Source organism: Petromyzon marinus, assembly GCF_048934315.1.
Source record: "Petromyzon marinus isolate PM22_M1 ecotype Great Lakes invasive population chromosome 70 unlocalized genomic scaffold, UKy_Petmar_22M1.pri1.0 chr70_unloc.1, whole genome shotgun sequence".
Lineage (NCBI taxonomy): Eukaryota > Metazoa > Chordata > Hyperoartia > Petromyzontiformes > Petromyzontidae > Petromyzon > Petromyzon marinus.
The window spans coordinates 1,939,541-2,011,629 of record NW_027422603.1 but is presented as its reverse complement, the minus strand read 5'-3'; the positions used below and the strand labels follow the sequence as shown (position 1 = coordinate 2,011,629).

General features: G+C 46.2%; 2 protein-coding genes and 1 long non-coding RNA gene across 3 annotated transcripts; 1 reads left to right on the top strand and 2 right to left on the bottom strand.

The window, feature by feature from the left end:
* Positions 1-27,450: 27,450 nt before the first annotated feature.
* On the bottom strand, positions 27,451-49,820 carry LOC116957734 (chitin synthase chs-1-like). Its single transcript, XM_076058295.1, has 10 exons — positions 49,799-49,820; positions 49,008-49,668; positions 47,296-47,391; positions 45,630-46,025; positions 44,187-44,349; positions 42,880-42,966; positions 40,008-40,149; positions 30,998-31,198; positions 29,727-30,011; positions 27,451-28,675 (listed from the first exon to the last, which is right to left on the bottom strand). The coding sequence occupies exons 1-10, from the start codon at positions 49,818-49,820 to the stop codon at positions 28,578-28,580; spliced, it is 2,151 nt and encodes a 716-aa protein (XP_075914410.1). The 3' UTR covers positions 27,451-28,577.
* A 70-nt stretch (positions 49,821-49,890) lies between these two features.
* On the top strand, positions 49,891-57,232 carry LOC142908089 (uncharacterized). The gene is made up of 2 exons (XR_012931587.1): positions 49,891-50,375; positions 56,611-57,232. It is a non-coding gene; the product is annotated as an uncharacterized LOC142908089 (long non-coding RNA).
* LOC142908088 (uncharacterized) lies at positions 51,848-61,708 on the bottom strand. The gene is made up of 4 exons (XM_076058288.1): positions 60,837-61,708; positions 58,018-58,150; positions 56,608-56,796; positions 51,848-53,047 (listed from the first exon to the last, which is right to left on the bottom strand). Exons 1-4 carry the CDS (start codon positions 60,995-60,997, stop codon positions 52,802-52,804), a joined length of 729 nt encoding a protein of 242 aa, XP_075914403.1. The 5' UTR covers positions 60,998-61,708; the 3' UTR covers positions 51,848-52,801.
* Positions 61,709-72,089: the final 10,381 nt, after the last annotated feature.

Sequence of the window (72,089 nt, the reverse complement as noted above, 5' to 3'; positions counted from 1 at the left end):
CATTCTTGGGGCAAGGCAGCAAAACAAAAAACAATAGTCCCAGACTTCACCAAAACAACAACTCACTGCACATGAACATTGAACTATCGATGCATGAGGGGCAAGGATCAAGGATACAAATCACATCTGCAATTTCTTTTGTGTCCAGCAACTCCGATTATAACGTTTGGCTCCGTACTATGCAAAATTAGTAAAATGTACAACAGTTATAGTCTGCAACGTCAAAGGCTTGGTCACCTATTCATATTTTTGTTTGAGGAAGAGTTAAATGGAAATTTGATGGGCGTCTTATGTTTCTTGGGTTAATGAATTAGCTAAGTGCAACGCAGATTTGCCAATATGGGTTTTATGAATGACCAGGGCCCACTTTAGATGTCTTCTTGCATCAAGGCGATGTGAGACTGGATTGTAAGATGTTTAAGTCGAGGGAACACCTAGCCTGGCATGCAATCGGTGTGTTTGGTAGCTGCACGACTATCTGATGAGCTGTCGGGTTGGAAAACGCGTGGCGCATCGTGCCAATGCGCGACGTTTCGCCTGCCCAGTTCCTCAGGAAGCTCGCTCGCTCCAGGCACGTGGGGCGCAACATTCATGCGGTACAACAAATAAAAGATCCCCCGCGTAGGCTTAACAGACCGTTGGGGCAAGTGCTGTTACGGAGCACCGCCTATGAAGGCCAGCACGGCACGTGGGGTTGGGTGGCCAGCACCAGCCCCGGCCGCCTTTGTCTCTCCCGAGCGGCGATGTTTACACATCGCACCAGGTACTCATTTGAGGCTGAGTCGACCTAGAAGAGGCCCAGGACCGGTTCACATAATCGAACTCGGGTCGCCAGGATCTTAGCGCAAAAGACACTATTTTCAAATGAATATGAGTTTTAGTCCATGTTAATTTATGGCCATATGTATGCCTATATATATTGATAAATATTAATAATGTTGTTCATTTACAGAGATGCAGAGTTAAATTGAGACTATATGGATGAATAAAACAAGATACAGAGAAGTCAGCAAAGTGACATTCTATCAGCAATGCCATCCATTCAGAGCATCGGCTCGATAACCGATGTGCCACCGCTCCCCACACGCGGTACAACGCACACCTGTGAGCATCGATCGGAGAATTCGTAACCTCTTTGTAGATGCCATTCCGGATAACGCCCTCTCTCCATGAGTGTTACTGTGTTCTTTACTTTGCCACGGTTCGGTAAAGGGGTCGGTGCCTCAGGGACCGGCGGTTCAAGTACTCACCACTGACGTTAGCGTTGCGCTCTCTTGCCCGTCACTAAGCGAGCATTGGATCCAGCAGCGGATTGACGAGATTGCCGGTGCACCTCTCATTGCTGCATTCGGGTGTAACTGCTGCTGCATTCTCCCTCCCAGTAAAAAGTCATTATCTTAGTTCAATCTATAACTATAGACTTAAAAGTTACAATGTAAATTCTAGATTTAAAGCTTTCGTGACTGCTAGGATCCATACTCTTTGGTTCTATTGGGTAAAGTCACGTAGGTGAAAATAAAATGACAAAAAATCACGACGTTTCGGCCACAACACAAGCGGCCTTCATCAGGTGAAGGGACGAGACTGTCTGTAGGACAGCGCTAGAGTGGAAGAAGCCACGCTTAGATCACGACCTTTAAGCTGTGTGAGAAGAAAAAGACCACGCGCCTTGACAAAGGAATTAGCATATAATTTAGCATTGTAATGGCTCATTGAAATAGCTAAGTTAAAGTATACATATCCGCAGAGGTACCCCTTGACAAAGGAATTAGCATCGAATTTAGCATTGAAATGGCTGAGTGATTAGCTTGTAACTGGTCACAGAAATAGCTATGTTAAAGTTAGAGCATATACATTCACCGAGGCACCTAGTACTCATCAAACAGGAGAATTTAGCGAAACACAACCACGCTCAGACATCGGACCTGTGTGCGAGCAAACAAGGTGTTCTGACAAAGAAATTAGCATAAAAATTAGCATTTGATTGGCGGATTTTAGGAAAGAGGTGGTGTACGTGCCGGTGGACTCGCAGTTTGGCGTGGGGGGGGGGGGGGGGGGGGAGTTTACCTATTGATGGTGTGAAAAGGGGGAATGTATAAGAGCTGCGAAAGTTTTGGGGTACCACTACTTGAAAAATATACTGTACCATTGAAATTAGTTTAATGTTTAGTTCGATTTAGAACATCTTTCCAATGGTTGCTTAATTTGAAACCATCCTCTCGATTGAAATTGTGTCTGTGTTTGTAGATCTGAATTGCTTCATGAACAAATCTCTGATAAAAGCCCGTGGGTTTGCAAAGAACCTTGGTATCGGAGAAAATTATATCATGATCCCCCACAGCGTTGTAACAGTGATCAGCCACGGCAGAAGAATTCGTTTTGCCGTGTTTCAAATCTGATTTGTGCTCGCGAATTCGGTCAGAGACATGTCGCTTTGTCTCACCGATGTAGCAATCACCGCAGGTACAACTCAATTTGTAAACCCCGGGGTACTGTAAATCAGGAATGACATCCTTCACGGATGGTATCAGATCACGAATTTTGTGTACTGTATTGAACCGGACCTGGATCTTGTGTTTGTTTAGAATTTTGGAAATATTTTTAGAAACGCCTGCTATAAATGGAAGTGTGATGGTTTTGACCGGAGTATCAAGTGGTTGTTTCTGTATGGAGGGAGAGACAGCTTGGCGGATGGTACGGTCAGAGTAACCATTCCTTTTGAGGGCCAGGTGTACATGTTTTAATTCACTGGTCAGGTGGTGTTGGTCCGAAATGCAATGAGCCCTATGGTATAAAGTTTTGATGAGAGAATTATTTTGGGCTGGGTGGTGGTGGGAATCAGCTTTCAAGTAGGAATCTGTGTGGGTGGGTTTCCTGTAGACAGAATGCCCCAATGAGCCATCAGGTCTCCTCTCAAACAGAACATCTAAGAATGGTAGCTTGCCATCTTTCTCCACTTCCATGGTGAATTTGATGGCGGGATGTCTGGAATTGATGTGGTGTAGGAAAAGGTTCAGAGCTGGGAGGCCATGTGGCCAAATGACGAAAGTGTCATCCACATATCTCTTCCACAGGGAATGTCTGAGGGTGGAAGTCTGGATAGCGTCTGATTCAAATTTCTCCATGAAAACATATTGAAATAATTGAAAATTTGGTCCAACATGGACTAGACCCCGACACACCTGCACTGGTTAGGCACTGCCTCAACAATACCTACTTTACTTGGAATGGCCCCTTCTACAAACAAAATGAGGGTACCCCCATGGGATCCCACTTATCACCAGTGATAGCCAATATTTTCATCCAGGAAAGCCACATTGAGTGGAAAGACTCATTTTAAGGAGGGGCTTGCTGATGCTACATTGAGTTTTTATTTTAAGTTGTTCATAGCCAATAAATGATCAGCTGTGTTTATTATTATACGCAAGTGGGAGCAAACCCAAGAACCTGGTGAAACCCACGCGTTGCACGAGGCAACGTTCAATCCCGGTTCAGATTGAAACAGATGGCGATTAGTCCACTTGATGTATCGCCCTCTCCTGACGAGCCAGGGTAAGGCACTTCCTCGAAGCCCACGGGAAGGGAGTTTCACGACATCATCTGTGGGTGATCCACCAACCCTCCCTGCTGCCTCTATAGTGCTGGATTACCGGGGACGTGCGAAGTCGCCACCACCCTGTTCTCTCTCGTATGTACGATGTTACATATGGACACAGTCATCGTGGTAATGTTTATTGCAGGGCAGACTGGTATCCAACAACATCACGAACCCACTGCGTGAGGCTATTTCAGCAAGAAGACCGTCCCTCTGCAGAGCAAGAGTCGTGCTCATCAAGATGCTCCCCGTGACTCATCGCCTGCTGAGGAGTTCCCACTCTGTGACTGTGCGCCCGATAGCAGCATCGCCGCTGGGACTCCTTTGGGGTGAAGTGTCTAGCAATGTAAAAGGAAATGGTGTTTCCCTGCCTCAAGGCCATCTCTGTGAAACATGATAAACACAGAGTGGGAATTGTGACTCGGCTCAGGTGAAACATTCACAGATGGCATCTTTATTCAGAGCAGGTGAAATACAACGATCATAGGCGATGCTCACAAGGGCAGCCCTTTAAAAAGATAGATTTTAACAGCAAGACTTAAAAATATTGGGAAATATACAACATAATTAGGTGTTTGTTGATCTTCTTTGGCACCGTACGTAGCCAACCGTGCTAATCGGAGGTGCGGGGGAAGGACAACAAACTACCGAAAGAACCAAGAATATAATATATGCATTGTCTTTGAAACTGATTGGTCCAAGATTCCTTGTAAAAGGTTTCACTTTGGTGTTTTAACATCTTAACACCTATATTCTTTTTGATTTGAAGCTTTCGTGACTGCAGGAATTCATATTCTTGGTTCTTTCGGTAAAGTCACGTAGAATGGAAACAATCAAATAATAAAAATATAAAACAATAAAATTCTTAAGACGTTTCGCCTGTAACACAAGCAATTATCATCATGATGATTGTTTTATATTTTTATTCTTTTATTGTTTCCCTTCTACGTGACTTTACCGAAAGAACCAAGAATATTAATCCCTGCAGTCACGAAAGCTTTAAATCAAAATCATAACACTTGTTTTGTTGCCAGATAAAGGGGAAAACCTATTCTCATATTTTGGTACTGGCAAAGGAAAAAAGCAGTTCTAAAGAAATTCGCTTTTAATCTTATTTATGATTTAAGAGTGCATAGCTTCAGTGGCTTCATAATATCGGAAGCAAAAACGTTTCAGACGGTGGCAGAAGCGCATGGGGAGGGATATTTAAACATGCGTTTAGATTATTAAGATAATTTGGCTGCTATAAATTTGGCTGCTTTTCATTTCCACATGATAAGCCAACTTCGTGAAGCTAGCATTTGTGGCCAGGTTGCTTCTGAAAAAAGAAGCTAATACTTCAATGGGCTTTACCTGGTAAATTAAATATTGTTTATTTTCCTTTCAATTTTTTTGTAGTGATTTGTTTACCTTTCCTATACTTTGCACCCCTATCGTGTTTTGTATTGTTTGTTGATGTAACGCTTTGACCTACCCCTAATGGACATCTGTGAAAAAGAGCTTCATAGCTCATCGGATTCCTCCTGCAATATACATAAATATTCTGATTTTGATGTGACAGGCACTCGTGCAGAAATTGGTGAACGGCAGTGAATTGATGAGAAGTTAAAGGCAGATTGTGAGAGCATAACGCGAGAGACACACAATATGGCGGGAGACAGAGAGAGAGACACACACAAGACAACGTTCTCCCATACAACCTTCAACAGACTGTTGAAGGTTGTATGGGTGAAGGCTGGCACGAGCAACACCACATCCGGCCGCCTTTGTCTCACCAGTGCTGATGTTTTACACACCGCACCCGATACTCGTTTTAGGCCGAGTCGACATAGGGGAGGCCCAGTACGGGTTCAGATATTCGTCACCCGATATTGGAGGTGAGCGGAAATCGAACTCGTGTTCACTGTTCCGCGGCTCCAAATGCATACAGACATACCCACAGTAGAATGTGAACTCAATTCGTCTCATGTGAACGTGAATGGATAAGGGGATGTTGACTTATAAACAACCTGGCTCGGTGAGAAGCCTTATCGAGGTGATTAGAGGAACGTGATTTGATTATCCCTGCAACTGCAAAGCTCACAAAGTGTATCGATTGGGATGAAGTCTGCGCACCTGCCTTGACATTCATCCCACGATAGCGTTCAGCCACAGCAAGGGTCAATCCGTAATTGCCTCATCATTGTTTAATTCCGCAATCGCGGTCGAGGGTATGTGGGGAGCGGGTTGGACTTTGACCATTCCTAACCACGTTGGTGAAGGACAACGGTGAGTATAGGTGAGAGGGCGAGTTGCACAGTCACCCAGAGCCCCCGTGGTCCATGTCCCTTCTCAAAGGTTTCTCGAAGGTTCTGCCACCACCTCCTCCTGATCTAAAAACAGTGTTCTTCACTCATTTTCAGAGGGAGGCTACTTCAGCCGATATGACATCAGTCTGAGAGCCGCCACACCGCCTCACCTGCAAGGGGTGTTTTCATATCCATGTGCTGTCAGGGGTCACACTGAAGGCCACCTGGGGCCGCCATTGGCCCGTGGGCCTTGAAATGAAGAACACTGCTCTAACCGATCCCATTCGTCCTACTGTGACCGCCTTAGCGGGGCGGCTGCCCATAGTAATTGGCACGTTTTGTTTAGGTGACAAACCTTGCTGATTAGCTGTATTGGGTGGTTGTGGGTTAACGACACATTTATATTTACGCGAAATAATCCAAAAAAACCTGTACTATGTGGTACACAGTTGCTTCGCAGCTAAAAATGCCCCACGGTTCAGTGCGACTCGTATGGATAAATAAGAAAGCAACAAAAACAAATTAATCGGTTCCATATTTCCCCATCATCCCGTTCTCCCCGCGGGTCCCTCAGCCCTGCGGAGCGCTGACGGCCTGGCAAATGGGATGACGAATCGCCTGTGAATCACCGCACACGCGGCAGGCTGTGGATTCGTCTCGCAGGTCACGAAGCTCAGCCACGCAAGCAAACGACAGCTGTCCGTGTTCAGACTCGTCTCTTAGTCCTCCTGCGCTCGGAGCACGAACAGTAATCTGCACGAGATTCGTGGGTTAGATCCCGACTCCATCGAGCCGAGCGCCGGGCAGATGTAATGCGGCAAGTTGACAGTAGGGGGCACAGGTGGTACATCTGCCAGTCATCTAATTCAGTCAGCCCATGGCCCCTGGGTCTGTCCCGTGACCTTCAGTATATTTTGAGTTTATGTCTCACTCTCTCGCCCCGTGGTCGCGTGCATTTTTTTTCGGGTCCTCTGGTTTTTCCCTCCTAATTCAGAATCAACAATGTGCGTGTAGTGTTTGCCTGCAATACAATGTCCACACAATAAGCCACTTTGTGGAGCTATCATTTGTGGCCAAGTCTATTCTGAAAATAGCTAATAAGTCAGTGGGCCTTACCTGGTAAATTAAATAGCTTTTTTTAGTTTTTCATTTATTGATACATTTATCTTGAGTGATTTGCTTACTCCTATCGTTTAAGTTTCTGACCCATCCCTACTGGACATCTCTGAAAAATATCTTCATAGCTTATCATATTTCTCCAGGATAACTAAAGATTCTGATTCTGATAATAAAACGCAAAGCCTGAGGTTATATATATACATACACACATCTAGGAAATAAGCATCTTGGCAAAATAATTACGTTGATAGGAGCACATTTAAAAGTTAGAGCGATTTTAAATGAGCCGTGGTCAGTATTCTCTATTCGTTATTTCCACCTTTTCGGTGTCGCTATCTATGCCAATTAATGATTATAATTGTTACTATTATTAGACGTCTGCCGGACTTCCGTTTAAGCCGTTTAATTTCATTTGTTCGACAAATAATCACGCATAGCCAGTTATGTTATCCAGCTAGTTTCTGTAGCAACGGCCTACAGCAGCCACTAACAGCGGAGTAATTGTGGTTGGAGTGGAGAGGCGCCCAGCCAGCAGCCAGCCAGGAATCTCGAGGTACGGATCATCGTTAATCGTGCTTTTGGAATGATTCACCTTCATCCAAGGTGTCATCACTTCGCCACTGCAGATGTTAGCCGTGTCTTGCTATCTAACTCGGCTCGGCGGGTTGTTATTTTAATGTGCCAGTCGCGGCACCACCACTCCAACATCCTTCTCCATTCTACCGCGGTCTGCCGATTCTGAGACGCACATTTGGCTTGTGCATTTTAAAGCAAAAGTTATAATCTAGGAGACGTCCACATGTAAGAGCACGACCCGCAGCTTCGTGTAGAGTGAGCGAGGAGGCTCGTTAAGGATGCTACTGTGCAGTGCCAGGCTACGTGCACCTAGAAGACGCTATTGGGAAGTTTGAGGCAATCGTCCTCCAACAACAGCGGAGGGCAGAGGAGCGACGCTCACAACAATGAGTGGATAACCGGGTCGAAAAAAATACAGGAAGTTGGCACAATAGGGGGCACAGGTGGTGCATCTGCCAGTCATCTCAGTCAACCCATGGCACCTGGGTCTGTCCTGTGACCTACTGTTAGAGGGTCTTCGACAATTCACGTGGCCTCAAAGTGCACATCGCCTGGCACAAGTGTCATGGTAACGTCACCACCACTTAGTGGCGAATGGCGACTTTTTGTTATTGTGAAGAGCAGCGCTCGGCGCTACGAACTTGGTGACCCGAGTTCGATTCCTGCTCACGGCCTCCCCTAACTTCGACTCAGCCTCACATTATTACCCGGTACGGTGTAATGTGTTAACATGGCCACTGGGGAGATAAAGGCGTCCGGGCGTGGTTCTGGCCACCCAACCCTCGTGTGCTGTGTCAGCCTTCATTGGTGCTCGCTTACAGCACTTTCCCCAACAGTCTGTTCAGGCTATACGGGCGATCTTTGTCTTGTGTGAGGCCAAATATGTATGTTTTGGGATTCGTCTTATAATTTGGAGAAGCATGCAATATGTTGAAAGGCGTTCGTCAAAGCTGGACCTATAACGACCTGGACCTCAGTGCAATAAAGGTCACAGAGACCGTGGCGCAGTGCACAAACCACTGCAAAGACAAAGACTCATGTATAGCCTCTATCAGGCTGTTGGGACAAGTGCTGTTAGCAAGAAGTACCGATGAAACCCGGTACGGCACGCGAGGGAGTGGTTGGCCAGCACCACACCCGGCCACCTTTGTCTCTCCAGTGCTGCTGCTTTATACACACATACACCGTGCCATCCTACTCATTGGAAGCTGAACTCTGTTCCACCGTGCATTAACAACAGCCGCCATCCGCCATTAAGTGGTGGTGACGTCACCACGGCGCTTGTCACAGGCTAAGTGCACTTTGAGTCGACTTGCAGTGTGGGAGGCTTGCTACTGGTAGGAGTCCCAGGACAGGCCCAGGTGCTATGGGTTGACTGCTGTGCCAGCTGGGTGCAGGAGGAGTTCACAGGACAGACCCAGGAGCGGTGGGTTGACTGAGAGCACTGGCAGAGGCAACGCCTGTGCTCCCCACTGTGTGCGTATTAATTCAAATATTGTACCGTACTTTCCTTCCTCTCCACGTTTATATAATGTTCACCTACCTCCACCAACCCGGTTTGGTCATCGTGGTGAAGTATGGTCAATTAACCTCCTCTACAACACACTCGTTAACAACAATGCATTGAAAAGACATGTATATAATTGTCGACGTTTCGAGCAATGCCACTACTTCATAGCAGGTAAACAGATATAGTGGGTACCGAGGGTTTGAGACCAGCGCTGGCTGACACCATGGGGGCCTCGTGACAATCACACAGCACAGTACAGCATTAGAACACGTAATTTGTCAATTGCATGAACGTGAAATTTCGTAAAATCGAACTTTGTAAATAGAGAGATACTTGAACATGAAGCAGGCCACCTCCATAACCTCCTTCCATTCCTCTCTGAAGGCCTCACCTCTTTTTAATAGCCCATCCTCTTCCCTCCCCACCGTTCCATTTTGTTCCGTTCCTTCCCTATATCTCTTGCATGAAGCCACATGTCCTCTGTTCGGGACACCCATTCCTCGGCCCTTGCACTGCCCTTGCCATATAAATCACTTTGTTTTTGTTACAGCTTTTAAATGTTGGAAAGCGTGCCTTGACCAAAGGTGCTCTATAAATATAGAAAAGGATATGATCCCAGCTATGACCACATCCAGCACCTACATCACACAAATGTACTATCCCCATGTTAACAATAATTAGTAACTATATATGACCACAAACCTATTGAGCAGAAGTTATTTCTGGGCAGTATTCGGGTTACGAACCTAGTTCGTTCCTGAGACCTGTTCGAAATTCGAACGGTTCGTAAGCCGGCAGTTCAGTTTGCAATTACGAGTTCGCATTTTTAATCAATATTTTTCTTTTTTTAAATATATTTCATGGAAGCGGGCGTTCGTAAGTCGGACGCTCGCAAGTCGAGGACTGTCTGTTTACTTTGGGTTAGATGGTTTGAGTATAAAGGCAATTTTCAGATATACTCTCCACCATCCGTCAGAGCAAATCAAATCAAGTGGTCACGTGGGAACCAATACCAATTAATTAGTTTTTTTACAAACCGTCTTTGAATCGTTGGTGACCGGGCTGAGGCCATCAGCTAACTATACCGGGAGAGCCCTGCCAGTCACAGGCAGGGTACCACGGTGACTAGGAGATGTTAACTACCTCGCCTGCTATGCCTGTTGTATGCTTTGCCTGTTTGGAGATTGCATGCCTCTTTCTCTTCGTGGTCGCTGGGATTGTTCTCCATATTTGGAATCAAAGTGCGTTTAGAGTATTTGACTGCTGCTACAAATGTACACGTGATTAATGATCCACTTCGTTGAGCTATTATTTGTGGCCAGGTCGCTTATTTAAAAAAGCTGTATATCTTAGTGGACTTTACCTGGTAAAATAAAAATTAAAGTTTAGTTTCAGTATCCGGGGTTGAACCCAGCTTCTCAATGGTACCAGTCCAGCGCTGATCTTTGAGCAACCTGGCTACCTCTCTAATTGTCGACACGACGACTATGCGATGTGGCATTATTTCAAGCGGTTGGTGCATACGCATTTATTTATTTGGATGTGGCAATGCTAAAGTGAGTGGTGCAGTATTGATTAGCGCGCTAAACTGTGAACCCAGCGATATGTAGATTTGGAGGTTGGTTTACTCCAGATAAGAATGCAAATTACACCAACGACCGAGTTCTAACGGCTGGAAGTCGTGTGGGGCGCTGTTGCGCAATCTGTAGGTGGCAGACTGTCTCAATCGCCCGGAGGGGTGATTCATTGCAGGGCTGCGCCACTATCTCTATGCAAGCAGTCGAGAATACATGACTGATAACGGCTTGCAAAAGTTCAGTAAACTATATTTGTGCAAAGTAAAAAAACAATAGGCTATAAATTGTATATAATCAGTACGTGCCGTGTCACCACATGGTATGTTAATTTACTTAAATAGCATCGTGCAAATATGTTCTCCTACAAACGAACTCTATTCTACATTCATCTGGGGGGGATGGGGGAGGAGTGCACGTTTAGCCGCTCACCACCAACGCCTTCGTGCTGTTACACGTTTCAGACACCATGGGACCAGCCCGACAACGCATCCACCAGAAAGACACAGAGCTTAACGTGTGCGTAACCACTATACGCGCCCAGCGAAGCGTGGACCTAAAAGGTTTGGATCGATCGTTAAGCGTTTGGTAAGTGACCTGTTGACCAAGACACTACCGTCCTCAGAAGGTGCAAGGGAATTCACAGTTTTATTTACCAGTTAAACTCAATTGTGCTCTTAGCTCTTGTTCATAGGCGAGCTTGTCACACGTAATGATAGCTGATGATCGCAGTAGCTGATATCACCACACGTGAGAATTTATAACAGCAGTCTAATCATCTGAACCAAGGAACCCGGATAAAAACCCAAGCTCCGACCACCACAGCGAGAGCACACGCCGACTCCAAAAGTGTAACAGAGGCACCGCCAGGGTCCAACATTGAACCCATGACCTCCTGTGTACCGATCGAGGGAGATAACATCTTCTCAGCGGCAAATAGCAGCGAAACATTGCCTTAGCATTAAAATTATGGATTCACATCTCCAATACAATATTTTGGGGAAACTATCTGAACGTGGTGCTCTGGATGGATGACTGCTTCTTCTCTGTCTTGTTTTATTTATCCACACAGTCTCAATGTAACTCTACATCTCTGTAAATAAACCACATTATACATATCAATCTAGCGTCCACGCAACGATCCCCTCCCCCTAGCCCACACACCCCCTCTTTCCCCCCCCTTGCCCCGCCCCCCTTTCTTACCTAGAAACCTCTTACCATGGCATCTCTCTCCCACTTCAGTAGAAAAAACTTATTGCTGTTGGGTTTCCCACCTGATGATGATTGCTTGTGTTGCAATAGAAACGTCGTGATTTATTTTATTTTATACCTACGTGACTTTACCGAAAGAACCAAAGAGTATTATAAATATCTATAAATATATGTTGGCATATATATCTGACCATCAGTGAACATGAAATAAAACTCGTGTTCATCTGAGCCTTACGACGCTAGTTCGACTCCCACTCATGGCGACCAACAATAGTGGTGATTATCTAAACCGGTTCTGGGCCTCCCCTAGGTCGACTCAGCCTCAAATGATAAAATGTTGCGGTAATGCAGTTTGACTTGGTGCTGGCCACCCACCTTGTGTGCTGTGCCTGCCGTTATTAGGTGCTCACTAACAGCTCCATAAGGCTATTAAAGCGATATGGGGAATCGTTTTCTGTGTTTGGTAGAGAAACCTTTCTAAAAACAAGATTTCCCATGTGGGTCGCTCGACCTCTAAATTAATCAGGCGTAAAAATGTGATTTGATTAACTTCTATGGTTAACGGGACAGTCTATGTGTGGGTGATGTTTACATCCCTGATAGCATGGTTGGCTAAGTGCAGTGCAAAATAAATTGAACATACAAACAACAACAGGACGTTTCCTTCATCTGACCACTGCTACATAGAAGCGACTTCTCTGTCCGTGGCCAGGAGCAGCTTCAAAGCCCCTACATTTACTTTAGCCGATGATATCACAAGTGATGTCCACCGTTGTTGTTCAGCAGCCCTTTTGACTGCATTCCATTGTAATGAGAGGCTGCCCTGCTGCAATTAACACGTCACCACACTTGCGATCTAGAGGTCGATCCTTAGGCCTGGCATTTGGAGCGACGCTGCAAGCTTCTTAAATATAGCTGCCTCTGTCCACCCAGCTGCGTAAATGGATACAGCACAGTTGGTCGATCGGCAGGTCGCATGCGGTGGTGGGGTAAAACATGGGTAACTCCCACCTCTTCCAACAAGGGAAGCATCTTGCAGGGCTGCACCTTTACTGACCGCACCGTCATTGATAAACCACGACGTGCATGGGTCCACGTATGGCATGCGAGTAGGGGTCCACGTGCAGCGTGCGAGGATGCGAGGAGGGGATTCACGTGCAGCGTGCGAGTAGGGGGTCCACGAGCAGCGTGCGAGGAGGGGGTCCACGAGCAGCATGCGAGGAGGGGGTCCACGAGCAGCGTGCGAGGGGGGGGTCCACGAGCAGCGTGCGAGGAGGGGGTCCACGAGCAGCGTGCGAGGAGGGGGTCCACGTTCAGCGTGCATGGAGGGGGGCCACTTGCGGCTTGTGAGGAGGGGGTCCAGGTGCGCCGTGAGTGGAAGGGGTCTATGTGCTGTGTGCGGGGAGGGGACCCACGTGCGGCGTGTGAGGAGGGGGTCCAGGGATCTGTTAGACAATCTCTCTAAGACGGCGCTGCTGAGCGTCATCGTCGTCTCCATCGTTGACGAATGCTTTGTTGTCTCGACCAACAGCACCCCTCTTTGACTGCTGGCCCGACGACGACGACTCCACGTAGGAGAGCACGTGCAGCAGCGTGAACAACCTGAACGGGGGCAGAGGGGGGGCACGGAGGGGAAGGGGGAGGGGCACGGGGCGCCACGGTGGCAAAATGTCAGGAGGTAACGGGACAGACCTAGGAGCCAATGGTTGACTGACAGAGATGACTGACAATGCACCAGCTGTGACCCCTACTGTGCCAAATTGTTGTGTTTAGCTGCCCGGTGCTCTGCTTATGGATGCGAGCATCGCTCCTCTGCCCTCCATTATTGCTGGTGGGCGACTGCCTCCAACTGCCAAGTAGCATCTCCTAAGGAGTGGCCGATCTTGAGACCGCTGGTACCAGTTATTGGCAAGTCCACTCATCTCTATATATCCTCTTGTACCATATCATTCCTTTTTTCCCTAGCCCATGCCGTGCCCTTTTAGTCTGATCTATCCTGCCAAATAATAGCTGCTTTGCCATGCAGTGGCTGGGCATGGGGGCTACATGACCCAGCCAACACAGCCACGCTTGTGAGAGGAGCTCACCAATGGGAATGTGTCTAGATCTTTTAAGAATCTGTGAGCTCCTGATACAATCGAGTCTGGTTAAACCCAGGATGCATTGTAGGCAGGGTGACCTGAATGTTTCTAACCGGTGCAGATGTTACTTTAGAAACCTATGAAGGCCGGTACGGCACAAGGGGGGAGGTCCAGGACCATTTCAGATAATCGTTACTGTTGTTGGTCACTGAGTCGGCATGCCCACACACCCCCTATGGCCACGCATGGGTCGACCCCCTCCCCTCCTCCTCACCTGTGGTACAGCATGGCCAGGAACTGGACAATGAGCATGCTGGAGAAGGTGATGAGGAACATGAAGGCGAGGGGAAGCACGTCGATGACCGTCCCCTCGTTCTTCGTGCTCGGGATCTGGATGTAGAGGTCGGCTCCCACGAACTGCAGTGCCAGGGTCGCCACCAGCCACAGTGCATTGATCATGAAGTAGACGAAAGTGCCCTGCACATTGGGACAGACAGACCAGGCCTGATTTACATTGCATTGGCCGAGTGGCGGGGGGGATGACCCCGGGCTGTTTATGGATCCCCTCTTTGTGCGTTCATTTTCCTCCCCCACTGTCCACTCTCGACGCCAAATGGTCACTTCTGTTGTTATTGTTTTATTGTTCATGTATTTTACAGGATTAGCGGATTTTTGGAGCAATTAACAATTAATTCGTAGGAATAATAAGGCATAGGTAATTTAATGCCGTTTAAATCTTCTTCTACCACATGCCAAGTACGGTAAGTACTCGCTTAACGCCTGCTGTTTGCACAACGCGTTGTCGCTGGAACGCAATTTTTCTGTTATCGAAGCATCTCCGGTACTCGCGATGACGCGCTGCCAGTACCTTGTTTCTTATCTCGAAGAGTTCCTAGTTCACGCGTTTCCTGTGATCGTCATCTTCCTCCAGAGGCTTGAGGTAGTCACTGATCATGCTCTTCCAAAACTCGTCTTCCTCCTATACATTCCCATCCACGGGACAGAAGGTTCACTTTGTGCGATTGTCCAAATAACAACAACTTACTCCGATGAATAATATTAATATTGTAATAGTAATAGGTTTTACCCTTTTAACTGGCACAAAAACTGACACCTTTATTAAAGGCATCATGTTTGCAATAACCACAACACAAGCAATCAAAATGCAAACAAAAGAGACAACTCTGATAATAATATGCACTGTCCTTGAATTTGATTGAATTTGATTGGTCAACAATCAAATTCAAGGACAGTGCATATTATTATCAGAGTTGTCTCTTTTGTTTGCATTTTGATTGCTTGTGTTGTGGTTATTGCAAACATGATGCCTTGAATAAAGGTGTCAGTTTTTGTGCCAGTTAAAAGGGTAAAACCTTTTACTATATCTTGTTACTGGCAAAGGAGGTCTCATAATGTAAAAGCTCACCACGAGCCCTCAATACTCTGATAGTGCGCTGTTTTTGAGTTGTACGCCTTTTGGCGGCTTCTGGTCCAACAACAGTGGAGACTAGGCTCTAAGAAAAGCCGTCTCGGGTGTGGACCAATCAAATTCAAGGACAGTGCATATTATTATCTGAGTTGTCTCTTTTGTTTGCCGTTTGACTGCTTGTGTTGTGGTTATTGCAAATATGATGCCTTGAATAAAGGTTTCAGTTTTTGTGCCAGTTAAAAGGGTAAACCTATCTTGTTACCGGCAAAGGAGGTCTCATAATGAAAATATTAATATTCTTGGTTCTTTCGGTAAAGTCACGTAGAAGGGAAACAATAAAATAATTAAAATATAAAATAATAAAATTCTTACGACATTTCGACTGCAACACAAGCAATCATCATCAGCTGTGAAAACCACAGCAAGAAAATTTGAAAAAAGTGGCGGTTTTATTAACGTTAGCACCACGTAGAGCGATTTTACAGTTTGTTCAGATGGACGAGTCCATCTATGTTCAGAAAAGATGAGGGGGGAGACGAAAATAATGGATGCGGTCTGAAAGCCACCGTAAGCGTGAACAATCAATTAAGACCCGAAATGGTTTATCAAATCCTTCCAATGATTGCTAAGCCAGAATCCATCTTCTCGGTTGAAATTGTCTCTGTGTTTGTATATGTGGATAGCCTCATGAACGAATCTCTCATGGTAGCCAGATGGCTTGCAAAGAACCTCTGTCTTGGAGAAGTCAATGTCATGTGAGCCTACTGAATTATAACAGTGATCTGCCACGGCCGAGGTATTGGTCCTACCGTGTTTTAGGTCTGCTTTGTGTTCACGAATGTCGTTTGGTTTCTCTAATGTAACTACTACCACAGATAATTTTGTTGTTTTATATTTGTATTATTTTATTGTTTCCCTTCTACGTGACTTTACCGAAAGAACCAAGAATATGAATCCCTGCAGTCACGAAGGCTTTAAATCAAAATTAATATTAATGGTAATTTGTAATGCCTGATCACTGCACAGTTATTTGCTCGCTTTCGACGAGAGACATATGGAGGGATTCAGAGACACGAGGAGGAATCACATATAGATGGGAAGGGAGCAGCAATGCACACCATGAGACAGTGCTACCAACAATTGCCCAAGCTCTGCAGTCCTCTGCATATAAATGTGTTCTCGGCCAATTAATGATTGTTCACATGTGGCAGAAAACCGGAGCAACCGGAGAAAATGCACGCGTGTGAGGGGGCAACATTATATCCTATACAGACGGAACAGGTGGATTCTACATTTGCTGTACCACCCGCTCCTGGCAAGCCAGGGTGCGGCTCCTTTCTGACGCCCACTGGAACTGAAATTCACGGCATCTTCTCAGTGTGTGATCCACCAACCACGTGTAGCACCAGCGTAGCCACCACCACCTCCAAGAATCATGACATCACTTCCTGTCCACTGTCCAGAATTGTTATCCAAATTGCACTGTCCTTGCACGAGATAAAAACTGCGAGTGGAACTCTCCCAGAACAATGCAGTGCTAAGGTACCTTTTTTTCAAAGTCTCAAAGTCACACATTAGAGGAACGCGCCACTTGTTTGATCGTCACAGAAAACGACACAGTCAACTGACGGCAATATTTGGACATCTGGCCAATGCGTTGAACAATTAAGCGAGACAGGCAGCCGGGGGAGGGGAATGATGACTTCTAAATTAATTGAGTTGCTTAGTACAAGAACCCCAACATTAATGTAAAATCTTAAACGTAAACATCTCGATATTATTTTGATAGATTTATTTATTTCAGTAGGAAGGGCCTAATTAGCTGCCAGGCAGTTTCCCGATATATTTTCTTCATTAAAGTTGGTTGTTATCTTCTGGGCACTTATACACGAACTAGGACAAAGATCAAAGATCCTCCGTGTAGTCTTAACAGACTGCTGGGGCACGTGCTGTTAGCGACCACCTCTGAAGGCCAGCACGGCACACGAGGAGGTGGGTGGCCAGCACCACGTCCGGCCACCTTTGTCTCTTCAATTTGGGATATTTATACACTACACCAGGTACTCATTTGAGGCTGAGTCGACCTAGGAGAGACATAGGACCGGTACAGATAATCGTCACTGGTGTTGGTGACTGAGCGGGAATCGAACTCAGGTGGCTCGTTTCTAAGCGCAGTGTGTTAACCACTGCGCCACCACTCCCCACAACGTATATGTAGCACACGTACAAAGACCGACACAGACATAAAAACACACAGACATAAAGACACACAGACACAAGGACGCACCTGATCGAGGCTGCACCTCTGCGTGATGGTGTAACCCTGAGGCAGGACGTTCTCAAACATGACCTGCATCTTCTGGTGGCGCTGCCACACGAGGTCATGGCGCCCTGCAAGGGACAAAGGAGGATAGCGATGTGCGGTGTACTCCCACAGAGGCTCGGGAAAAAAAGTTTACCGTGACTCAGCGAAGAGAGCTGCACAGACGGTAGTGATTATTCTCATCGTTAGGCTTGTTTAGCCTGCAACAAAGCCTGGCTGAGTCACAAGGCTCTGTGTTCATGAGGGTCTTACCAAGTTACCGTTGTAGAGGGGTGATGTTGCTGCTGAGTGCGGTCCAAATTAAGTGATTTGCAGTTATCTTTTTCAGAAGTGTAAAATTTTGGCCAATATCAATGACACATCGGAGGAAACTGGAGAAAAAGATGCCCATGCAGAACAGGGGGAGATAATTCCTCAATCTCCTACGCTTCTTCTGCAGCAGCAGCAACATGCCCTCATTACAGAGTGCTTGCCACAAATGAATCACAATAGCTTGCTAATCTCGTCTAGGAGCATTAACCATCACCCACACTTCGTTCATCCATTCATCAAACAAAGACGGTCACCGCATCGCGTGATTTCAGATGCGCGGTCTTGTTTAACTGACAAGTAATGACTTCGCATTTAATTTTCTATTTAAAGCTTTCGTGACTGCAGGGATTCATCTTCTTGGTTCTTTCGGTAACGTCACGTAGAATGGAAATAAACTATTACAAATAAAACATGATAAAATAAATTCTCACGACGTTTCGGCCACAACTCAAGTAGCCTTCTTCAGGTGAAGGAACAGAACTGTCGGGACGACAGCGCTTCAATGAACGCTGCTAAGATTCGCAGCGTCTTTTAAGCTAGGTGGGAGAAGTAAAGCGCCTTGACAAAGGTGTTTACATATCAAACAGGATAATTTAGCATTGAAATAGCGGTGTTAAAGTGTTGGATCAGCAGGGTGTTAAAGTCAGAAATTAGCTTGTAACTGGGAGATTAGCATGATGTTAATGTGAGGGATTAGCATGTGACTGGTCACGGAAATAGCTATGTTAAAGTCGAAGTTTATATATCAACAGAGGCATTTAGTATATAGACGCTAAAGGACTGCAACGACCCAACTATCATACAATAAACCGATGTGAAAAACCTAAGTATAAACTACATCAATGTTATCAATAAACTCTATATACTCTCTAATCAGCTGAGCTACTAACAATAAGTCGTTATACATTACAATGCCATATGGCGAAAAAATGCGTGGCGTTTTTTTTTCTTTTCAACGTTACTACCACGGAAAGCGACGAGCTTTGTTCAGACGGACGAGTCCATCTATGCTTGGAACGGAGGAGGGGAGAGAAACATCCACGATGCGCTGCTCTGTCCTGTGTTGCGTTACAACTATTTTATAAACTAGACTACTATACATTGCAATGTTATACCTTCCAATCTAAACTACATTGTATAATATCGTATACACAGCCCAATGTAAGCTCTAACATTATGCATTATATTGATATGTCTCCAACTAAACTTATTTCTACATTACACGACTATACATCGTAATATACACTGGCATAGACAAACCCACCCTTGAATTATACAATGCGTTACTATACACTACCCTATACTTTAGACTGTAAAATATTAGATTTGTAATATTACACTGTATTATTCTACCAACCCTACTGTATACCGCACTGCTGTATATTCACTATACAATTACGATACTATATATTGCCTTATAATTTATGTTAAACATTACGATGTTATACTATTTATTATTATACAACATACTATAAACCATACCTTTGATCGTTGTGTGAACGGTATTTAGAGGCAGTGCCAGCGAATTCACCAAAGTTCCTGTACCTGACACCATTGAAGACTTGGTTCATCAAGGACTGCATACTGATGTACCCCCCCCTGGTGAGACACTGTTTAACCAACACATACTTCACCTGGAATGGAACTTTCTACAAACAAACTGAGGGCACCCCAATGGGCACCCCCCTATCTCAGGTTGTAGCCAACGTTTTCATGGAGAAATTTGAAACTGACGCCATCCAGACTGCCACTCTACGCCCGACCTTATGGAAGAGGTACGTGGATGACACTTTTGTCATCTGGCCACATGGCCGGCCTGCTCTAGACCAATTCCTCGACCACATCAATTCCATACACCCAGCCATCAGATTTACCATGGAAGTCGATAAAGATGGCAAGCTACCCTTTTTGGATGTCCTAATTAGAAGGAGACCTGATTGTTCAATGAGCCACTGTGTCTACAGGAAAGCTACGCATATGGATGTTTACTTAAAACCAGATTCCCACCACCATCCGTCCCAGAAGAACTCCCTCATCAAGGCTCTATACCATAGATCCCAATGCATTTCCGACCAGGAACACATTGCCAGTGAACTCTAGCACGTACACCAAGTTCTCAAGGCTAATGGTTACTCCGACTACACAATCCGCAAAGCCATCACTCCAGCCATGAAGAAGGATCCTCTTGAGGAGCCATTCAAAACCATCACCTTACCCTACATTGCGGGGGTCACAAAAAAGATCTCCAAAATCCTGAATAAACACAAGATCCAGGTCCGATTCAACACAGTACATAAAATCCGTGATCTGGTTCCGTCTGTAAAAGATGTGGTTCCAGACATACAGTACCCGGGCGTCTACAAAAAAAGTTGCCTCTGTGGTAGCAGCTACATTGGAGAAACCAAACGACATATCTCGGACCGCATCCGTGAACATAAAGCAGACTTGAAACACGGTAGGACGAACACCTCAGCCGTGGCAGATCACTGTTATAATTTAGTGGGCTCACATGACACGGAGGTTCTCTGCAAGCCATCCGGCTACCATGAGACATTCGTTCATGAGGCCATCCACATATACAAACACAGAGACAGTTTCAAACGAGAAGATGGATTCTGGCTTAGTAACCATTGGAAAGACGTTATAAACCATTTCGGTTCTTAATTGATTGTATTTTACGGTGACTTTCAGACTGCAGTCCATTCCCTGGCATTGCCTCTAAATACCGTTCACACAACGGTCAAAGGTATAGCATGTTGTATAATAAATAGTATAACATTGTAATGTTTAACATAATTCATAAGGCAATATATGGTATCGTAATTGTATAGTGAATATACAGCAGTGTGGTATACAGTAGGGTTGGTAGAATAATACATAGTGTAATATTACAAGTCTATTTTACAGTCTAAAGTATAGGGTAGTGTATAGTAACGCATTGTATAATTTAATGGTGGGTTTGTCTATGGCAGTGTATATTACGGTGTATAGTCGTGTAATGTAGAAAAAAGTTAGTTGGAGACATATCAATATAATGCATAATGTTAGAGCTTACATTGGGCTGTATACGATATTATACAATGTAGTTTAGATTGGAAGGTATAACATTGCAATGCATTGTAGTCTAGTTTATAACATAGTTGTAACGCAACACAGAACAGAGCAGCGCATCGTGGCTGTTTCTCCCCCCTCCTTCGTTCCAAGAATAGATGGACTCGCCCGTCTGAACAAAGCTCGTCGCTTTCCGTGGTGCTAACGTTGAAAAGAAAAAACCGCCACCCATTTTTTCGCCATATGGCATTGTAATGTTTAACGACTTATTGTTAGTAGCTCAGCTGTTTGGAGAGTATATAGAGTTTATTGATAACACTGATGTAGTTTATATTTTAGTTTTTTATTAGTTTACTATATGGTATTCATTATATAGTGTAGTGTATACCCAGTTACTTTATGTTAATAGCTCAACTTATTGAAGAATATATTGAGTACATTTATTATATTGATGTAGTTTATACTTAGTTTTTTCATATCGGTTTATTGTATGATAGTTGGATAGTTGCAGTCCTTTAGCGTCCATATACTAAATGGCTCTGTTGATATGTAAACTTTGATTTTAACATAGCTATTTCCGTGACCAGTCACATGCTAATCCCTCACATTAACATCATGCTAATCTCCCAGTTACATGCTAATTTCTGACTTTAACACCCTGCTGATCCAACACTTTAACACCGCTATTTCAATGCTCAATTATCCTGTTTGATGTGTAAACTCCTTTGTCAAGGCGCTTTACTTCTCCCACCTAGCTTAAAAGACACTGCGAATCTTAGCAGCGTTCATTGAAGCGCTGTCGTCCCGAGAGTTCTGTTCCTTCACCTGAAGAAGCCTACTTGTGTTGTGGCCGAAACGTCGTGAGAATTTTATTTTATTTTTATTATTTTATTTCCATTCTATGTGACTTTAACGAAAGAACCAAGAAGACTTTGCCTTTGTTTGATGAAAATATTACCTTTGGTATGGAGGGCGAGGTCTGTGTCCGATTGCTCTGGAGGTCGACTTTTGCTCTCTACTTCTTCTGGATGCTCTGTCTGAGTGCTCGCGATGTCTTCTAGTCTCGTCTCTGCTCCTTCTGAATGCTCCATCTGAGTGTTTGCGATGTCCTCTTCTCTCAACTCGATCTCTGCTCCTTCAGGATGCTTTGTCCCATTGCTCGTGATGCCCTGTCGTTTCTCCTCGCTCTCTACTCCTACTGGAACATCGGTCTGAGTGCTCGCGATGTCCTCTGGTCTCGTCTCTGCTCCTTCTGGATGCTCCATCTGAGTGTTTGCGATGTTCTCTCCTCTCGACTCGATCTCTGCTCCTTCAGGATGCTCCGTCGGAGTGCTCGCGATGCCCTGTCGTCTCGCCTCACTCTCTACTCCTTCTGGATGATCTGTCTGAGTGATCACGATGTCCTCTGGTCTCGTCTCTGCTCCTTCTGGATGCTCCATATGAGTGTTCGCGATGTCCTCTCCTCTCGCCTCGATCTCTGCTCCTTCTGGATGCTCCATCTGAGTGCTCGTAGTGTCCTGTTGTCTGGCCTCAATTGGACGCAGCTTCATCTCTCTGTCGAGTTCCACCGCGCACGACTCCACTCGGCTGGGATGGATGATGATAAACTGTTAAACTAAACCATTATTTTTATTTTACCATGTAAGGCCCACTGAGATATAAAGCTTTTTTGTAGAATCGACCTGAATATCACAAATTATAACTCAATGAGCGGCTTATCACGTGGAAATTACAGCAGCCAAATACTCTAATCACATGATGATTCTAAATGAGGAGGGAAAAATCAGGGGACCCGGAGAAAAATCCACACCAACATGGGGAGAGAAAGGAATAGACGCAGACTCCATATAGGCAACAGGCATCGTCAGGTTTGGGATCGAAGCCACTACCTCCTGCATACCAGGGGAGGTAGTTAACATCTAGCCACCACGGCGCCTAAGATACAAGCACAACTAGAATCACAATTTATAAGTTGAGACAAGACTCAGTATTGACTTGAGTAAAATGTTACATTGTAAATCCTGCTCCACCCGACACAGCCAATCAATAATCAGAATCTGTATTTCTACTGCAGGAGGAGGCCGATGAGCTATGAACCTCTTTTCACAGATGTCCAGTAGGTGTAGGGGATTAGAAAGTTAGAACATAAAACGATAGCAGTGCTAAGTATAGGAAAGATAAGAAAATAAATAAAGTATATGAGTGCAACTTGCATGAGTACATCAGTTACAGCCAATTTTTCAATACTAAATGCATAACTTGGGGCAAGGCAGCAAAACAACAGTCCCAAACCACACCAAGATAACACAGTCCCTCAATAATATGGGACATAAACATTGAACTATCGATACACGAGAGGTAAGGATCAAAGTTAAAAGCATGGCTACAGGCTCTCAGTGAGGTGGTGGCACCTTGAACTGTCATCCTCCTGACTCAGCGCCGAGTATTTCTTCGGAAGGATGCTGATCCTCCACTGGAAGCAGTCCCACTCGAGTGGCAGTATACAGCATTTCGTTCCATTCAAACGATGCTTGCGTTCCTTCTTCTGCTGGGACAGGAGGATGGGCATTGTGCTGAAGGCAGGGTCCTTCAATGATATCAAACCAGCGGGAAGCGCACACAAGCTGGAAGGCAGTTTCAGCTGCTCAGTGAACTGGCGCCAATAACTGTCCAAGCTCTGCGGTCCTCCATGTATGAATATTTTATTGGCGAACAGGAAACCAGAACACCATGGAATAGACCCACAAATGCCAGGGGGAAACATTGCGTTCTATTCAGATGGAACAGATAGAGTCCATAATTGTCATACTGCATTCTCCTGGAAAGTCAGTGAACGGCTCCTCCTCGATACCCACCGTGTTGGATTAATGGACACGAGTGGCACAGCCACCACCACCGTTCTTGTCAAGAAACATAAACGATAATTTTGCAAACTCCGGTCATCCTCATCAGTGGATTTTGGCTAACCATTGAACAAAGACAGTGACCACATCGCGTGCTTTTGGGTGCGCTTGTGCGTCCATCTGGAACCCTCTTCCTTCCAATATGAGAAAGCAATTGGAGCTATGCACTTTTAAATCATTACATTGAAAACTAATTTCTTAAAAACTGCTCTTTGTGTTTAGAAACTTTCCTTCCTTCGCACCTCCAATTAGCACAGTTGGCTACACATGGTGTGAAAGAAGTTCAACATACATACATCTGGACCAGTCTTTGGCCTTCCCTAGATTGGCTCAGCCTCAAAAATAGCCAAATGTGATGTAGTAAACATGACAACAATGGAGACAAAGGCGGCCGGGCATGGTGCTGGCCACCTACCCCCTTATGTGCCATTCCGGACTTCACAGGTGCTACTCGCTAACAGCACTTGCCCCAACGGTCGGTTAAAAGCTACATGGGGGATCGCTGCCTTCATCTTGGCGGGGGTTGGGGGCATATGTTACACTTTTTTTGCAATGTACTTAGCCAATCATGCTAATCGGAGGTGTGGGACGGAGCAACAGAGGAGAATGGAGCGACACTCCAAATAACGTTCGACACAAAAACAACAACGACAATAACGATAACACACAAAGTAACTCACCTCCTTGGGGGAGGGCTCAGAAGGCGCCTTGGTCTCACGCGTGCCCCATGATACGTTGTACATGTTGACCAATGAGTAGATGAGCAGCAGCAGGTATCCCGTGGGAATGCAGATGAGGTACAAGAATCCGTGCACGATGCAGAAGAACTCGCGCGATGAGATGGATGCCCGCGAGAGTGATGAAGAAGATGCCGCTGGGTGTGAGGATACCGTTCTTGACAATGTCGCCGACCATAGCGAGCAGCGTGCCCGTCATGAGGAACATGTAGATCACGGTGAGCACCATGGCCACCTTAAAAAAAATACCAGGTATAAAGCTCTTTTCAGAAGCCACCTGGCCACAAATGATAGATCAACGAAGTGGCTCATCACGTGGTAATGTATATCAGCAGCCAGATTAAATGTGGAGGGAAGATAGAGAGAACACGTGGACTCCAAATACATAACAGGCGTTAAGGTCGGGATAGGGATCAAACCCAAGACCTCCTGTATACCATGCGAGGGAGTTAACATCTCGCCATTGCAGGAGGAGACCTTAGCCATCGGCGTCACCATCGTCCTTTTGTCCAACCACCACCACTTCTTGGGAGTTACTTTGCATTTATTCCGCACTTTTCCACAAAGTCCTCAAGACCCTGCACTTTGCAAACAACAACAAAATAATGATAGCTCATTGTTCTTCTGGGTTCTTTCGGTAAAGTCACGTAGAATGGAGATGAAATAATAAAAATAATAATAACAGAATAAAATTATCACGACGTTTCGGCCACAACACAAGTAGCCTTCCTCAGGTGAAGAAACAGGACTGTCTGGAAGACAGCGCTTGAGTGAACCCTGCCAAGCATGGCAGCGTCTTTTAAGCTGTGTGGGAGGAACAGAGGACCTTGACAAAGCAGTTTACATATAAATTAGCATGTAACTGGGGGATTAGCATGATGTTGGTGTGAGGGATTAGCACCACGGAGAGCGACGAGCTTTGTTAAGACGGACGAGTCCATCTATGTTCAGAACAGAAGAGGGGGGAGAGGAGTTTACATATCAACAGTAAATTAGCATGTAACTGGGGGATTAGCATGATGTTAGTATGAGGGATTAACACCACGGAGAGCGACGAGCTTTGTTCAGACGGACGAGTCCATCTGTGTTGGGAACGGAAGAGGGGGAGGAAGAGGAGGAAACAGCCACGGTGCGCTGCTCTATCCTGTGTTGCGTTATAACTATGCTATAAACTAGCAGTTCACATGGTGATGGGGTTGCACTAATTCACCGTGGAGAAATCTGCGTGAAAGTCCTGAGCGACTCATTAACAATCACATAATTCAAGCTGCTGCTTGTGAAAATAACGAACAGTATGTGGGGGCTTACGATCGCTGTCGTCTATCGACCGTCGACTTCACAGCTGTCAGAATTATTTTCCTAGCTTTCTGGTCTGCGAGACTGTGAGACATTTGGCTCTCGCTTTATCATCTGTGATGACCAGAACTGTCCCGGACCGACTGGTTTTTATGGTAAAATCAACAGTGATCTCGCCGAAACGTTCGACAGTCAGTTTAACTCAGCACGTCAGCGGTGCAACATGCCGCTCAGGAAGTATACTGGATCACATCTTCACATACGGCGACGTCGTAACTTTAAACGACGTTCTTATCGAAAATAAGAACGTCAGATCAGTCTTGTGACGTGCAAAATGGCATTACAAATTATTTGCCCACCCATCACAACGATATCATACAGGAACTGAAAACGACTAACCCACGATGTTTTCAGTCAGAAGATCCGGTCATCATTGGCAAGTCTGAATAATGCATCGACGGTCTATTCATTTGCAGCTCAATTAGAACATGGCATCATCGCTATCTTTGAACGTGTGTCCATCCAAACAAGCACACAGAGAACGGGAAAGCACGAAGTGACTTACTGTCACTGGAGGCGATACTGTGAAGAAGACGCGGAGGAGGCTGGGGTGTCTTTGAAAGAAAACTAGTTTTCAGATTGTCCGACTGCTTACAGAGCCGCCTACAGATTTGAAAACTAGCTCATTATTGAGTCTCGCAGACCGTTCTATGGTCTGTGCATCAATGAGTCAGTTCGCGACCCCGTGCTCTGTGGCACATTGTGAAGGGTCTGTTGCACTCCAACCCCATCAACCAGTCAGCCGGTTCTGTGCACAGTACTTGCAACGTTCTTCGCCAATAAAGTGATGATTAAGACGGCAGTTTCTAACTTGCAAGCAACGCATTCTCCTGGTCTGTCATGTGAGTTTGATCAACCTGATAACCAATGCAAAACTTGAGACCCTGGCACCATCGTCAGTAGCAGAGGTGTCAATGTTCATTGCCCAGCTGCCAAATAAGACATCGCCGCTCGACTCCGTCCAGATATAAATTCTCAAATTATGCTTGGACGTACTTGCGCCGCTGATTGTCCACCTGGCAAATATTTCATTCAGCGAGGGCTGTTTGCCAGACCATTGCAAAATGGCGCAGGTAACACCGCTTCTGAAAAAGTTGGCTTGAGCCATAGTGACCATCCAGACTATCACCCGATCTCAAACCTGAGTACAATTTCAGAGGTCATTGAGCGCCTGTGTCTGAAGCGGTTAATTCCCTACGTCACTGGGATGGGCAAATTCAACCCATTCTAGTCGGTGTACCGACAATTCCACAGTCTTGAGATGACTCTACTAGATGTCACTGTTGACCTCTAAAAGATCATGGATGACCGGTGCATCGCAGCATTGGTTGGCCTCGATTTCTCAGCCACCTTCGACATCATTGACCATGAGATACTCATTGAGCAGATAAGGTCAAGGTTCAGTGTATCGGGTATGGCACTAAAGTGTATTGAGTCATACCTGTATGGTGGATTACAGTTTGTCAAGCTAGGTGATGAAGTCATCTCCTATGCCATGCCTAGTCGGCATACCACAGGGTCCGCCTTCGGGCCCTATTAATTTTCAATATATGTCTCTCCGATCGCCGATATCATCTCAATATGAAGTTCTATATATATGCTGATGACTCACAATTGTACACCGCAATGAAGTCCAAGTTAAATGTGGAGAGCATCGGCAACCCCGAAGATTGCAAGCGAGTGATGCACGTGTGGTTTGCATGAAACGAAATTGTGCGAGGATCAGGTGTGGCAGTCGCAGACTCAAGGATTCAGATTGTGATTAAAATAGCCTCGGCGTCACTCGACCAGAATATGTCAGGTGATCACCACATGCAAAATGTAGTCAATTTCTGTAATTTTCATATCAGGGCTCACGACACATTCGACCACTATTGAGCAGTGACATAACCACCGCGGTGATGTGTAGCATAGTATCGATAAGGCACAATTATTGCAACACACCGCTCTATGGGACGTTGGCACGTGTTGTAACGGGCATTGCAAGACCCGACCATGTCCATCCAGTGCTCGCCGAGCTGCTTTAGCTTCCAGTTGCCGACCAAATACATTGTTATAAGGTCGTACTCGTAACACAAAAAGAGCGTGCCACAAATGAGCTACAATACCTTGATAACCACGTCAAAGAGCATAACAATCACGTGAACTCCAGCTATCCTCGCAGTGGCTTTTGGCTAGCCATCGAACAAAGACCGTTACCGCATCACAAGCTTTCAGATGCGCTGCTGCGGCCATCTGGAACGATATTCCTTCCGATGTTAGGAAGCCACTGTAGTTTGCACTTTTAAATCATGTAGATTGAAAACTAATTTCTTTAAGACTGCTTTTTGTGTTTAGTTTTTTGTACGTCCCCTGCAACTCCGATGAGCAAGGTTGGCTACGTACGGTGCCAAAGAAGTTCAACATATATACGTACATTGTGTTTCATTTGTGGCAAGCACGTTGTGTGCAATGAGTGCCACGTGCTTCTGCAGAAGAAGCGTGGGCGCCCACCTTGATCTGCGTGTCCGGCTACGTTTTGAAGCAGATGGCGATGTATAGAGCAGGCGGAACGATGGAGATGAGAAGTGCCCAGTTTTGGTCCATTTTGAAAACGAAGGTGAAGCAACCTGAGCACCGGCACGAGACAAATACCACACGAGCTGAATACCATCATTAATACATTCCTGTGGAGGGAGCTGGTAGGAACGTTGGGTTGCTCGGTCAATGGCCAGGGTCAACGGCGGCGTGGTGTATTCCGCAAATATGCCCGACTGTGAGGGCAGACACAAACTGGTGTGAGTAGGTTAAACGTTTAGTTTTATAAGGGCACTACGGAGTGACCAGCCCCTCCCCACCCCTCCCACCCCCCACCCAGCCCCACCCTCCCCACCCTCCCCACCCAGCCCCACCCTCCCCACCCTCCCCACCCAGCCCGCAACGACAACCGTTCAATCAGCTGTAAAGAAAAGAGTGCACTCAGATGAACAGAATCGTGCAGCCTCTGTGTATAGAATTTTTGGCTGAAAGAAACATGCAGCAGTTTGAATACCCTGGTACACAAGCAATACGACTCGCAATATTTTTAAAACGCAAGCAGTGCGCATACGTTATGATGAGAGGATTAACACGACCACTCACTTTGAGGTTGTATGCGTTAAACACCCAACGATGGCCAATTGTTATCGTTAAATATTTGCAATCAAAAATCTCGTGGAAGGAACAACTCTGAGTGACGACTTGAAGCCATGCACGACTGTGAGCAGAAGTGTTCCAAGTTAACTTTTTTTTAAAACGAAACTATTTTAATATACCAGATAAGGCCCACTGAGCTATGTAGCTCTTCTTCAAAAGCAACTTGGCCACAAATTATAGCTGAACGAAGTGGCTTATTACGTAGAAATTTATAGCAGCCAAATACTCAACGCGTGATGTTGATTCTAAATGTGGAGAGAAAAACCGGAGAACCCGGATAAAAATCAACACAACCACGAGGAGAGACATGCGAACTCCAAATATACAGGCGTCAGGGTCGGGTTCGAACCCATGACCTCCTGTATACCAGGCGAGGGAGTTAACGCCTCTCCACCATGGCGACGTCTCTTTTGATGTAGTCCCTGCATCAAAAGGATGAACCCGGGTAAATAAAATAACCCAAGACATGTGGCAACCCGAATTCACCTGCAATCATGAGACAGACGGTGGCCGGACCCATGATGGAGGTGGCCGTGTAGATGATCTGATAAAGAATATAGAGCCGAGAGATGGACGGGTTCTTCTTGGCCGTGCGGACGCCATTTTCCAGGATGCTGAAGGTGTTCGCCATCGTGGAGGGGCCCCAACGCCTCCGCTGGTTGAAGAACTCCTTGAATTCCTGCGGGGCGTTGGTGTAGGCGTCCGATCCGGCGCAGTACTCGACGCGCCAGCCCTGCTGCAGCATCAGCGTGCACAGCCAGCGGTCCTCACCTGCACCAACAAATGGAAGAGGGGACGTCCGCGAGGTAGAGGGTAACCGGCTCATAATACCCACAGCCAGCACCAGCTCCTGGCCGAGCGGCATATCTCTGTAGCTGCACCGGCAGTAGCCGTCTGCAATTATCTCTCTCTCTGCATCTCCCACTGCTGCATACGCAGGAGCCACAGCAACTACATCCAACCAGCATCATCCACCTTCAAACATTTTTTTATATTTTGCTTGCCTTTCAATATTCGGATTTTGCTAATTAAACCAAAATCGACGTAGTTTCCCCATGACCTAACAACCTTACCCGATTGGCTCTGTCGGGTGTTGGACGCTTATAGTTAAAACAAATTTACACTAAACCTACACGACAATCTAATCCAGCAGGAATGAATTGTGAATCATGAATATTGGTCGTGAAAGTCTACGTATTAAATTGATGTTGCGGGGTCTTGGCCCAAGTATTACCACGATACAGTGAGGGAAAAAAGTACTTGATCCCCTGCTGATTTTGTACGTTTGCCCACTGACAAAGAAATGATCAGTCTATAATTTGAATGGTAGGTTTATTTGAACAGTGAGAGACAGAATAACAACAAAAAAATCCAGAAAAACGCATGTCAAAAATGTTATGAATTGATTTGCATTTTAATGAGGGAAATAAGTATTTGACCCCTCTGCAAAACATGACTTCGTACTTGGTGGCAAAACCCTTGTTGGCAATCACAGAGATTCTAAGCACGTGATGTTGCATCTAAATGAGGGAAAAACTAGAGGACCCTTAGAAAGTCTACGCAACCATGGGGAGAGAGACGCAAATTGCAATATACACACGTCAGGGTCGGGATGGAACTTACGACCTCCTGTATACCAAGCTTGGGAGTTAACATCTCGCCAACGTGACATGTATACATGTTGAACTTCTTTCGCACCACACGTAGCCAACCGTGCTAATAGGAGGTGCGAGATCCAAACACACGTCGACGCTTACCTTGGTCGTACTGGATGTACTGCAGGGCCTCGGTGGCCACTGTGGTGTAGGTCTTGAGGACGTTGTCATCCATGATGGCCTTGGCTCGGAAGAGGCTGAAGCAGCCAGGGCTGCAGAGAACGCAGCCCATCACGTGCTCGGCCGTCTTCTGTAACCAGTGGCCTACCGCGTACTCGAACTTCTGGTACCAGACGAGCGGCCCTGTCGGTGTATAAACAATTGTGGTTAATTGGCTGAACGCAACTCAAAGTGAAAACCCAATGGAGCAGTCCTACGATTCAGGTGTGGCTTTCTTGGATTCATTTATGTTGTACGTATGTTGTTTATATATGTTGTATGTGGGTTATATGTTGTATTGTGTATTGTATTCATGCTGTATGTACGTTGTATGTATATGTGCTGAAAAAAGGACTGGGTTTTGCATTGAAACCACAACCAAAGGACGATTTTTTTGTAAGTATGGAGAGCGAGGTTAGAACTTTGAATTCCGAGATTGGGAGGAAATGTAATTGCGGACTACGGGGGATTAAGGGCGAGTCAAGAGGAGGGGTGGGGAAGTACAGGAGGAGGGAGAGGGAATAGGCAGGTGGGCAATGGAGGGGAAGATCGGAGACATTTGGGGGTGGAGAGGGAGGGAGGGGTTGGAGAAAGAGTGGACGGCTAGAGGGTAGGGAAGGGAATGCTGGGGAGACGAAAGGAGGGGGTTATGAGAGAGGGCAGGAGGTGAGGAAGAGAAGCAAGCCGGGAAGAGCGATCCGGGAGGCCACGGTGGGAAAGCGGGAGGGCAGGGAGCAGAGGGATGGGTGGGGTCAAGTAAAAAAATACATGCTCTTTGAATTATTCTCCTGTTTTAATTGCGTATTTGTTATTTATTAAAAAATGTGCATTCATAAATAGATGTGATTTTTGTTATAAGAATGAGTCAAGGAGTGGCTAAATCTGTGCTCTCCGGTTTCCTGGGTGTCCTAGCCGGTTCCGCCTAGCTTGACCACTTAATAAACGAAGGACATTTGAATTGTGCCGTTAAAGCATCGAGATTAGATATTAGTGCGTGCCATGTAGTTTGATTTCGTCGTAACTATTGTTGGATATGAGCTTTTTCCAAAATTGATATTAACAATAATATCTGCCGATATATATTTTTTTAATAATAAAGAAAAATAATGCATAAAACACACAAACCCAAAAACACGCAAACACAGATGGAAATCGTAAAAAGGACATAAATGTATAGAATAATAAACTCCAAGAGAGGGCAGAGGTTATCTGCGAAATCTCCAGACTGCCACGGAAGGACGGTGAAAAGGGGGTATCTGTTTTCTCTCACTCAAGGGTTGGAGAGAGAAAGAGATCCCGGCCGTCTTTGTCTCTCCCCGCAGCACGAGAAAATAATTTAACACCCAGTGAGAAATGGCTTGTTGTTACAAAGAGGGTCGTCCCCTCCGCCCCCCAGGATCATATAACGCAGATGGCTTGTGGAATGCCACACACACGCACGTACACACACACACACAGGCCACGCCCCCCCCCTTTTCACTGCGCAGAGCGGAGAATTTTTTTTTTATATATATATAACGGTCCAACCATTTTTTCAAAAGTTCAGTCAAGACAGATCAACAGTTCAAGAAGTTCGACAAGACACGAGCAGTCGCAGCGAACGGCTGGCTCCAAGAAGCGCGAGCCTCGCTGAGTAGCGAGGATCGCCGAGTCGCGCTGCCAAGCAAGAGCGTGCATCTCAGTCATCCAGCAGTGAAGAAGCCGGCTGCCAACGAATCAGCTGATAGCGCTCGGGCATCTCAACAGAGAGAGCGCGTGCGACTTGGCTTATCCAGCAGCGGAAAGAGCCTGACCAGCAAGAGTGTCAGCGCCACTGCGCGCCACTGTTCGGGCCACCAGCGCCACCACTGCGCGCCACTTCAGAGCGCGCCACCAGCGCCAGCCAGCGCTACAGCGCGCCACTGTTTGCGCCACCAGCGCCACTTCACGCCACCGTGCGCCACCAGTGCTGAGAGCGTTCGAGCAGCACTAGGAGAGAGCAGCGGGCCCGCACTCAACACCCATCGGCGCGACGACGGCGAGCGTCGTGCCGACTCTTCCAGCCAGCTGTGGACAGAAACTGTGTACCGTGTTCATATGCCCCCTCCCCCACACGCTCACCCTCACACCCCCACTGCTCTGCAGGGAACAAACACATTTTTGACATAAGAGATGCCAACCTCGGCGTCTGCTTTACGCAAAGAATTGAACCAGTGATAAAGAAGACACACGATACGCATATCGGGATAATCAAGAAGGGTTGCCACTCCAAGGCGGTGCATTAAAAATCAATTGATAATGAAAAACACTGCTGCCATTGAGTTACGTGGATAAGGTCATTTAGAAGCAAAAGAGTCGTACCTTTTTCTTTTCAATGGCATAATCTTGCCAACGAATCCATTAACGCACATTTGTGCCTTTAGGAATAATACTTGTTTTATTGTTTTCGTATGAATATCGTCGCATAATTTTAAGGACTTTATTCATATTTCTCATATGTTCGTGTTACATTGCATAAAAATGAATTGCCGATACCCAAAGTGAAACAACGTGATAAGAATTGACTTGAAGGTCTATGAAGGGATGTGGTACTGTTTGGGCAATTTTCAAATACGAATTTGCATATTATAAGGTTAAGGTTTTTGTTAGGATAGCATATGCATGTTCTTAGCATCTCTCTCTCTCACCAACTGCTCGCGCTACGCGGGGGGGAATGAATGAAAGTGAAACGCAATCGTGATAGTTACCGTGTTAATGCTGTGTTGAAATTCCGAGATTGAGCATTCTCATATTATCCAAAATTAAAGTTTAGCTAGAGAATAAAATTGATTAAAGCAGCAGGGCTGTGTGTGATTCTTTCTGAAATTCCGCATAAGAATTGTTCTGCGATTGAGATCTGAACCTGGTGGACCTATCATAAGCACACTAACACACATAATCAATAAATGTTAAAGCGAGAATAATCGTATCCTTATTGCTAATACGGAGTTAAACAACGAAGCCAAGTTGACTCTCTCATTCACGCTCACAACACCTGCATAACTGCATGCGATTAATTGTCTCATCCCAATTGATAACCAACCTTCGTCACCGAGGCTGGGCCCGATTATCATAACGACCTGCAGTATCATAACCACACCCACTCGCATAAATTAATACGATTATATCTCGAATTAGCATCATTTATATGCATAATTACACAAATTCATGTAATTTTGGATAAATTATGCTAATTTTAAATTTCATTTAATTTTCATTATTCTCATAAATTTTTCATAACCCACATATACAACACTGTTTGGTGTTAGTCATACTCTTTGGTTCTATTGGGTAAAGTCACGTAGGTAAAAAAATAAAATAACAAAAATCACGACGTTTTGACCACAACACAAGTGGCCTTCATCAGGTGAAGGGACCAACCTGTCCGGAGGACAGCGTTGGAGTGAAAAAAGTCAAGCGCAGTTCGCCTCTAAGCTGTGAGTGGGTAAACAAAAAAGACGCCTTGACAAAGGATTTGCATAAAATGTAAAGCTGTGCAAGCTCGCAAATAGAATCAAAGATACATTAGCACCACCGTGAGAGTTTGGGATGCCACTAATTGAATGAACATACTGTACCATTAAACAAGTCCAGCGCAGGTCGCCTCCTTTAAGCTGTGAGTGGGTAAACAGAAAAAAACGCCTTGACAAAGGAATTAGCATAAAAATGTAAAGCTGTGCAAGCTCTCAAATAGCATCAAAAATACATTAGCACCACCGTGAGAGTTTGGGATGCCACTAATTGAATGAATATACTGTACCATTAAAAATTCCTTTAACGTTTGGTTCGATTTAGAACATCTTTCCAATGTATATTCTTAGTTTTTTCGGTAAAGTCACGTTGAAAAGAAACAACAAAATAATAAAATATACAAAAAATTCTCACGACGTTTCGACCATAACTCAAACGGTCATCTTCAGGTGTGTTGGTTATCAGGTAAATCTTTCCAATGGTTGCTTAATATGAAGCCATCTTCTCGGTTGAAATTGTGTCTGTGTTTGTAGATCTGGATTGTCTTGTGAGCAAATCTCTGATAAAAACCCGTGGGTTTGCAAAGAGCCTTGGTATCGGAGAAAATTATATCGTGATCACCCAAAGCGTTGTAACAATGATCAGCTACGGCAGAAGAATTCGTTTTGCCGTGTTTCAAATCTGATTTGTGCTCGCAAATTCGGTCAGAGACATGTCGCTTTGTCTCCCCGATATAGCAATCACCGCAGGTACAACTCAATTTGTAAACCCCGGGGTACTGTAATTCAGGAATGACATCCTTCACGGATGGGATCAGATCACGAATTTTGTGTACTGTATTGAACCGGACCTGGATCTTGTGTTTGTTTAGAATTTTGGAAATCTTTTTAGTAACGCCTGCTATATATGGTAGTGTGATGGTTTTGACCGGAGTATCAAGTGGTTGTTTCTGTATGGAGGGAGAAACAGCTTGGCGGATGGTACGGTCAGAGTATCCATTCCTTTTGAGGGCCAGGTGTACATGTTTTAATTCACTGGTCAGGTGGTGTTGGTCCGAAATGCAATGAGCCCTATGGTATAAAGTTTTGATGAGAGAATTCTTTTGGGCTGGGTGGTGGTGGGAATCAGGTTTCAAGTAGGAATCAGTGTGGATGGGTTTCCTGTAGACAGAATGCCCCAATGAGCCATCAGGTCTCCTCTCAAACAGAACATCTAAGAATGGTAGCTTGCCATCTTTCTCCACTTCCATGGTGAATTTGATGGCGGGATGTCTGGAATTGATGTGGCGTAGGAAAAGGTTCAGAGCTGGGAGGCCATGTGGCCAAATGACGAAAGTGTCATCCACATATCTCTTCCACAGGGAAGGTCTGAGGGTGGAAGTCTGGATGGCGTCTGATTCAAATTTCTCCATGAAAATATTGGCTATCACTGGTGACAAGGGGGATCCCATGGGGGTACCCTCATTTTGTTTGTAGAAGGAGCCATTCCAAGTAAAGTAGGTATTTTTGAGGCAGTGCCTAACCAGTGCAGGTGTGTCGGGGTCTAGTCCATGTTGGACCAAATTTTCAATTATTTCAATGGTATCAGGTACTGGGACCTTGGTGAACAAAGAGACCGTGATATGATCCCATCCGTGAAGGATGTCATTCCTGACTTACAGTACCCCGGGGTTTACAAATTGAGTTGTACCTGCGGTGATTGCTATATCGGGGAGACAAAGCGACATGTCTCTGACCGAATTCGCGAGCACAAATCAGATTTGAAACACGGCGAAACGAATTCTTCTGCCGTGGCTGATCATTGTTACAATGCTGTGGGTGATCACGATATAATTTTCTGCGATACCAAGGTTCTTTGCAAACCCACCCGTTTTTATCAGAGATTTGCTCACGAGGCAATCCAGATCTACAAACACAGACACAATTTCAACCGAGAAGATGGCTTCAAATTAAGCAACCATTGGAAAGATTTACCTGATAACCATGGTGCTAAAGTTGAGGGCGCTTTGTTCCTCTCACACAGCTTAAAGGCCGTGATCTGAACGTGGCTCTTTCACTCCAGCGCTGTCCTACCAGACAGTCTCGTCCCTTCACCTGATGAAGGCCGCTTGTGTTGTGGCCGAAACGTCGTGAGAATATTATTGTGTTATTTTATTTTATCAATTTATTATTTTATTCTCATTCTACGTGACTTTACCGAAAGAACCAAAGAAGATGAATCATTGCAGTCACGAAAGCTTTAAATCGAAAGATTACCAAGGTTGGCGATGTGTTGGATTATTACATCGGCGAGTCGTGAGAGATGACGACGACTTGGGGGGAGGCCTTCATCCTGCAGTGTATGGACCACGGCTGATAATAATGATATTGATTTTGTTTTCACTTAACAATTCTATAGGATTTGCGTAATTTACTCCGAAGTCTTTGCAGTATTTTGGTATTTCATTTGAGTTATGTAAAGTTAAACTTCCATTACTAGCGGTGGTAGTGGTCTTTCTCAGACCACTTCATGATATACTAATCCTGCTCCATGTCCACTCGGTATTGCTGTGGTGGATGCGTGTTGATTTAATTACAATCCTTCCACCGTGCTTACGTGTGTGTTTATTTAACTTTATTTAAACATCCCGAGTAGTTGTGGTAGCAACGGCGCTCTGTGATTCACAATAAAGGTTTTTGGGTTAGATCACGTAAGTATAAATGTGTCATAACCCTCCTCCATCCAATACAGCCGGTAAGCTTGATTTGGAGCTTTCGTGACTGAAGGAATTACTTTTTGCTTCTTTCAGTAAAGTCACGTAGAAACAAAATAAATTAAATAATAGAATACGACGTTTCGATTGCAACACAAGCAATCATCATCAGGTACGAATGAATGAGAAAAAACAAACCTGGTCAACTTAGAAATATAATGCAATACAACGTAATCAACCCTACCTGGTTGATTACGCTCTTCCAAAGATTGCTACATTTGAGAGACAAAACACGGACACGGAGACACATATACAGACACGTCAGCAGAGAGAGACACACACATAGGCACACAGAGAAACATGGCCTCTGTGTCGAGGACTTAAATAGAGAGAGAGGGGGGCAGAGAGAGAGGGGGGGGGTAGATAAATTAGCACGTCAATGAGAGCTTTGGAGCTTTCGTGACTGCAGGAAATACTAAAGAGAACATGGAGACACAGAGAAAATAAACTGAATAAAAAAAACTTAGTAAAATTTGGGAAAGTAATGCAATGCAACACAGAGAGTCGGTCAACACACAATTAACGCATAGCCTGGTTGATTACGTTCTTCCAAAGATTGCTAAATTAGAAGTTAAGTGTAAAATTTGAGAAAGAGACAAGACACAAACACGGAAACACAAAGACAGACACAAGCAGAGAGAGACAACACATTTACAATTTGAGTACGAGGTTTTGCTGGTAATTGCATTCAGCATCATCGGGCGATTTCGCAAATCGTACTCGAATTGTAAATGTTGTAGATTTACTCTCCAATACACGGGTGGGCTGAAGTAGTCATTAATTGGCGCATTTTGTTTAAGTGACAAACCTGACTGGCTGTGTAGGGAGGTAGAGGGTTACGAAACATTTATACTTATGCGAACTAACACAAAACCTTTATTATGAATAATATTGCTTGCAAAAGCCTACGTGTTAAACTGGCGTTCTGTTAGTCTGCTGAAACAGCGTGTGCACTGAGGGTGAATCTTGCGTGAGGATTGCATCAGGGACACCCTAGGCCACTGCATTTGCATGTTTTCCAACTACTTCAACGATAACCTGATGGGAATTAATTGTTGAATGCTTAATTCCGACCTGCAACGGTTGTGCGTAATCTGATTGGGTTGAGTGCCATTTTACTGCAGGACTTTAACAGAGGCGAAGGCGTTCAAGGTGCTGAAGTTAATACGCCGAACAATAAAAAGCCGAGCAATAAAACGTGCGGGACGGGCATGCGGTTCGCACAGTTAAATTGTGTGGCACGACCAGGAAGTGGGGGTGGGGGGGGGCGTTGATTTCCCCACCCAGAATGCGAAATCAACAAAATCAGATCCGATCCGAACGTTAATCACTGTCGCGGGTTTCACATTTCCATAACTTGTAAACAATTAACACATTCCTGTGGAGGGAGCTGGTAGGAACGTTGGGTTGCTCGGTCAATGGCCAGGGTCAACGGCGGCGTGGTGTATTCCGCAAAAATGCCTGACTGTGAGGGCGGGCACAAGCCGGCGTGAGTAGGTTAAACCTTGAGTTTTATAAGGGCACCACGGGGTGACCAGCCCCTCCCCACTCAGCCCCACCCCTGCCACCACCCAGCCCCACCCTCCCCTCCCCACCCAGCCCCTCCCCACCCAGCCCCTCCCTACCCTCCCCTCTCCACCCAGCCCCACCCCTCCCACGTGGACAGACATCCACAGACATACACAATTAATCCCCTGCCTCCTGTGAGAATTAATCCCGGTTGGGCTTCCAGTCCATATAAGGGCACCACGGGGTGACCAGCCCCTCCCCACCCAGCCCCACCCCACCCAGCCCCACCCCTCCCACCCCCCACCCAGCCCCACCCTCCCCACCCAGCCCCTCCCCACCCTCCCCACCCAGCCCCTCCCTACCATCTCTTCTCCACCCAGCCGCACCCCTCCCACGTGGACAGACATCCACAGACATGCACAATTAATCCCTTACCTCATGTGAATTAATCCCGGTTGGGCTTCCAGTGCACTACGTTTCCTACCAGTAAAATCACGCTGTACACATCTGCCATCCACACGCACCCATTCTCAAGCGCTGTCCAGGCTCAGCGCTGCTGATATCTGGTGATATCCCGCACCAAAGACAAAGATCCCCTGTGTAGCCTTAATAGACTGTTGGAACAAGTGCTGTTCACAAGAAGCGCCTATGAAAGCCAGCACGGCACACCGAGGGGGTGGGTGGCCAGCACCATGCCCGGCCGCCAGCGGCGACATTTAAACATCGTACCAGGTTATAATTTGAGGCTGAGTTGACCTAGGGGAGCCGCTGTACGGGTTCAGATAATCGTCACTGGTGTTGACCTTGAGCGAGAATCGAACTTGGGTCGCCAGGTTCATAGCGCAGTGCACTAACCACTGCACCACCACTCTGCACCACACACACGCGCATCCTACACCACACACACATCCTGCACTACACACATCCTGCACCACACAAGCATCCTGCACTACACACATCCTGCACCACACACATCCTGCACCACACAAGCATCCTGCACTACACACATCCTGCACCACACAAGCATCCTGCACCACACACACACATCCTGCACCACACACACACATCCTGCACCACACACACACATCCTGCACCACACACACACATCCTGCACCACACACACACACATCCTGCACCACACACACACATCCTGCACCACACACACACCCTGCACCACCACACACACCACAGCTGTCTGCGCACCCACGCCCGTCGTGTGAATTCTCCCGCAGGCGGTGCCAACGGTGGAGTCCCTCGTGAGTCGGTCGACCAGCATGGAGAGCGCCGAGGGGTAGAAGTCCGTGTCTCCGTCCAAGGCCAGCACGTAGGTGTTGCGCTTCTTCCTCTGTGGCGGTGAACAGGGAGTAGTGGCATGGAGACAGATCAGCAACAGCGGTGGCATTACAGCCGTGACCTCGTACAGAGCAAGCAAAGCAACCCGCTCACTTAGCTCCTCAACCCCAACGCTCCTTCTCCAACCTCTAACAACCAAACACACAACGTATGCATGCTGTATGCAAGGAGGATGTGTCCCCCAATATTCAAATATGCTCAAAATGTCCCCCCCCCAATGTATTGCTATAAAATAAATTTCTGTTTATATGATTGTAGTTATGGTTGTACTTTATTAATCCCTGATCTCTGCCATTACATACAATGAAACAAGAAAAGGTAAATAAGAAAAAACAGAGCATTGGAATACAATACACTATTAGACATTATTGTAAAAAAAGTCCTATGTGTTAGTGAATATTTTTTTATATATTTTAGGCAGGAAATGGCAGGAAACGAGTATTCAAATTAAGATTTTTTTTTTCTGGGGGAGACCCCCTGGAAGAATTAGTCCCCCCAATGTTGACTCCATGGCTACGGCCTTAGCTGTATGTATATTGTATGTATGTATAACTTATTTCGCATCGTATGTAGCCAACCATGTTCGTCAGGAAAGGATACAAACTAAACACAAACTGCATTTCACAGAAATGAGTGTTCAAATAGATTATTTAAAAGTGCATAGCTCCAGTGGATTCCTAATAACAACCACGCGGGTGGAGAGATCGTTTCTATCTGCAGCGCTACAACCTCTGGAAACAACCTCCCTGAAGCGGTGCACACACTCGACTCCATCGTCACTTCATTAAGTGACAACTCAACAGCAACAACGCGGCTCTTTTCGCTTGCGTACACCAACAATTAACTCCGGTCATCCTCTCAGCAGCGGCTTTGGGCGAACCATCGAACAAAGATGGGCACTGCATCTCGCGCTTTCAGATGCGCTTCTACGATTGTCTGGAACGCTCTTCCTTCCGATATTAGGAAGCAACTGGAGGTTTGCACTTTTAAATAATCAATTAGATTGGAAACTACATTCTCTAGAACTGCTTTTTGTGTTTGGTTTGTTGTCCTGCCCCCACACCTCCGATTAGCACGGTTGGCTACGTACAGTGTGAAAGAAGTTAAACATAAATACAACTAAATTTCAGCCGCAAACCTATTTTACACTTCTATTTTAAACAACTGTAATAAGTGTATATATTTTTCTTTTTGTATATAAAGTTATATTGCTATTGTAGTGACCTATATTGGGTCACTACGGCGTTTAGCGCCAGTTACTGACAGAATAGGGGAACTGTGCGTGTTAGAGCCTCTCTCTGGCACCAGAGTATGTTTGGCATGGAAGGGCGCCCTACGGGGCATGCTTCTGGTGACTATCAGAGAGAGGGCAGTTGAGGACGTGACAGTCTAGGTGAACCCGAGAGGGCACGTGACCAGGACAGGATAATGAGGGGGGCCAAAAGGTGGCGAGAGGGACACGTGATATTAGGCCCAGAACCTTCTGGTAATATCCAGAAGGGTGCGTGGCCGAGGGCGGAGCCAGGCCACGCTCAGGGGCATAAAAGGGAGGTCCCGAGAGCCGATCCAGGCTGTCTGTTGGAATGGAACGCGTCGGTGCTAAGCCTCTTCGATCCTCGGTCGTCGGTCTTTACGCTCGGCATCGTGGGTCAGGCAGTGTGTTACTTACTGACCCGGTTATGTAGTTACCCCGTTGTGGTCTAGTTACCCGTTGTCGTCTAGTTAACCTGCTGTATGTTTATGTAGTTACCCTGTTGGGGTGTAAGAATAAACGTGTTGCCTCCGAGTTCAAGTGTGTGCCTCCGTGGAACCCACTACACTATTTTGAGTATCAACGTGATGATGGCGCGTTGAGTGACAGATTGTGCCAGAAAGGCAACCAAAGATTAACTTCTAAATGTGCCGACTCTGCGTGCAGAGACACGCATAGTGCACGCTATGACTGGGCCTCGACCCAGAGGGAAAGGGCCTGAGAGAGAGAGAGACCCTCTAACAAACGAAACAATTTAAATTTACTAGGCAAGACCCACTGAGCAATTAGCTCTTTTCAGAAGCGACCTGGCTATCACAAATAATAGCTCAACAAAGTGGATTATCACTTGGATATTTATAGCAGCCAAATACACGAAATGCGTGATGTTGATTCTAAATGTGGAGGGGAAAACCGGAGGACCCAGAGATATATCCATGCGGCCAAGGGGAGAGAGACACGTAAACTTAAAATATGCAGGCATCAGGGTCGGGATCAAACGCAGTGCCTCCTGCATACCAAGCGAGGTAGTTAAAATCTCGCCATGGCGGCACCCTAGCAGGGTGTATTTGGCCTACACTTCCACACTGCTCCCACGTCTTGGGAGAAGTATAATTGGGTAGGCCCTGCACGTTCCCTGGATGGGCAGCTTGCGTGCGGTTCGCGTGCGGTGGGGTAGAGTGCGAATACTCACACTCTACCCCACCGCATGTAGAACTGCCCATCCACGGAATGTGCAGGGCCTACCCATTTATACTGCTAAGTTGAAAGTGGCCTCCCCTATGTCGGCTTAGCCTTGAATGAGTAAACATTAGCACTGGCGAGAAAAAGGCGGATGGGCGTGGTGTTGGACACACGACCCGCTCGCATGCCATCCCACCCTTAACAAGTGCTCACTAACAGCACTTGCCTCAACAGTTTGTTAATGGATATATGAGGCGTCGTTGTCTTTGCAGTTTACAAAATCCTTACCTCTACCCATTCCTCTTGTTCATCTTTCTTAACTGTGTGGATCTTGCGGTAGATCTTCCAGCCAAGGAGGTAGTACAAGTACATCACCTGTACAGAACACGTCAAGGGGTTTAATAACAACAATCACCATCAGCAGCAGCAGCCGTGATTGATCCACTACTGGATTAAGACCTACCCAAGTCGTCGCGATGTTTCATGAGATCCTGAGTCGTTATCCACCCAGAACCTCTATTACCGACTGATTCCATCGCTCCATCTCCCCAGTGGTCACCTCTCCGCAATGAGTTCCGTTCTTTGGCTGCCGCTCCGTTATTATTCTCGACCCAATGGCCATGACAGCGCGTGCTGCTCAAGTGTAACTCAACAGCGCTACCAACCTTCCCCCCCCCCCCCCCAGTCGTGGATAGAAGGCAATAGAACAACACGCAAATGAGTATCGGCGTGAGATTGCTGTGATACATCGATAACAACCCTGGTGCAGTCATCATCATCATAGCACTCAACGGGTAACACCACGGAACACCAAATCAATCGAGTCGGGGAACACTCGATCACGGACAACACTGCTGTGTGCAACTCGTTTACAGCGCTTGCCCCAAAAAGCCTGCTGAGCCTATACGGGGTATCTTCGTCTCTATGGTGTGCACTGATTCGCACGTGAAACGAATTATTAAGCATCACGTGATTTAATTTCAATATGAGAGCATGACTCTCGAGGTAGCATACAGATGGCTTCAATAGATGTGAGCTATTGCCATCTGCTTCTTACGGCTGATGCTCATGTCGACTCGTAGAGCGAGCTGTAAATTTACATCGAGGTGGTTGACGATCCAGATGATTGCGTCAGGAGTAGCGGAGTGGCGAATCATCGCTGCTGTGATGATGCCTCTCCCTTCATTCGTGTTGTGAATCGGGTGTTGAGTCGTTGTGTGTTCAGTCGCTCTGTTCCAGGTGGTGACCACTGTCGATATTAGGAATGCACCGAAGCTGTGCACTTTTAACTCTAGATTGGATACTAATTTATTTAGAACTGCTTTTTGTGTTTATTTATTTTTATCTTTCTCTGTACCACCAATTAGCATGGTTGGTGAGGTACAGTGCAATAGAAGTTCAACATACATACGTATCGTCGCCGGACACTGACCGGAGATATTTACTTTTCCAATTGTGCATAATCGTCATCGTCATGTATAAGCACATCAGCTGTTGCTGTTGCTACTATGCTCTAAGTGTGGATGCGGTTGTAGGGTTTGTGGCCCAATGAGATTTGGGGCAGAAGATCTGAAGCCCAGGGATGCAACAAATACCTGGGACCAGCGCTTGAGGTGGCAGATCATCTCCTTGTCTTTGAGGTGCACGCACAGCGAGTTGCCGTGCGGGAGTTTGTAGAAGAGTCGCGCTCCGTACGGCGTCTGAGTCCTCTCCATTGAGGGCGCCTCTTGTGGAATCTTCGAGTTTTTCTCAAAATACCTTCACATCAGCAGCAGCAGCACAAGCGAAAAAGAACACGTGCCCCAATTACTATGTTCCATTGCTGCTACTGCTGTCATATCTGGGATGAAGTCCCCAGTTGCCACCTCACTGCTGCACTCGAATTTTTTATTTATAATTTTGATTATTTTGCTGCTATAAATTTCCACATGATAAGCCACTTCGTTACGCTATCATTTGCGGCCAGTGCGCTTCTAAAAAAAGATTATACCTCAGTGGGTCTTACTTGGTAATCTGTCCTATACTTTGCACTCCTATCGTGTTGTTTGTTGAGGTAACGGTCTGACCCGCCCCTGCTGGGCATCTGTGAAATAGAGCTTTTAGCTCATCGAATTCCTCCTGCAGTATAAATACATATTCTGATTCGGAATTGAGTAAAGCAGCAGCAGTCGTGGGTGACTGATGATCCAGCACTCAAAGATTATTTCCCAGTCGTTTGCTCGCTCTCTGCCAGTCAGTCGCCTCCGTATCTCACTTCTATCGCTACTACTTCTACAACCATTGTTACTGTTCACACGAACTTCGCTGCTCGATTGCTCCACCCACGGCGAGGGCCTCGGTCGCCCAGACTGAGTCGTCTCGTTGCCCAAATTCTTACCAACGCACGAACAAAAGACAAAGATCCCCCCGCATAGCCTTCAACAGAGTGTTGGGGCAAGGGCTGTTAGCCAGTAGCACCCATGAAGGCCGGCCCGGCACACAAGGGGGTGGGTGACCAGCACCACACCCGCCTGCTTTTATCTCCCCAGTGCTGCACCGTTTGTGTAAATTATGTTAAGCGCCTAGTCCGCTCTACAGCAAGGTTGGCTACGTATGGTGCAAAAAATAGTTCAACAGATGAGGTTTCTGCTCAATTCAACACGCGCGTGAACGTCCATCTATCAGACCGCCCACCATAGTGTCTCTGTTTGCCGGCCAATTGTCAGTTTGTGCACCTTCGGATTTGCACTCAACAACGGTGACGGTGACGCAAGGAAGGCATTGCTAGCCCTACGATCCGCACTCACGACGTTCATCTGCGTGACCATCACCAATCATCATCATCGTTCACCATGATCTATTCATTTCTGAACGAAGGCATCAGCGCAACCTGTTGCCATCCTTCCCGTGGTCTCTCGCACCACGAGCTGAGCTTAACCACCCCGTGTCGTCCCGTGCTTTGTTATTACAAGGCCCGTGCCTCTATCCATCCATCCCTCCCTCCCTCCACCCACCCACCCAGCTCATCGCTACCACAGAATAACATCAGGTGCACTGACCGGCACACTTCAGCGATGACGTCCGTGAGGCTGGTCACGAACTGGTTGACCACCATGCGATCTCCCTTCCTCTCGAAGGCGTCGTTGAAGTAGATGTGAGCCGAGAAGTCGTACGGTTCCCGCTTCACCGTCTTCCCCTCCTCCTCATGATTATTCTCCTTCTCCCACTTCTTTTCCTCCTTTTCCTCCTTCTGCTTCTTTTCCTCATTCTCTTTCTTCTTCTTCTCTTCTTTATTTTTCTCCTCCTCCTCCTCCTTCTTCCCATCCTGCCCCTCCTTCCCCTCTTCTTTCTCCTTCTTATTCTCCTTCTTCTCCATCTCCTCCTTTTTCTCATTCTTCTTCTTCCCTCCGCCGCGGGAACCGACGTTGAGATCCTTTGGCTCACTCCTGTCCAGCCTGGCAGCGGCAAGGGGGAAGGGTCGTTATTGTTATCCCGCCACACGCTCCCCATCGAGTCAAGGTCATGGTACAGCATCGCTCTCCTCTGCAATCGAGCGCTCTCCCAAGGTCTCCCGCCTAAACGTTTCCTACACTTTTCTCATCCCACTGATCACAGCAAACTTCCACCGCATCCTACTGAGTTCAACTCACAACGACCTCTACCCATCGCCGGCACCGGCTTCTGGATGAGTGCGTTTCTCTGTAGCTGTACCAGTCAGCAGCCGTCTGGAGCTCTCTCTGTATCTCCCACTGGTGCACACGCAGCAGCAACCAAGAAGCAGACTCTAACCCATCCAGGCTCTCATCTGTCCAGGATCTCACCTGGTTGAGGCTCTCACCTGCCCAGGCTCTCACCTGTCGACGCTCTCAATATTAGCATGCATCATAAAAAAATTTGTTGCGGGAGCCCAGACGTGTTAACTCAAGAGAAGTTTACAGCTTGCACAATTCACAAACATCATTCAATGGTCACATACAAAGAACGGTCCACGTTAAACACGATCAGCTGATCAGTTGCGACGTTCGAAGGAGGGCAAATGTTCTCGAGGTTAGTAACGCGCTGCTCCATGTGAAGATGTCATATTTATGAGCATCCAAAGAAAATTGAAAATACACCGCCCACAAATACTGCACTGCGTGTAAGCGGTTAAATGTCCAAGGTCGAAATATGACGGTCGTATATGCGACATGGTAATATGGCATTGCTGTAGATTGTCCAAATAAGAGCCACAGTAATGTGGTTCTATTTTGTTTAACATGTTTTCACCGGCATATGCATTGCTGCATATATCACGATATATTTTTTTCAGGACACTTTAAACGTGCAGTTTAGATTAATATCCTCAAATCTCGTTGAGCTGAAGGGAGGGACGCGGTAGCGTGGTAGCCTGACTGGTGTGGTGCCCTGCAGAAATGAATGTACGTATGTGTGGTGGACTTATTTCACACCATACATACCCAACCAAGATAATCGAATGTGCAGGAGAAGGACAACAATCTAAACACAAAAATAAATTCTGAAGAAATTAGTTGCCAATATTATTTAAAAGTGCATAGCTCCAGTTGTTTCCTAATATCGGAAGGAAGAGTGTTCCAGACGGCCGCAGAAGGGCATTTGAAAGTGCGCGGTGCCGTGACCACACCCCATCTGCATATTCGCGAGGGACCCCCACTGGCCCTTGGGATCCGGCCGCTTGATGGAATTGGGCGATAGGGAATATACCACCTCAGGATGGACGAGATGATCTTCGTCATCTCCTCCTTGGTCTCGTGCCACATGGTTGCGCACAAGTAGATCTTCACCCTCTCTTGCTTGTGGTTGCTAGAGGACACAACGAGAAGATGAAATGTTCAGATTGAGAGAGGGAATCGCAGAGCGCGGTTCTCTGTTTTATGCATTGGGCATATTGTGGGATGGACATATTTCAGTCTGTAGAACAGAAGGGCAAACGTCACAAATCGTCATCATTATGAAATAAATTCAGAAAGAAAAAAATACTGCTTTGATTACAATGCTCATACTTAACCTCCGACACTCAAAACACGAAACATAGACAAAGGCATCGATCAGACTAACACAAACTAAAAACAAAGATCGCCCATAGAGCCTTGAGAGACTGTTGGGGCAAGGGCTGTTAGCGACTAGCACCGATGAAGCGGGAAACGGGACTTGAGGGAGTTTATGGCCAGTCACACAGACACACACCTAGTCACACAGACACACACCTTGTCACACAGACACCTAATCACACTTACACCTCGTCACATAAATACAGCAAACAAAAAGAGTTCCCCTGTGTAGCCTGAACAAACTGTTGGGGGACGTGCTGATAGCGAGCACCTATGAAGGCCGGCACTGCACACAAGCGGGTGGGTGGCCAACACCACGCCCAGCCGCCTCCCCAGTGGTGATGTTTACACACCACACCAGTTACTAATTTGAGCAAGGGGAGGCCATGACCTATTCACACACACCTACTCACAGAGACACCTAGTCACACACACACACCTACTAACAGAGACACTTAGTCACACACACACACCTACTCACAGAGACACCTAGTCACACACACACACCTACTCACAGAGACACCTAGTCACACACACACACCTACTCACAGAAACATCTAGTCACACACACACACACACACCTACTCACAGAGACACCTAGTCACACACACACACCTACTCACAGAGACACCTAGTCACACACACACACCTACTCACAGAGACACCTAGTCACACACACACACCTACTCACAAAGACACCTAGTCACACACACACACACCTACTCACAGAGACACCTAGTCACACAACCGCCATTCGCCACTAAGTGGCGGTGACGTCACCACGACGCTTGTGCCAGGCCATGTGGACCTTGAGGCCACGTGAAGTGTCGAACGCCCGCTGGCAGGAGGTCACGGGGCAGACCCAGATGCTACGGGTCGACTGACTGAGATGACTGGCTGATGCACCACCTGTGCCAACCTGCTGTGCTTTAGCCACACGGCGCTCGGCTCGTTGTTGTGAGCGTCGCTCCTCCGCCCTCCGTTGTTGTTGGAGGGCGACTGCCTCCAACTGCCCAGTAGCATCCTTCACGACCCTCCTCCACAGAGGCCGATCTTGACACTGCTGGTACCAGTCATCGGCAAGTCCACTCAGCTCCACGTCCCCCTGTACCACATCACTCCATCTCTTCTCTTGCCCATGCCGCGCCCGCCTAGCCCCCTCGATCCGGCCGAACAAAAGCCGTTTCGACATGCGGTGGCTGGGCATGCGGGCTACATGAACCAACCTAGTCACACACACACACACCTACTCACAGAGACCCCTAGTCACACACACACCTAATACCTAGTCACAAATTACTCATAGTCACACACGCTCATAGTCACACACGCAAGTCCAATACACTGCACCAACACCAACATACGAACCTCCTCTCCTCCAGCACCACCACCTCCTCTTCCTCCTGCTGCTGCTGCCGCCGGTTGAGCAGCAGCCCCGCGACGAGACACGCAGGCTGCGGGGTGCGGCGCACGAAGAGCTCGCGTGTGCGCTCCATGCGCCTCGCGTCATCTGGGCGCAACGCGGGCGCCGCCGCCAGCAGCAGCGCCGCCAACCACAGAGCCCCGGCGCCGAACGTGGCCACGGCGTCCACTGCGGAGTCCTCGCCAGCGCCTACGAACGAGCAGACGGTGGCGGCCGTGCGGTCGTAGAAGAGTGAGGCGGTTGCAGGCGTCGTCCGCTCGCAGCCGTTCCACCGTCGGACCGACCCGCAGTCGTAGCGAGAGTCGCCCGAGGCGTCGAGCGCAAGGTGGAGGGCAATTACGACCGCCAGGGCGGCGGGCGTGGCGAGGCAGAGCGGCGCGGTGAAGCAGCTCCCCTGCTGGCGGATCTTGCAGGCGCCGTTCGCGAGCCACTTGCAGAGGATGGAGGCGCCCGTCTGCACGCCCAGCAGAGCCAGGGCGAGCGCAATGCTCTCGCGGTGTTTCGCGATGCCGGCGATGGTGCTGAAGCTCCTCCACTCACCCTCGACGCCCGTGTCCAGCAGCACGACCGCCACGATGATGAACGTGCGCACGAGCGAGCGTAGAACTTGGCGAGGTTCCGCGATTCGCCGATGGCGTCGCGGAATTCCCGGAGCCAACCGGCAGGCAGCAAGTTCTCCCACCACGACAGGGACACGAGCAGCAGGCTCAGCAGCAGCAGCGCCAGGTGCGCGAACCTTCTTGCCTCCGTGGAGCCATCGTCGGGCGCCACCAACGCCGCCTTGGCGACCAACAGTGCTAAGGCGACGAGACAACAGCAGAGGGAGGCCAGACTCAGGAACTTGGACGTCCGGGGCGGCTTCCTGCGTCCCGTCCACCTGCCGCCGAACTGCAGCGCGCTCGGCACCAGGGTGACACCGTTGAGGAGGAGGATGCTGCTGAGAAGGTTCGCCGACTTCGCCGGGAGGACGACGATGGCCATGAGCGCCGCTCCGAGGCCGATGAAGCCTTCCAGCAGGCAGTTCTGGGTGACGCCCAAACAAACTCAAGGACATTGAGACATAGAGAGATTGAGGATTGTTGGAATGGTGAAACACACGCCAAACAAACGCCGGGGCTATCGTGGTTTGTTTTTTAAAGGCCTAATTGTCGTCTTTGTACAAAACAGGTTACAACTGCGCTGGCCAACGTTGGTGAGGCTTGGGAAAAAATCAACCCCCACTGATGGACATGGCCCAACGTGGATTAACGACAACAACAAGACCTCCTTAAAAGGAATGCATACATCAAGGCCCCGCAGAGTTTGTTATTAAGGTTGTTATTGTTTCTAGATTTGAAGCTTTCGTGACTGCAAGGATCCATACTCTTCGGTTCAATTCGGTAAAGTCACGTAGGTAAAAAATAAAAACAAAAATCACGACGTTTCGGCCAAAACACAAGTGGCCTTCATCAGGTGAAGGAGACCGTACTGTCACGAGGACAGCGTTGGAGTGAAGACAGTCCAGCCCAGGTCGCGTCCTTTTAAGCTGTGTGGGAGGACACAAAACGCTTTGGCAAAGGAATTAGCATAAAATTACCGTAAAGTGCAATAGGACCGGCAAGGAGGGGGGAGAGGGAGAGGGGAGTGTGAAGGGGAATGACCGTAACGTAGAGGACCGGCACGGGGGAGGGGGAGGGGAGTTTACAAATGTGGTGTGAAGTGAAATAAGCTGCAATGAAAGTTCGGTATATCACTACTTGGATAAATATGCTGTACCATTGAATTTAGTTTAATGTTTGGTATGATTTAGAACATCTTTCCAATGATTGCTTAATTTGAAACCATCTTCTCGGTTGAAATTGTTTCTGTGTTTGTAAATCTGAATTGCCTCGTGGATAAATCTCTGATGAAAACCCGTGGCTTTACAAAGGACCTTGGTATCGGAGAAAATGATATCGTGATCACCCACAGCGTTGTAACAGTGGTCAGCTACGGCAGAAGAATTCGTTCTGCCGTGTTTCAAATCTAATTTGTGCTCACGAATTCGGTCAGAGACATGTCGTTTCGTCTCCCCGATATAGCAATCACCACAAGTGCAGCTCAATTTGTAAACCCCGGGGTACTAAATCATACCAAACATTAAACTAATTTCAATGGTAGTATATTTATCCAAGTAGTGATATACCGAACTTTCATTGCAGCTTATTTCACTTCAAACCACATTTGTAAACTCCCCCTCCCCCCCCCCCCGTGCTGGTCCTCTACGTTACGGTCATTCCCCTTCACACTCCCCTCCCCCTTTCCTCCCTCCTTGTCGGTCCTATTGCAGTTTACGGTCATTTTATGCTAATTCCTTTGTCAAAGCGTTTTGTGTCCTCCCACACAGCTTAAAAGGACGCGACCTGGGCTGGACTGTCTTCACTCCAACGCTGTCCTCGTGACAGTACGGTCCCCTTCACCTGATGAAGGCCACTTGTGTTGTGGTCGAAACGTCGTGATTTTTGTTGTTTTATTTTTTACCTATGTGACTTTACCGAATAGAACCAAAGAGTATTCTGTTATTGTTGTTAATTGGCCTTGGGCACCACTGCCAACGCAGCTGCAGCATCCCCAACATACTCTTTCCACATTTTGTATGTCCAGCAATGGATTGTCAAATGACTCCGTGAATGATATTCATTGTTTCATTTTTGTTAGCGACATAGACACGATGTTGCTGCTGCGAGGTAATGGTCAGCACAGTCGACGTGCAATTCCTTAAGCCGCCGGGTCTATCTCCCAGTGCGGCAGCTGAAATAAACGGGCGAGTTTGTGACCTCTCCTCGCTCTGTCCACCCAGAACCAAGTGTTGTATACGGCCCTTTTTCCACAATTAATATCCATAAGAATATTTACGGATGCATACACATAGATTTCTTTTTCCTTTCTGTCGTGACAAACAATATATATTTTTAATAATGAATAAAACCCGTAAGCCAGAAACACGAAAAACCAGATGTCGGTCATAAACAGACCATTAAAAAAATAAAGAAATAATAAAACTCTCGAGGCGAGGATGTTAGCAGCTATCTGCGAAGATCTCCAGATGAACAAGAGTTTGATGTGCCCTAAGGGAGGTCACGCAGAGGGAAGCCCATCGCAAGCCAGAAACGAGGACGCCCACGGGTTAAACCATATATATATTTTCCTCTGTCATTAAAACAACGGTTCAAAATTAAAAGGCAACAACAAGAATAAGATAAAAGTAGCGAGCCTAACGCTCACTCCAATTAAGAACAGGCCACCAGACACATCAGTGAATTATTATCCAATGATTAATTCGCTATCAAATGATTTTCACCTTTAATACTCTTACTGTTAAAACAAAGCTTGGAGCAAGAATACCGAGTCACATCAAAGGTTATCGAGAAGGAATGAGACAACGAGCAAACTTGCGAAAGAGTTTAAACAATATTCCAAGCAACCCCGACCACCTTTGTCTCTCTCACAGCGCGGAGAAGCAGGAATTACACCTTATCACAAGGGGCCATCTGGAAAAGCCAGCCGGGTTTGATGAGGAGACACACCCACCCCACACACGGCAACCAGGCAAAGAAAATTTTAAAGAAAATTGCAAAATAATATTAATAATAACAACGTGTTAACCTTACACGACATTCCATTATAGAACCTTACAGAACCAAGGGATATGGATTGCAACAATCAAGAAATGGACCTCTTAAACTCAGGATGATAATTATTTTTCTTTTTAATAATTCCATCATAACAATTCGAACCTCGGTAAAACCGAGAGGTGTCGGGAGGACGTAGTTACAAACACGAGTCTTGGCGAACATGGGACCAAATGGTATTTGAGAAAAATAAGTCGAAAGTATAAAGAGGTGCTCCCGACCACCTTTGTCTCTCCCGAAGAGCGCGAGAGAGGAATTTCACGCCAGGGCAACCAGATCGTTATCGCGGGGACCATCTGCCACACACGGAACTTGGTAGTAGCCCCCACCCCACCCTGCACACGGGCAGCAAAAGAGCGAGCGAGCTTTAAGTTAAACTGTCACACATTTATAAACACACAAAGTGACGAAAATTAATAAACTAAGTAACAGCCAAGGTAACGGGGTGGATTAGGCTGGTAGAATGTGGAGTCGAAATGATATTTGCAAAGTATAGAGAGATGGGAAGATCCCGGCCACCTTTGTCTTTCTCTGCAGCACGTGATAAAATGCATACGCTCGGAAGAGCATCTTCACTTGGAAATAAATCAAATACTATGAATCACAAGCAGGATCATAACTGTGTATGATAAGATACCAACTGTGATGTGAAATGTTAAACTTAAAAAAAATCTTAACCATTTCTTTGTGCGTCGGAACGCGTACGGAAAAGGGGGGGGGGGGGGAACCCGCCCCTCTCTCTGGGTGGAGGGATTAGACAACCAGACGCCACCAAGATGAATCAAGGTGTCTGTTGTCTTGATGTTTATGGCTTGAGGAAAGACCCGAACAGGACCGTGTCATAAATGACACACACACAAACATACACACTGACACACGAACCCCCCCACCACCGACACACGAACCCCCCCCCACCGACATACGATCAGATCAAAGATAGCTCCGCCTCGTGAGGGGGAGCCGAGAAGGAGAGAGATTTTTGGCATAAAAAGGAGCCGTTTCAGCATTGAAATCAGCTCATCAGCCCTCGGGGCCAACTCATCAGCCCTCGGGGGCAGCTCAACAGAAGAAGACTCATCTCAACTCAGCTCAACAGAAGAAGACTCATCTCAACTCAACTCATCAGCCCTCGGGGGCAGCTCAACAGAAGAAGACTCATCTCAACTCAGCTCAACAGAAGAAGACTCATCTCTACTCATCTCAGCAGAAGACCCGCTCAACTCATCTCAGCAGAAGACCAGCCATCACCGACGCCGGAGACGTCTCTACAACTCGCAGAATTGGCGAGTGTCGCCGATTGGCGACCCGCTGCCGCTGTTAGCGGCCAGCGCCACCACGAGCGAATCGTGAGCCTGCAATCTACAACCGCCGACGACGGAGCACCAGCGCGCCGCTGCGGGCGTGCTTCTAACGCCGTCTACCAGACGGTCATCTCAGCTACAACAACGCATCTACTCGTTCACCAACGTCCGTCGAGTCCGAACCAACTACTGAAAGAAGAATCAACTGATACGTATGATACACTGCCCCCCACTACACGACAAACCAGACGTCTGCTTGACGCAAAGAATCGATTCCGAACATTGGCCTACTCTTTCACCACTCATACCATTCAACACACACACACGGGTCATTAACAAAGCCTAAAAACCTCAAGCCATTGAACCATCCGTGATTGTGGAAACATCGCAACGACCGAGTGAATAATCCATCGTTTTTAAGAGTGTTCATAATTTTTCTCTGTAATATTGTGCTGGGGCTGTACTTCTAACCGCATAAATTACCAACTGACCCATTAACAAGGATTGATTCTTGGCACCTCACCACGGAGCGCCGCTCGCGGGGTTGAAGAGCAGGTTCAACCGGTTCCCTGTCAGGGGTCTGGCCACAATCAATTAAAAGATTGGCCCGAGATAAGGATCTCAAAAGGAAACATCGCCACCCATTGAGTCGCGTTGAGAAGTTGATTAGGAATACTTGAGTCGTTCGTTAATATTTGTCTTTCTGCATAATCTTGCCGGTATCCACGAATGAAATAACGAATTCAAACGCATATTTGTGCCTCCAAGAATAATACTGGTTGGAGTGCCCTGTCAACGAGTAGCGTTGCATAATAATCAGTCATCCTATTGTTAACAACGTGACAATAATTGCATTAAGGGCCGCGCATGATCAATGACCGAATGCTGTTTTGTGTGACAATTCAAGTAACGAAGCCTTGTGGCCAACGAGTGGTGTTGATAAGGCAATTCGAAGTATTTCAGTCGAACGCTTTAAATTCATAATCGTTATGAATCAATGAACGAACATCAACGTGGTACTGTGCTGACGATTTCAAGCATAATAACTTCGCATATCAGGATGTATTAAGGATTGGATACGAATCAAAGACCAAGTGCCGTGTTGTGTAACAATTCAAGCATACGAGTTTGCATATTATAAAGTTAAGGTTTGATAGAATAGTTCGCATGTTTTTAATCTCTCTCTCAACAACCGATCGATTGCGTTACGCGTCGGGAATTAACCACAGGTGCCGCTATCGAGGTGAAACAACGCAATCGTGATGGTATCATGTTAACGCTGTGTTGAAATTCCAAAATCCCGAGATTGAGTTTTTATATTATCCAAAAATTAAAGTTAGCTAGAAATAAAATTGATTAAAGCAGAAGGTTTGTGTGTGATTCTTCCTGAAATTCTGCATAATATTGTTCTGCGTATGAGATCTGAATCCTGGGGACCTATCATAGGCACACTATCAACACACATAATCCATAATGTTCAATCGAGAGTAATCGTATCCTTATCGATAATACGGAATTAAAGAGCAGAGTCGAATCGTCTCTCTCTCATTCACGCTCACAACGCCTGCGTCACTGCATACGATTAATTGCGTTATTCCAATTCATAACACAATCCTCGTCACCGAGGCTCGACCTGATAATCCATAACGACCTGCATTATCATAACCACGCCCACTCGCATAAATTAATACGATTATCTCTCGAATCAACATAATTTATGCGCATAATTACACCAATTAACATAATTTCGGATAAATTATGCAAATCTCAAATTTCATTTAATTTTCATTATTTTCATCAATTTTCATAACACCTATATATACAACACAAGGGGGGGGCGGGGGGGGGTCTAGCAGAATCATTTACATTTATACTTGAGGAATGCGATGAGCTATACAACTCTTTTTCTTAGATGTCCATTCGAGGTGGGTCAGATCGTTACAACAACAAACAATACAAAAAAACACGTAAGTGTAAAGTATGGGGAAGATAAGCAAATCACTTATAAACAGGATTTACAAAAAAAAACTTTACTTTAGCAGGTAAAGTCCACTGAGCTATTAGCTTCTTTTTCAGAAGCCATAAACGATAGCTCAACGAAGTGGCTTATCACGTGGACATTTATAGCAGCCAAATACTCCACCCAGGGAGAATATGCACACTCCAAATATACAGGCGTCAGAGTCCGGATCGAAATCACGACCTGTATACTAGGATAGGAATATAACATCTCGCCATCGCGGTGACCCATTCGCTTCCTCTTCCCTCCTCTCGCCCCTCAACTCCGTCTCTTTCTTCTTTTTATAGCTCTTCCGTTACCCCTAAGTATGCCTCTATCACTCTCACTCATTCCTCAATCATCACTCATTCCTCAATCCTTGTAACACGCCCGTGTACACTAGATCATTACATTCTGTAATTGTTATGCAAGCTACATCATAGAGTGCATTGGGAGAAGGCACTCTATAGAAATATAACTTAGATTAGACATGGGCTTGCAGCGTGGACAAGTAGGGCAGCACGCGTTGACAGAGCAACTTCAAGACTGCACCTTTGCTTTGACCTCTGTCCGTCTTTGTCTCTCTGAATCTTACCAGAGCGATCATCATCCGATTGGAGACATCGGAGTTCTTGAAGGCGAGCCGGAGGCCGCAGCGGATGGAGCTGAAGATGTTGGGGAGGACGCGAACGAAGGCGAGGACCCAGGAATAGAACTGGTTCTGGTCGAGCTCGCCGGCCTGCCTGGCGACCCTCTTCATCTCGGCCAAGTACACCAGGCTCAGCTGCATTCCATCACATTGCGCACGCGAGACAGAAAAAAGCGTCACGATACTCTGCGCATCCTATCTATATAGGGAATCCTCGTTGAGCGTGCGGAATTCACTCTCCGCGTCTTCTGCTTTCACGCAATTTATATTTTATGGAAGGTTTTTCGTTAAATGCGCACTGCGCCTGCTATGACGCGAGTCTAGTATGTGACAGACTTCTAGCTATAACGTGAATCTTGCTTGTGGCACACTGCTCGCTATACATGTGCAGTTAACCCTCCTCAGATTTCTGGCAACTGCCTGATGATGCTGGCTGTAACTCCCAGCGAGGCGTCCATACCCAGTTGGTGAATGTGTGTGGATCACTCTCGAACAACAACAACAACAACCACACCAATGGTGCTCAACGTCAATCAATAAATCAATGCTCCTGCTGCTGCTGAAGCAGTAATACACATTGATTGGCTGCACATTTGTTCAGTGACAACCTCATTAATTAAGTATGGCTTAAGTGTGATATATCTCGTCTACGTACACGGTTGTGCCTGTGTGTATCTGCAACATCTCAAAGGCATTGCTGTGTCAGCGGTTATGGTGAGGGCAGTGTAAAGTATTTCATGGCATGACAAAAAAAATATGCTTACAGAATACAATAAAACCCACAGACCGAGACGTCCCACAGGTTGTCGTCGATGAGACTAACAATAATAGCAACTGAGATGCCGACTACATGAACACGATGTGAGGGTTGAGATGACGAGATGTTATCTCGCTCGTCTGGTACACAGGAGCTCGTGGGTTCGATCCCGTCCCTGACGATGCCTATTTTATATTTAGAGTCTGCGTGGTCTCTCTCTCCCCGTGGTCGTGTGGATTTTTCGCTGGATCCCCCAATTTTTCTCTCCACATTTAGAATCAACATCACGCGTTCAGAGTATTTAACTGCTATACATTTCCAAGTGATGATGATACATCACTAAGTTGAGCTATCATTTGTGGCTAGGTCGCTCATGACATTTTTATTCTATGCAACTCAGTGGGCTTTACCTAGTAAAATAAAAATTTGTTTTAGTTGTTTTCATATCGAGGGCATGTGTGTATGTATCTTGAGCTTCTTTCCCACTGTAAGTAGCCAACCGTGCTAATCGGAGGTGTGGGAAACGAATCGCGTGATCGTGCAGCAATGAGATGAGGCTGGGGAGAGAGGTGAGGGAGTTCCTCCTCCTTTCTCCTCACCTTGCTGAGCACCGCCGTTCCGAACACGGCGAGGAAGAGCAGTGTCAGGAGGATAAACCTGAGAACCCGAAGACCCCGAGTTGAGGACTCCTGCTCATCGATGTCTGGGCGAATGTTGAACCTGTCCCAGGATCTACGGTGGAAACAGACGTTCGGTCGAGTCACAGTGAATGTTGTGTTGCGAAATTGCTCTCCGAATTCAGCTGCTGCTGTTGCTGAAGCTGCAGTAATGCATTAGATCTTTTGTTCACGTAACAACTTTTTTAATTGGTTGCGTTAGGTGGAGGAAGCTTTGCGACACAACATTTTACACATACGATCTGACCCGAAAATCGATTACGAAGCACGATAAGTAGTTGCAACAGTCTACACTTTGCTAGATTCAGTAGAATAACTTCAGAGCTTTAATCGACGATATTCGTTGCTAATAGGAAGAAGACGTTGACGAAGCAAATGGAGAGGAGGGCAAAAAAACAACCCTCTTATAACTGCGCAAAGGAGACTGGATCAGTGGACGCTGGGCATTGCACGAAGAGGCAAGGAGAGGAAGACCATGCGTGACCATTCTGGTCAGCGTGGACTGGGGAAGATGCCACTTTGTGACCGATGCTCACCCATGCCTGAAAGGAAATTGACATCTCCTGTCGCCGAGGCTGGAGCGATGGCAACCTCTGCGACATTGATCCCAGACGACGGTGACTCAAGCAGCTTGAGCGACGCATTCTGGGGCATTGCTTCGCTTTGCCAGAAACTGGCTGGCTATTAAAGCTAAACATAAGAGGGTCGGTTTTATTACGTAATTGTTTTTAAATATACATTTTAGTTTGTCGCCTACGATCGAATCACCCACCTGTTTGCTGGTGCTGCTGAGGTAACCAGGTTCACAGGGCAGTTGGCTGACCATGATTTGTCTCACGCACGCAGTAACTCCATTATATGTTTTGACGAAAACTTACCAGTGTCTCCAATGCCACCAATTGGGGGTGATACGGAATTCGCCAAAATGTTATTTGCGTGTTTGGCCATTGCCGTTTCATTTGAATCTCGCCCCTCATCCGAGGCTAATCGACGCACGCAGACAATGAACATAATCGAGGGATGCTGCAGTGTTTGCGATTCTCCCGTTGCGGCAGCTGGCCTCTGTCCAACCAGCAGTTCAAGTTGATCGACTGATCGCATGTGGTGGGTTAAAGTGTGGGTACCCCCACCCATTCAATACGTAATTTAGGCCCGTCTCGAAGAGTGGGCCGCATACAACCCTAGCGGGGGCCCATAGGACTCCCCATGGTGAAGGGAGGCGCTGCCACCAGCAACACCACGGTGGCGAGATGTTATCTCCCTCGCCTAGTATGTAGGAGGTCGTGTATTCGATCCCGACCCTGACGCCTATTGCGCCTATTGTATATTTGGAGCTTGCATGTCCTCTCTCGCTGTCTCCCCATGGCCGCATGGATTTTTTTGCGGGTCCTCCGAGTTTTCCCTCCACATTTGGAATAAAAATCACGCGTTTAGAGTATTTGGCTGCTATAAATTCCCACATGATGAGCCATTTGTTTGAGCTATCATTTGTGGCCAGGTCGCATGTGAAAATAGCTTTACAGCACAGTGGGCATTACTTGGTAAAATAAAATAGTTTATAGTTGTTTACTTGGTTTTAATCAGCTGATTTAGTATTCTTCGCTTAACGTACCTGACGGTATGGTTCACGTGTCGGCCAATAATCGGTCGTAGAAATATTCTCGCGTCATTGTCAAAAACGCCGACGAAAATAACGTTAAATTGCAAGCCCGTGATTTCGGGACTTAAATATATAAGGCGCTAAATACTAAGACACGTAAATAAGTATATATATGTATGTTGAACTTCTTTCGCACCGTACAGATCCAACCGTGCTCATTGGAGGTGCGAAAACATATTTCCATGTATACATATATGTGTATATATGTCTAATCTAATTACATATACAGGATATGAATACGGTTCTGAGTCACGTGTGCATGAATGGAGAGATGCGCGATTGGAATTGCATCGAGAGACCAAAACAAAAAAACATCGAGCACGCGGATCAGAGAACGCAGGCAAGAGTTCAAGTCACACATTTCACAGCGCGAGCTACCCTGCGTTACTCTCTGACACGTCGAAGCGTGCATTAGTGGTGCGCGTTTTTTGGGAATGCATCGTCGCGAATCGTTGATGGTGGCCGATGGTCAAAAAAATCCTCGCAGACTGACGAAGCAAAGGAAGGAATGCGTCCGGGGGTACATCCGTCTGAGAGGCAGAGCAATGAAATGTTCTCGCCGACGGGCGAGAACATTCCACAAAGCACCGTGAGAGATGACACCGACTTGAGGCGGTGTTCATCCAGCAGTGGATGGATCATGGCTGATGCTCACGATAATTGATGGCGGTTGTGGTTGTGGTGATTGTGGGGGTGGTTGTGGTGTAGAGAGTGGTAGTGTGGTAGTTAGAACGCTAGCACGCTAACTACCACTCGTACAGACGATTATCTGTATCAGTCCTAGGCCTCCCCTAGGTCGACTCAACCTCAAATTAGTACATTTTTGTAAAAATCGCCACAAAGGAGATAAAAGCGGCCGAGCGTGGAGCTGGCCACCCACTCCCGAGTGTGCCATTCCAACCTTAATAGGTGCTCCATAACAGCACTTGGGCCAACAGTCTGTTAAAGCTATGAGGTGGATCTGTTTCTTTTGCGGTGGTTATGGTGGTAGTGTTGTTGGTACTGTGTTGTTGGTAGTGGTGGTTGTTATGGTGCTGGTTTTGGTTGTAGTGATTGTGGTGGTGGTGAAACGTTAACTTACTTCTCGCATTGGATTTGGGGCTCCACTTCTTCTGATTGTGCTTTCCTCTGCACGTCCCTGCGTTCGTCCGCACACGGGCACTCGCATTTCCATTCAACAACTCCCGCCTCTCCTTTCTCTGGTGGCTTTAAGGACTTCGGTGATGCTTGAGGCTTCGTCATCGCCCGTCTACGCGTTTGGGAGCTCAAATGCCGGTGGTGGTAGAGTCTCCCTCTCGGGTCTCCCTTCAATAATCATTAAACCCCTACCTGTCTGCGATGAGCTGTGGCATGATTAATGGACATAACTCATCTGTAGAGCTCAACTGAGAGTAGTTGAGACAATCAGCCCAATAGTTTTATCTTTGAGATGCGATTGCGTTGATACGCTACACTCTTACAACGTGTATTATAATTGTCACACGAACTAGCGATAATGATTATTATAAAATTGGCAAGATTAGACTCCAGTGGTGAGGAAAGAAAACATCTGACACTGAATGCAGATATTTCAACTGTCTACATACGTCTACAGAGGCATCAGCACTGAGCCCTCTAGGGAGCGGGGTACTAGTCTCAGATAGCGTGGTAGCACCACTGATTATATATATCGAAAGGGAGCGATGACCCTGGGTTCAGTTTGACACCCTAATTTGCAAGTGGTCAATGACATAGCTGAGGGAGGCAGAGACTTGCTGAGCCACGGGGCATACATTTACAATGAGGAAGCTGATATTCTCTGCGGCTTAACGTTCACAGTCGCGATTTCGTGAGTTAATGTTCAAAGCAGCGTAATTCCGTCATCATCATTTTTTGCCATGAACAACATCAATCACGTCATCATCATTAACATTGAGTCATCAAACATCAACAACAGCGCCATCGCCATCATTAATTGCATTACCACCATTGCCACCATCATCATAATCATGATGAACATTAGCATCATTCATCAACATCACCCACCAGCATCGTTACCAATAGATGATGGAATCCCGACGCCACGTTGGTTGTGGGAGCTGTTTCGACCATACTTGACCACCATGCTGGGTCAGTGTTCGCGACGAGTAGGGTGGAGGGGTGGGGAGGGGTGGGGATGGGTGGCGCAGTGGTTGGCGCATTTCGCTACGAACCCAAATACCCGAGTTCGATTCCCCGCTCACGGCCAACATCGGCGACGCCTATCTGAACCGGTCCTGGGCCTCCCCTAGGTCGACTTAGCCTCACATGAGTATCTGGTGCGGTGCGTAAAAACATCGCCACTAGGGAGACAAAGGAGGCTGGGTGTGGTGCTGCTCACCCACCCTCTCGTGTGCTGTTCTGGCCTTCATAGGTGCTCGCTAACATCCCCTGCCCCACCAGTTTGTTCAGGCTATACGGGGTATCTGTTTGAAAGGGTGGGGAACGGCGGTACAGCGGTTAGCCCGTTGTGCTACGAACCCGGCCACCCGAGTTCAATTCCTGCTCACGGCCAGCACCAGTGACGATCACCAGAACCGGTTCTGGGCCTCAAATGAGTACCTGGTGTCGTGTGTAGCAAACATCGCCACGAGAGAGACAAATGCGGCCGGGCATTGTGATAGCTACCCACCTTCTCGTGTGCCGTGCAAGACTTCTCAGATGCTATTCTCTAACAGCAATTACCCCAACAGGTCTATTTAGGCTACACGGGGGACCTCTATCTTTAGAGGGGTGGGAGGAGGGGCGGCGGGAGGGTGGGGGAATTAGTTCTGAATCCTCTTGCCGTTTGATGTTCGCCGTGGTCGGGAATCTATGTGGGGGGCCGGGGTTCAGAAATAGAATAAGAAGTTGATTAGCCAAGTCAATAACACATTGAACTCTACAGCTCGTTACCAACGGTGACTCGGCCAGCAGACAAACACGCAGCAAGTGTTACAAATCAATAAGCAAACAAATCAAGAAGTAAACAACATATATACATCACTAACATCAAAACACTAGCAGTTTCCTAAAATAGTCTCATGGCACTTTGACACTTCCGTGTGATGCATGTTACCTGTCACGATGACGCCGTGAGCTCAGTGAATCCCCACATCCAAAAACGACCGAGAGATCAGGAAGTTGATTGTGTCGCCATGGTCATCATTGATAGCACGACCAAATATAGCTTTCATGTTGAATATGTTTGAACTCGAGGTGGTCGGGTGAGCAGAGGTCAAGGTGTTGCACCGCTCAGATCCTGGGTTCGAATCGAAAGAGCCACTTGTGATGAAGCTGAGTTCTGAAGTGTAAGGACTCGAGAGTTTTAGCCTAGTCGCTAATGACTCTACGAAACAATCGGACCCATTAATAAACGTTCTTGGGTTAGATCGCGTAATTTATAAATGTGTCGTAACCATCTTACTCTGATGTTACATCCCGTCTGACCAATATAGCATCTGCCACATAATAGAACACCAAAGAAATGTAAAATTATCTCAAACACAACTGTCGGCAGTGGCAGAACATGCTTGTCAACAAGGACACTCAATTGATTTTGATAACGTTGAAGTGTTGTGTAAAACTAATTATTACTGGCCAAAACTAATTAGAGAATCCATTGAAATTGAGATAAATACTTTAATCGCTATGACAGCTACAGGCTTAGTGCGGCCTGGAAGCGTATTATTAAAAAAAATAGATTACAATTCCAATTCCTTATAGGGGAATGAAATACTAATTAAAAACAATTGAATGATTACCAATCTATTATATAATTACAATACCCTCCCCCTCTCCGCCTCAAATCACTGCACCAGATTAGGTTATATGATGACGTCACCGTGCTGCTCTATTTAAGACCGGGAGTGGAGGGCTTCACTATTCTGGCAAATTGCCCGATGATGCTGGATGTAATTACCAGCGAAACGTCGTACTCAAAAATTCTAAATGATGTTGAATCACTCTTCAACACACCGGTGGGCTAAAGAAGAGAACTATTTGTCTTCTGTGAACGTGACACATTTTCTACTGGTTGGCCGTGTCGGGTGGTGGAGGGTTACGACACATTTATAAATAACGCGATCTCACCCAGAAACGTTTATTATGAATAATATAGGTCACGAAAGCCTACGTGTTAAACGGACCCATTAAGTTTACTTCTCGACTTAATTTTTAAAAATTTCTGTTGTATAGGAATACAAAAAACCAACGTGGTTTTGATTATTTTACAAATGTTACTTTCTGTAGCAGGGGAAAACGAAAGAATTTCCCCCAAATGCGTTGACCCTTTGGCGTTCTCTGGTCTAACAATGGTGAAACAATGCCATAAAGAAGGATCTCTGCTGTAGGCAAATCAGTTTTACAGACAATGCATATATTATCAAAGCAAGTTTCTTAACATGTTTTGCCACAAGTACTTGTGGTTAATGCACACCGCCTGTTTTTTTGCCAGAAAGGGTAAAACCGATTCGTATTGTTTCATCAGTGTCTTTAGTATTACTATGTTGGTAGTGGTGCGCAAGCACAAACAACAACAACAACAAACCAATCGGATTGGTCAATAACGCTTCCTTAAAATGAAACAGACAATAGCTGACGTTTTGGCCATATAAGTGGATGAAAGTTGCAGTCAGTAGTTTAAAATCATCCCACGGCATTGAGCAGGGTTTGTACGTGGTGACGTCATCACACCTCCCCCCCATCCCCCAACCATCCACCAACCATCCACCAATGCACGATAATATGAAGACAAATGTTTTGCTGGTTAGCTGACTGGAGGAAGGGTGACGTCGACAGGACGCGCGGGCTGCTAGTTACATTATAAAGCAAAAAGTGTTTACGATTAATAGTCTTTACATAAAGCACTGAGTGAGGGATTTCTGGCTTCAAATCTAATTTCAATCGTGAAAGGAAATCCACAAAAATCGTCTTGATCACGGAATTTGTATTGTTCCCTTCAACACAAACACGACCGCGCGTTGGGCAGGGCATCAACACTCATTAATGACATCCACCCTTTTCTTCACCCCGAGCCCCCAGCCTGTCTCACACCTGTTTATAAACTCTCTCTTCCTCTCCTCTCTCTTCCTGCCAATGTATTCTTTGCATTTTAGCCCAAATAATGCATTGGTGGCATCCTTTAACATTTGCCACCAATTTGCAGAGGCGAAATGTTATCTCCCTCGCCTTGTATGCAGGAGTTCGTAGGTTCGATTCCGACTCGGATGCCTGTATATTTGGAGTTTACATGTCTCTCTCCTCTTGGTCAGGTAGATGGGGTTTCCCTATACATTTCTAAATGTGCGTTTAGAGTATTTGGCTGCTATAAATTTCAAAATGATAAGCCACTTCATGGGGCTATCATTTGCTGCCAGGTCGCTTCTAAAAAAAATATATAGCTGAGTGGTCTTTATCTGTAAAAATGAAGAAAAGTTTATTTAATGGTTTAAAATCCCACATCCCCTTGTCACGCCTTCTTGCCCGTACCTTTCTTGAACAATTTCTCTGAGCATGGTATTTCGCTCTTTACGTGACCTCCACGTTCAATCACGGCTGAGTTCCGGCACGGCCCCGACCGCAGGATTAGAATGAGCGCAATGCACTTAGTGATTATCGCCTGGGCTTCATGATCATTTCAAAAGCATTAGAGATGCTCTCAAGGAGTGTACGGACCAAACCTATAATATGGGATTGGCTAATGCCTTCGGTTCCTGAACATTTCAAGCAAGTTTTATCTTTGCCCTTGGTATCTAATGTAACTGTCTTAAATACAACAAAATGTGCATTCTGATATGCAGTAAACTATGTATTAACTTAAAATGAGTAAACGCTCTGTATAGCATTTAACAATACCAACAGATTTTGAGTGTGGTATTGAGGTGTTCATTCACTGTTGGTAGCGTTGGCTGTGACCATTCTGTGGGTCGTGATTGATACGAGTTCACCACAGCCAGTTCGCTGATCTTGATGGTGATAGTTCAGGAAAGCGGGGATGTCCAGCACTTGAATGGTGTCTCTGATGTCTTCTGTAACAAAGGATGCCAGTCAGCGTTTCGGGGTTTGTGGCTCACTGTCACAAGGCAGTATCCACGAATCTTCCAGCAGGAGCCTTGACTTCTCAAGTGCACCATCATGCAGCGCCAGGACATGATGTCTTCTGTCCTCAAAACATTCACAAGATAGTCGCATTTGATGCTTCACAATCCGTCCACGTTGAGCTGCACGATTCACGGCGATGGACTAATCGGAAGGCTGCCGTGTCCTTCAGGGGTGGTCCATTTGCTTTGCTGCCATCGGTTTATTCGCCAGGGAAGACCGTATAAAGGTCATCGGCTGATGTGTGAAGGTAACACGTGTTGCTTCTTCTCTAATTACATGTGTAATCAGATAGTGCCATCTACTGGTTAGTAAAGGGAAGCACGGGTACAGGCACCACTATAAACATTATCCAATCCCAAAAGGGAGAGGTATTTGGGCCAAAGGTGAAGGGTGGGGCTGGCCGAGAAACTCCGAGAACCGGCTAGAAAGTTACACGAGAGAGCGTGGCCGGGGGCGGAGATTAGCCGCGCCTGCAGTAATATAAGCGGAGGCGGACTCGTGGTCGGTGTGTGGAGTCTTGGGTCCGGACTGCGTCGCTGCTCGCCGTCATCTCTCTCCGTCGTCCGGCCACGCGGAGCTCCACCGCCCTCACCAGCACGCCATCAGTCAGCGGCGAGGCCGGGAGTGGACGGGCGGGACCCGCCGGGAGATCACCCGTGTGTGTCGTCTGTGAGGCGTTAATATCTACGTGTGTACTCGGGAGAAGAGAAGATAACGTTGGCCTGTGTTGTGCCCATGTGTGAAATAAAGAAGAGTACCCTCTAAACGACGTGTCGCAGAAGTCGCTCATTACACATGGAAGGATGTCGGACATACTACCATTGCTGTTGCTTCACATGAAGCTGTGTACTGCAGAACACACATAAAGGTGGCCTCTTAACATAGTTGGCAGTTTTGATTTAAAGCTCTCGTGACTGCAGTAATTCATATTCTTAGTTCTTTCGGTAAAGTCACGTTGAAGGGAAACAACAAAATAATAATAAAAAAATTGTTTTATATATATTTTATTATTTTGTTGTTTCCCTCCAACGTGACTTTACCGAAAGAACTAGAATATATAGTTGGCAGTGTTTGTGTGACTCGAAATCTCATCTAAGTGGTTCTCGCTTGATCAACCGTAGAAAAATGAAACTACTCCCAATCTGGAAATTGAAACGTTATGATTTTGGGCTATGTGATATTCTAAACGCAAACCTGCCTTACCAGGTTAAAGCACACTATAAATAAAATAGAGATCAATTACTTGGTTGTCTTGGCTATGATCAATCTGGCATTAAACTGCTTCAGATAGCACGCATTCATTATAACTGGACCAAATCACCGTAAACAGTAATAGGTATTCTGTAGACCAGGGCCCGATATATTTACGTATTAATGTATTAGCACATTACTTTTAATCACATTTGTATCTCTGTATTGCCAAAAACAAACAACAAAGCACAATCTGAAAAATATTAAATTTCAGATTTTTAGGACCACGACGTAAAAAAATACATGATTGCAGAAAACATAGAAATGATACAATTTCAAATCAAGATTGATACAATTTGAAAGATAATTTACAGATTTGTAGAGGTGGATGTAGAACAGCGCTGCTCTATGAACCCGATAATCTCAGAACTATTTTGGTTACGGCCAACATCACTGTTTTGAGCCAGCTGGCCAGGATTGGAAAGAAAAAAAACCTAGCCCACTTAACACCCAGGAAACTGAAAAGCCGCACAGACCAAGATTTTGTGACGTGACATTAACATTTAAGACTCACAGTAAAACAACAAGCAACATTAAAATATTGATTAAATTCATAATAATAAAAAATTCTTAAAATATCACAAATGGTCCTCAAACTATTCAGGACACTTATTCCAGTGCCCAGCCAGGCTGCTTTTGGTATTTAATTTAAAACACCGCAAGCACCAACTTAAAAGCTGTGAGTTGAACGCCAATGTTTCTAGACAACTATGTTTATTTTACCATGCAAGGTCCACTCAGCCGTATTGTTCCCTTTCAGAAGCGACCTGGCCATATAGCTCAACGAAGTGGCTTATCACGAAAATTGATGGCAGCCAAATACTTTATTACCTTTCAGATGATGAATGTTTTGATCAAATAAAACCTGGTATATAAACAGGGTGGTGTTCCCTTAAATCAGTCATCCCCAACTCCGATTAGCACGGTTTATTACGTAACACACATACATACAAATGTATCAACCCGCACTGACGAGGGTGATCATGTACGGTTAAACAAACCCCACGATCGACAAGCCATGGAAAGACATTCATCCAGCAATAGATTAAACGAGAGCTGTCAATGATTATATATGTAAACAAAAATCGTATGGAAATTTAAAAGTAACTTCAGCATATATAGTCATCGGGGAGAGACTCCGCAGATAACATAAGGACCCTCGTCAATGCGGTTGATGTCACCTGTTGTATATTTTGGGTCTTGAAATATAAAATTATAACGAAAAAATGAAACTAAAAAACGTGTAATTATCCAACGACGTATGTAATTATGCAAATAACGTTATGCTAATTAGGCAGGTGTAATTGTGTTAAGTTATGCAAGTGTATGTAAGTATGCTAATATATGCAATTATGATAATTAGGCCCTGCCTCGTTGTATAGGGTTGTATTATCAATCGGGATAATACACTGAATTGTATGAAGTTATGCAAGTGTGATGTAAGTATGCTGATTAAGCTCGGCTTCGTTGTCTAGGGTTGTCTTATCAATCAGGATAATACAATGATTCTCACTTTAACTTTTACTGATTGTGTTTTAGTGTTTATGTCAGGTCTCAAAATTCAGATCTCACCGCAGGATACACTTCTTATCATTAAGATTATTATGCATGAACTTAGGACGGCACCACTCAGACTCTTCTGTGTCTCTAAACACTCTAATATGCGAACTCTTATGCTAGGCATGTCAACACAGTACTCCTGGAGATGTCCTCCTCATTGATCCGTACATTTAACCCTCAATGATTACGTTTGTTAAACTGGGTAACAGAACAATCGGTTAATTCCTCAGAGTAAAGCGAGCATACACGGCGATGGGAAAAAAAGTCCTTAAATATTAATGTGACAATATTCATACAAACAGTAATAAAGAAACATGTCCGGAAAGCAATAGTAGACCTCAATGAATTCATTGGTAAGATTATGCAATTAACGAAATGTCTTGGAACAATGGTGTGCAGCAGTGTGCCTGCTTGTCTAGCGAATGCTTATCAATTGACTAAGGCTTCAATAAATTCGCGGGCAAGATTTTGTGATTTTACCACAATAGTCTCCCTCTTGATTTGAAGCTTTCGTGACTGCAGGAATCCTACTCTTTGGTTCTTTTGGTAAAGTCACGTAGTTAGAAATAAAATAAAATAAAACAAATCACGACGTTTCGATCGCAACACAAGCGGTCGTCATCAGGCAAAGGAGTCAACCTCTAAAGGCAAACTGTTTATAAAGGTTTGGGGATGGGTGTAGCCCAAGTTTATCAACAGCATCAGGAGCATGGGCGGTGCACGAGTGCCAATGCACCAACAATTCCAATGCAGCAACAATACCAATGCAGCAACAATGCCAATGCAGCAAAAATGCCAATGCAGCAAAAATGCCAATGCAGCAACAATGCCAATGTAGCAACAATGCCAATGTAGCAACAATGCCAATGCAGTGGGCGAGAGAGCTGCTGTGGCAAGAGGTTATATAGGAAAGAAAGAGGGGGAGGAGCAAGGGGGGAGAGAGAAATAGGGGGGGGGATGGGGGGGGGCTGCGTGAACGCTAGGGAGAGAGAGGACGTGAAGCTGAGAGGGGGGGGGGGAGTGGGCGGGGATGGAAGTGGGAGGCTGGGAACGCTAGGGTTGCGGGGGGAAATTAACTCGGAAAAATAGACTCGTACCCGGCAGATATTATGGAACAACCATAAACTGTTGAGGTTTTACCTGGTTAATAACATCCTTCCAATGATTGCTCAATTTGTATCCATCTTCTCGGTTAAAGTTATGTCTATGTTTATATATCTGAATGGCTTTATGAATAAACCTTTGATAGTTAGCCCGAAGGTTTGCAGAGTACCTTGGTCTCGGAAAAAACAATAGCATGCGAGCTCACAGCGTTATAACAATGGTCAGTCACGGCAGAGGTATTGGTTCTGCCTTGTGCTCTCAAACACGGTCCGAGACATGTCGTTTCGTTTTCCCAATGTAACTGCTCCTGCAGGTACAACTCAGTTTGTAGACTCCAGGATATTGCATCTCAGGAATGACATCCTTCACAGATGGGATTAGATCACGGATTTTGTGTACTGTATTGAATCGGACCTGGATCTTGTGTTTGTTTAGGATTTTGGAAATCTTTTTGGTAACACCTGCTATGTATGGTAACGTGATGGTTTTGATCGGATTCTCAGGGGGTTGTTTTTCCATGGTTGGAGAACTTTGGAGTAATCTTATTCTAGTTCCGATATGTGCGTTATGTGTGCGTTGGTGTATTGTCTCCTTGCTCAACTCTTTGTGTTAAGTAGACGCCAAGGAGGGGCGTTTCTTGTAGCAAAAATTAGTTGGTTCCCTGATGAGCGATGAGTCGTGTGTGTGTGTGGGCGTGTCATACACACGGCGCTCTCGCTCTCTCTTGGCGATGCTGCAGGCCTGTCTTCTGCTGGATGAGCTGAGTCGGCATGACGCTTTTCTTTGAAGGTGCCCGATTGCGCTCGCAGCTCGGCTGCGCTGGTTGCGCACTCTCTCTCCTGCTCCGTGCTCTCTGGCGGTGCACGATTGCGCTCACAGTTCGGCTACTGCTGCTGGTCCTGTGCGATGCTCGCTTAGTCGATGCTTGGCGCTTTTCCGCTCTTTCTCCAGGTTGATTGCTTGTCGTTGCTCGTCACTCTTTCTCTCTTGCTGCAGCTGCTAGTGGGAGCTGGCATTCAATGTAGAATTAAACTTTCAGCGATACTTTGTCTGTCAGCGCCGAACTCGTAATCGGTGACACATCGCTACTCTGCAAGCCTCGCCATCCTGTGTCGATTGTGGGGCCCACCCCTGGAGCTTGCCGCAGCAAGACTCAATTTCCGTTGACTTCGTAGACTCGTGGCTTCTGCCGATGCAGCTCCCTATCGGGGGAAGATTCCCGGAGCCTGCCACTTGCAGAACTTAATTGTGTGTTGTGTCCCTGCTTATATCTAAAATTCTCTCCCCTTGGCTTGCCTTCTCACAAATGACCGGAATTCCTTTGATTTCACTCTCAGCTTGTAGGAGCAGTTGTTTGTCCGGTGTACGTTGTGTGTGTGTGTTCTGATTTATTAAGCAATCTGTTAAGTCTCATCAAGGCCTGGTTCCTGTCCCCCTCCTCAAGCCATCTCGCCAACTGTGGAAACAGATGCTTTCAATTGTCCCTAAGTGTGTTTTTCTAGTTTTCCAACTTCTGCAATGATTAATCTGGAAGGAGGGAGGGGTTCCTTTTGCCCGGTTGCGTTCTCCCCCCCCCCCTCTTCGCTCGCCGTTGGAGGTGTTACATTTTCTTGTCTCTCACAAAGAGGGGCGCCGTCTCTTGAAGTGTGACCTCCCGTTACCATGTGTTCTGTTCACTCTTGTGGGTTGTGAGTTGAGAGAAAAATAAACATTATTTTCCACCCCTTATCTTAGTGTGTATCCCTTTTTGCGGTGTTGACTCTTTAAGTGACTCAAGGTATATTTTGAGCAGTGTTTACAGTACGCCTGGTTTAGAATTTCTTCGTGGTGTTTGATATCTCAAGGGGAGGCGCCCTCCCTGCATGTGTGATTTATTGCTACCACGTCCTTCTGGAAGACAAAGGTGGATGGGAGGCTCTGATTCTATGGAATACATATTATCTTGGTCTTGTGTGATTGACCTGTTTCGCATTGTATTTCTTCTGGATGACCCTCGGTCTAATACTTTATAATTATTAATTTGTTTATGTTTAACCAAGATTTGTGATCTACCATAGTTGTTACCTCAGGTATTCTTATGGTTTTATTAAGCTTTGTTCTTTGTCCATGTCACCAGGGATCTGTGCTTCTTATTCCCGAGTCATATTTTAATATCCTGAGGTTGGAGATATAACTAAGTTTTGACTTAAGCTTTCGTGATTGCCAGAACTCATATTCCTTGGTTCTTTAGGTAAAGTCACATAGATAGAAAGATACAATAAAAAAACAATATATATGGTGAATAAGATTAAAATAAGGTAAGTAATAAATAAAAGCCACT

Excerpts from the sequence above, each read along its gene's own strand:
- LOC116957734 (XM_076058295.1), bottom strand. The coding sequence starts at position 49,820 with ATGGCTCCACGGAGGCAAGAAG. Across the intron at positions 49,669-49,798 it reads GGCTCCACGGAGGCAAGAAG|TTCTACGCTCGCTCGTGCGC; the intron begins GTTCGCGCACCT and ends AACCTCGCCAAG. Across the intron at positions 47,392-49,007 it reads GTGGTGCTGGAGGAGAGGAG|CAACCACAAGCAAGAGAGGG; the intron begins GTTCGTATGTTG and ends TGTGTCCTCTAG.
- LOC142908088 (XM_076058288.1), bottom strand. The coding sequence starts at position 60,997 with ATGACGAAGCCTCAAGCATCACCGAAGTCCTTAAAGCCACCAGAGAAA. Across the intron at positions 58,151-60,836 it reads CCCCAAATCCAATGCGAGAA|ATCCTGGGACAGGTTCAACA; the intron begins GTAAGTTAACGT and ends TTTCCACCGTAG. Across the intron at positions 53,048-56,607 it reads ATCGGATGATGATCGCTCTG|GGTGGGGTGGGGGCTACTAC; the intron begins GTAAGATTCAGA and ends GCCCGTGTGCAG.